General features: G+C 38.7%; 1 protein-coding gene and 1 long non-coding RNA gene across 2 annotated transcripts; both read right to left on the bottom strand.

Moving 5' to 3' along the window:
* Positions 1-32,302: 32,302 nt before the first annotated feature.
* LOC141651981 (uncharacterized) lies at positions 32,303-33,065 on the bottom strand. Its single transcript, XR_012546923.1, has 3 exons — positions 32,982-33,065; positions 32,587-32,751; positions 32,303-32,388 (listed from the first exon to the last, which is right to left on the bottom strand). It is a non-coding gene; the product is annotated as an uncharacterized LOC141651981 (long non-coding RNA).
* A 582-nt stretch (positions 33,066-33,647) lies between these two features.
* LOC141653909 (uncharacterized) lies at positions 33,648-40,462 on the bottom strand. The gene is made up of 7 exons (XM_074461776.1): positions 39,678-40,462; positions 39,258-39,407; positions 38,942-39,110; positions 38,352-38,713; positions 34,038-34,151; positions 33,910-33,994; positions 33,648-33,731 (listed from the first exon to the last, which is right to left on the bottom strand). The coding sequence occupies exons 1-7, from the start codon at positions 40,460-40,462 to the stop codon at positions 33,648-33,650; spliced, it is 1,749 nt and encodes a 582-aa protein (XP_074317877.1).
* Between the last annotated feature and the right edge of the window lie 16,124 nt (positions 40,463-56,586).

The raw sequence follows: 56,586 nt of genomic DNA, 5'->3' as shown, positions 1-56,586 counted from the left end.
CCACGCTCCTAGAGTAGAAAGGAGGCATGCATGCATTAATAACGCAAGTTATTATGTCGAATCTATATAGAGCGCCTTTATTTAGTATTTACGCAATTTCAGTTTCTAAATTGTACGCCTTTTTTAAGTTTGCATGCATATACTCCTATCGATTTTGTGGTCCAACTTAATACTCCTATAGTCCAAAGGAAACGGTTTATCAGAATATAACGTTCATATCGATATAATAGAATAATGGTAAATATTTGTGTATAAAACAGTTTTACACAAGTAATACTATAAAATTGATTGATATTTTACATAACTAACCATGTTAGCTTATTCGTGATACTCCGTATTTTAGCTTCTGTGTTTAAAATGTAGGCACTACATGAGTATAAATGTATAAGACACAAAATTCCGTCTCTCCCTTTATTGTACTGGTCATACATCTCATTATTGAACATGATAATACTGGTCATACATTTCAATATCACTTGAATATACTCCATCTATTTCAGTGAATAGTTTAACTTTGCTTTATTTTTTAAGGGAGAAATAAAGCAAGTGTAAACTATTGGCTAGGACGAAAGAAGTAACCATTGAACTAACTAGATATTTTGTAATAATATGATACTTTCTTCATTCCAATTATTTGTTTGTCTTTTTTTTTTTTTTTTTTTTTTGAGAAGTATTTTTATCAAAGGCAAATAGATGATTGGGGAAGTAACAATTAGGCACATTTTATCTTGTAAGCTATTCACAATTTCTGATGACATTTTTTAGAGGAATGCCAAACATAGGCGCAACATATTTGTTGAGATTTTCTGATAATATAGCAGTGTTAAAACTCATGTGGAAGAGCATTATCGCCCTTGGAATCCTACCCGACTTGAACACGGACTAAATTGTATTTGTTGAGATTTGAGTGCCAAGCTAACTTTAATATTATTTCAACTAAGCAATTAAAATTTACTCGTACAAGATATTAAGTCTAATCAAACAAGCTGAATGTGTCATAGTGGTAATAGTGAGGGTACACATACCAAGAGGTCATGGGTTCGATCCTCACTAGATGACAATTCAACACATATTATATATTTTGTTCACCAAAAAAAAAAATCAAACAATACAAAACCTTTAAATCAAATTTTTAAAAAAATGTGTATAACAAACATCCTGTACCTCAAAATAATATCAAAAATTAATGATGGAGAGAGTTGCACAACTATAGCACATGGTGGGGGAGATAGTAGTCGAACTCGAACCAAGGGCCACAATTTAATTGTACATTTTTCCAACTAACCTAACTTAAATGTGTAATTTATGATTAAACGCTCCAATATTTATGCTTGTTCATCTCTAATTGTTAATTACTACACGTACGTACTAAAATGGGTCCATTCATATATCATTAATCTTATAATCATTGTTGTGTCTCTATTTGTTTTTGCTTTATTATCCCTTTTGTTGACCATGCAAAATATTTCAAATTTTTGTCAAAAATCTTTAATCAAAAATGAATGCATAGATAATTGATTGTTTAAATTTACAAAGGTCTCGAGTTCCCAAGCGGAGAGCTTTACCGTTCTAGTGACCTACCAGACTTGAATTCGAATAAAGAATGGGTGGTATACAATATACACCAAAAAAAAAAAAAAAAAAATTAAAGAGAACAAATGCATATTGAAAATGTCATATTCTCATAAAGGTCTTATTAAAATGTTACGTAATTAACATGATGGAGACTGACTCATATGAAAATAGAAATTGGAAAGTGATTCTTTCACATATATACGATAATACAAGTAATAGCTAGTTAATTAATGTTTGTCCAATTGAAATTGTCTAATTATAATGAGTTGGTATTACATTATATTAATATGGTAACTAATAGGAATAATTATAATTGTTGGGCCTCAACCATTACCTTAAGGTTTTGGTTGAGATGGTTCATGTAACACTAACGTCTTATTAAAGTTACGGTTCCAATATAAAACACTCGTCAAAGTGAAATTATATCAGTATAACTTCCCTGATTTGCTTAAGATAAATGCAATAAAGCTGTTAGGTTATACTTCGTTTCAGTACCACCTTATCACATACACTATACATATCTAAGAATGATCAACCCTAAGGGTCCGTTTGGATTGAAAGAATTGGAGGGAAGGGGAGGGGAGGGAAAGGGAGGGACTAATTTTCCTTCGTTTGGATACAATATATGGGAGGAGGGAAATGGAAGGGGAGGGAAATGGGAGGACTTATTTTCTCCCCTATAGAATAATCCATAATCTTTCCAAGGGAGGCAAGATTTGGAAAGAAAATGTTATTTGGACTCTCATTTAATTATGAAAAGACAACTTTACCCTTACTAAAAATCTACACACTCAACAAATATCAATCAACGACATTCTCCACACTTCTTCACTCCCTATTCTAACAAAATTTCTAGGGTTTCAAATTGGGGATCTAGGTTTATGAATTGGGGATTTATGATTGCAAATCGAATTCCAAATTAATTCAATCACAAATTGATTATCGGTTCGTTTTCTCTCTTCTATCTCTTCTTCTCAAATTTTTTAATACTTGAACTTGAGTTCTATTGATTTTTCGATGGTAATTCGATCGAATTACATATTTAGTTCGATTGAATTACATCTATAGTTCGATTGAATGCTGGTATTGTTGCTGGTAGTGTAAAACTTCGTGTTGATTACTATGTTTGCAATTTTAAGACGGTTATATGCTGTATTGAATTTGAATATTATGTTGGATTTGATAATTATGTTGGAATTTTAAGACGATTTTTTGCTGGTATTGAATTTGGTTATTATGTTGGATTAAATCCAACATAATATTCAAATCCAACATAATATTCAAATTCAATACAGCATATAACCGTCTTAAAATTGCAAACATAGTAATCAACACGAAGTTTTACACTACCAAAGAATAATACCAAAGATTCAATCGAACTATAGATGTAATTCAATCGAACTAAATATGTAATTCGATCGAATTACCATCGAAAAATCAATAGAACTCGAGTTCAAGTATTAAAAAAATTTACGAAGAAGAGATAGAAGAGAGAAAACGAACTCCGATAATCAATTTGTGATTGAATTAATTTGGAATTCGATTTGCAATCATAAATCCCCAATTCATAAACCTAGATCCCCAATTTGAAACCCTAGAAATTTTGTTAGAATAGGGAGTGAAGAAGTGTGGAGAATGTCGTTGATTGATATTTGTTGAGTGTGTAGATTTTTAGTAAGGGTAAAGTTGTCTTTTCATAATTAAATGAGAGTCCAAATAACATTTTCTTTCCAAATCTTGCCTCCCTTGGAAAGATTATGGATTATTCTATAGGGGAGAAAATAAGTCCTCCCATTTCCCTCCCCTTCCATTTCCCTCCTCCCATATATTGTATCCAAACGAAGGAAAATTAGTCCCTCCCTTTCCCTCCCCTCCCCTTCCCTCCAATTCTTTCAATCCAAACGGACCCTAAAGGAAAAAGTACATAAGAAAATATTACCTTAACTCAACATGCACATGCACTAGTCAGTATCACCCGTCCTATAATTATCCATGACTATATATGAGTATACGACTAACAAATTGATATATACGTAGTCGTAGTTTTTAATTGCTACAAGCATTTGTCATGTCAGATAGCACGTCAAGTTATATTCATACGGAGTATACTCGTAGCAATTGTCTATACGACTATAACGGCTACTTATTAGTTATTAGTAATGAAAATAATGGTGGTGGAGCATCTCCAAATTTAAAGAGACCCTAATTTCTCATGTCATCCAAGTTTTATATTATTTCCAAACATGCTACATGTCAAATTGTCAAGTGGCTGCAGTTTATATAATTTTATTTATGATCATATAAAAAGATACGGATAATCTCGAATTCTCCTGGTATAACATTATACCGCTCTACCATTTAAGCCTAAATTTACTAAATTTATTACGTAGCTAATAATCTAATATGTTCTTTACCAAACAGGCTGGTCAAAGTCAATTACCTTTTTTTTTTATATAGTGTGATCAATTTTAACTTAACAGAATATAATCTCAAACCAAACTACTTCATAAAGATATTAACCTGAAATAATTTTTAAGAGTCAATCGCACTCACTGGACGATAGAAATTTTAAAGAATTTAGTCAAAATCTTAGAACATTTTTCAAATTTATCTTAATACTCTTTAATATTATTACTCGTTCGTCCCTGTTGAATTTTTTCGACCACCGGCTCGGCGGCTCCGCCGCTATCAAGAGTTCCATATATACAAGATTTTTAACCACTTCAGTCAAGTCATATCATGCAAAATGTAACAGAAGAAAAGAACAAATAAATGTTAAGTATCGTGAAGGTCAAAAAATGTCGAAAATGTCGAAGTACCATGCAAATTTGTCCTTGAACGAAGCTAGTGTCGCAATCCAAGGATAATCATAACAAATTTGTAAGGTACTCGTATAAAGTTTATATTATGAAGCAAGCTTCACATGCACGTAACAAACAAAGAGCAGCAATGTACTACTAACATGATCATGTTTGGAGTACCTACTAAGAATTTGTGACGGGTATATCGGTCGCAAGCTTGTGACGGGTCAAGTACTGCCCATGTGGACGGATAGGACAAAAGCAGATTGTCTAAGGAGTATCAATCTGTTTTGTCTTATCTGGCCGACTGTCATTTCCATGTGATACTTCTTGCATGGCCTTGTCGGAATTCCGTGATAAGGTTGTCAGGATCGGGATATTACCTCGTCGATCAATACAAACAATATCAAATATTTACCAAACTTGGCATTTGTAAGATTGACTGTATTATTTAACGAGGATGAGTCTCTCTTAAAATAATTATAAACCCTAAACAGATTCATAGTTGTAAATGTGAAACAGATTCATAATTGGGGTATTACATCGATCAATACAAGCCACATTTATTAAAATTGGCCATTTACCAGACTGAATTTAACGAGACTAAGTATTTCTTGAAATAGTTGTAAATATGAAACGGATCCATAACAAATCAGTATGTATAAATTATCACGATAAACGAGGAAATTTCGAAGGATGGTACGTAGTAGGAGTACTTGCTAGAGAAGTAGAGAATGAAGCACACGAGGAAAGGAAGACAATCGTAATCATAAGAAGATAATGTATGTGACCGGCTCCTTCTCTAGTTATTAAGGATGGTGTACGGTCGTATCAATAACCTAACTAATTGCTTATTCACAATTGTCGGCTCTTGCAATTTTTTCCGGGTACGAGTTTCATAAATATCACTCGTATATTTTTGAATTTATGTCATTAATTTCATCCTTTATTTACTAGTTTTTTTACTAATTAAATCGATTAGTAGTACGTCGCTCTTTGTTAGGAATTACTCGTACCATACTAAAAAAAAACGAGATAAATAATAATGTCATTTATGTGGGAGATTGGTGTGAGCCTCTAAGGCATGGTTATTAGAATCCTCATTCGATTTTACGTAAACAAACTTGACTGAACGTCTAAACCCGATCATATGACATATCGATAATACCGAAACTATATGAGTTCATCACTTTGTTTTAAGGTTTTTCTATCATGTGCTCACTAGGCACATGTTAAGAAACCCAAAAAGAAAATATTAAGTCCTAATTTTATGGAAAACTAAAATATAGGATTATAAGGAAATACCATCTACCTTTACCTTTTTTTCTAAAAGAAAAACACTTATCAATATTATATAATATATAATCCAGAAATCAAGGGACTTCAATAATTTAATTAAATAAATCTATATAAATTAAATAATTAATTATACTATATAGTTTTAATCGATAGCGCTGCGTGATAGACCTGACTAAGGGACTTCAATATCAATATAAATACTCCGTATTATATAGTTTTGGATAAATTTAGATAACACTAGGATATGGTATTTTCCTTAAAATAAACATGTCCCACTTAATGGTATTAATTAGTATAAAGATGTTAATTATTTAACATACATAAATATAATTTCCAAAAAATATAAATATTATATAGGTATGTTATATTTTGGAAACTTTTAAAAGGTAAATAAATCAAGCTATATTTCTAAAAAATATAATTAATATTCCATAATTATTTCGATTTGATGTAATACATATATATGTAATACTCCTATATTTATATAAATATATTAGCCTCTTAAAATTGCATGCCTAAATAGAAAAAGTAATTCTGTCAGTAGTGAAAATAATTGTAATAACATTGGATATAGTAATATGATAATAATCCCTCATTTGAATAGTCAAAGTAACAATACTAGCAGCGAGCTAGAGTAATGAAAGTAATAGAAGTAACAACGAGAGTGGTGAAATTACCAATATTAATGCGGCAGTAATTAAAGTAACAATAATTAGCAGCGAGCTGAAGTAATGAAAGTAATAAAAGTAACAAGGAGATTAGTGAAATTACCAATATTTAATGCGGTAGTAGTGAAAGTAACAATAATTACGTAACAATAATTACGGCGAGAGTAATGAAAGTAACAATAGTAATTGATGGGGCATATTCTGCACCCGCTGACCGAGTCAACATATTGAGCAAGGTCAAAGATATCCACAACAAGTCAACGATCGATGACCTAACCGATGCAAATTCGGCTGTCACTTGGGTCTCGGCTAGGCAACTTCGCCACCGAGACATATCCGCGCACTCACATCCAAATCCCCTCGGCATGGAGTCAACCAGGCAGTAGGCCCGCCATGGGTCCCCGGCCGAGGGTAGAACAGTCTTTCCACCTGCTCTGCCACTTGGCCACTACGTGATAAAAGGTGAAAGTCTATAAATACTCCTCAATCCTCATTGAGAAAACGATCCAATAATCCACAATTCACCCTAAAACTCACTATTAATCTGGTATAAACTCCCTTATCTCTCTACTATATACTTTGCCAAGTAACACACAACTTAATCCCTTTAAGTTTATCGACTTGAGCGTCGGAGTGAGTACGCTCGCACTGCCGAGCCCTCAGTTTGTTCATCTTTACAGGAGAGAGCGAAAGGAAGAGACAAGTCAAAGACACCATTCAACAAGCTTACGTGGTCACAACTCTGCTTCGGAATTACACCCGGAACAGTAATAACGAATGTAATAAATTAAAAGTAACAATACTAACAACAAATGAAAGTATATATGACCAATTAGCTAACCAATCGATTTAAGTAAAATATTAATAGCGGAAGTAGTGAATTTGTCTCCTAATTTATTTCTTCGTAATTTTAAGATATGTCAACAACAACAGAACCTTAATCCCAAAATGATTTTGAGTCGGCTGACATGAATCACCCTTTAGAACCGTCCATGGGCGAACGGACACCTCAAAATGCGAAAATATAGAAAAGAAAAAGTGAAAAACAAAAGGCGAGTGAAACATAATACAAAACAAGGTAAATTTAAGGTTTTAAAATCGAAGTTCGGATTTCTTTTATAAAAATTTAGAATTTAAATCGAGAATAAAGATTAAAACGATTTTGAAAATCGAAGTAAAACTTAAGATATGTCATACAAAAATATATTAATGATAAAAGTATGAGTTATGCAACTTCAAAAATCTTTTCTTATATGATTTCTTAACGTGTGTCCTTAGGAAACACGTTAAAAAAAACCAATTTAATATTAGGAAACAGCCAAGAAATAGAGATATAGAGAGGCATAATCTGACAAGAATCAAAGTACAGGGAGATTAAGAACAACTTATTAGGCGAATTTTGGCAAAGTATGATTCAATACGATTCACTGGGATTTCAACGCACTTTCTTCATGTTGCTAATATAATTCAACCTTAATAATTATAATTAAGGTCAGATGACAGCCAGCCATAAGCTATCACAAATTCTTATTTCAGACCGTCATATCCGTATGAAATAATCAGATGAATACCATTTTCTCTCACAAAAAATCCATTTAGGGTGTGAGTGGGAAAGCACATGGGGTGTCCCACCACCCAGATGTTCTCACTTGTGAGAGGTCTTATAGCGGTCTGAAATAAGACGGTTTTAAGCAAGACGGACTGATAAGCTATTGATTACTCCTCACTCCTCAGTCCTCACTTTCCTTTCCCCTTCACTTGTTTTTTTGTGGGCCTTTCTTTTTTTTTTTTTTTTTTTTTTGTGGGCCTTTCTATTCTCCTTCCGCTTTCTAATAAACGGGTCATTCAATTCGATTTTGAGTCATGTCAATTTGTATCAGAAACACTTATCAATTGCCATAGGTCGATAAATTAGCTATTGAGTCCATGTCGGATGAATTTGGCTTAGAGAGAACTCGGGTTGCCAATTATCTTTCATACCAAATATTTTTTTACTCGTGAATTATTTATATTCTCGTATGTTATTTTTGGTGTAAAGGAAAACATAAAGACGATTTTGATGCTGACAAGATCCAAACCTAGGTCCTGACTCATGAACATCACGTCTCATGACTTAAAAATCAACTAAAATCGAGTGATTAACGTTACACTTAGTCACTTACTATCGTTCCCTTGCGATCATTTGTTATCTAAACCAATTTAATGAAATCGGGTATTGCGATACTTCAGTTGATGGATCATTGGATTGTACCATTACTTGAATTAAATAACCCATTTGCAGAGTCTTGGGCCAATGTTTTCAAGATATTGTTTGGGTTTCTATGACAATAGCCCAAAGCATATACAGCCCAAAGCAAACCACGTTTGCACAATCTTGGCCCAATAAGGGTTATGAGTCCAGTAGAAAATTAAAAACCCCCATGTCATTGGTCGTTCAAAGACTTCAAACCACGTTCTCCAATGGGAAGTGCTAGGCGACACCGGATATTACCGAAACTCGGTAACACCCGGATAAAAAAAATAGAAAAAAATAAAAAATTAATTTTTGTTTTTGCGCCAATATCATAAGTGTTAAGGTGCAAGCACATGTCCCACATCGGTAGAATAAAGATGGAAGATCATCTTTATAAGTGTCCAGAAAATATAATAGTATGAGGCCTTTTGGAAAGGAGCCCAAGAGTAAATCCGTGAGGGCTTGACCCAAAGCGGACAATATCGTACTATTATGGACGGTGGACACAGATACAGCAGAGGCCCAACACGGGGATATTCACGCTTCCGCATAACAATAAGGATAAAACCGTAGCTTCTCTCCGCTGCCTTTGCAGCCAATGTCCTCGCCAACAGCTTATCACCACCCCTACTACCGTAGCAAGCCGCGTGCGTCCTCACCATTTTCGAGATTGTCGTTCCAATCACCGTCTTTTGCTCCTTTATCTCCCTCCACCAATCAATTAAAACTCAAAGGTAGAGATCCCGATAATCATTGTCGACGGCTCCAACCACCAACAACTGGGTTTCGTATTGGACATTCAAAGTTCTATATTTTAAAGTTGAATACTCATGTTTTTAAATGGAGAACATTGAGTTTTATGTTGAATACTCCCTCCATTCAACTCCACTTTACATGTTTGCTTTATCACGTTTGACAACGCGACTTTTACGCGGTAAATATCTTTAGCTACGTATTTGTAAAAATTATAAAAGTTAGATATTTTTAATGTACTCTTAAAGACGAATCAAATAAGATCTCACATGAATATATTTTAACTTATGTATCGAGAGAAAATTGAAGTTGAATGTCCGCTTGTGAATAGTGTGCAAATTAGAAACATGTAAAGTGGAGTTGAATGGAGGGAGTACAAATCAGTACTCAGTATTTGAGTTTTGGGCCTTTTTATAAAAATGGGCTGGTTCTTATACTAAGAGACCTATAGAACAATGTGTTGGGGAAAGAAAACTTGATACCATCAGACGGTACCAAACCTTGATACCAACCTCTCACATGTTCGTATGTAAGGTCCACTATTTTAATAACTTGACATATTACATGTAAGAAAATAACACTGGTGTTGCCATCTCATTTTCCGTTTAATGGATTAATATTAACTGTTGGCCTTGGGAGGTTGTTTAAAGCCGTTACACATCGTGGACGGTTTTTAATGAACTCTAGCGCGCACTTTAGTTTTTTGTTCATCTCGCTATTAACTTCTTCAGAAATGTTGCAATCCTTTATCTTGCCGGTCTTCGAGCATCGGCGGATTTCATTCACAAACGAGCGCGAGTAGATGACGGACTTTACTGTTGATAGCGAGCAAGAATTTTTCCCACCGAATTTCTGGTCTTTTAGACATCTCGTCAACACAGGGTAGACATCTTCATCATGCAAACATGCATCGCAAACATTAGAATTTTGTGAGATGTCGAAGAATTCCGATAGCATTACAAAATTCTCATTTCAAACGTGTATTTTTTGTCTGAAATTAAGACGCAGATAAAATGTAAATATTTTTGTGATAAAATGCACCATCTGTTTTTTTATTAAAAAGTGACAATTTATCATTACATTGTCGCTTTTTATTAGAAAATGTTGACATTTTCTCATGACTAAATTAACAATTACACCCACACTTAATCCACTTTTTTACACGCCAATTTTTTTTTAAAATTACACCCAAATTAATAGCTCAGGTTATATTTTTTGCACCCAAAATCGGTTTCAGGCCATATTTCCATCAAAATTCAATTTTTTTGGGTTAAAACAGTAATTTTATGAAGATTTTGCCATTTTTCCTCATTCATTCCCTTTTTTATCTCCCCAATTTGATTTCATTCATTATGTTAGGGTGCAAACTCATGTCCCACATCGATAGAATAAAGATGGAAGATCATCTTTATAAGTGTCTAAATAATATAATAGTACGACTGTACGAGGCCTTTTGGGAAGGAGCCCAAAAACAAATCCGTGAGGGCATGACCCAAAGCGGACAATATCGTACTATTATGAGCAGTAGACAAAGATGCAGCAGAGGCCCAACAGAAGGATATTCACGCTTCCGCACAACAAGTGGTATCAGAGCCCAAGGTTCGACTTGGGCTAGACACGGGGATGCATCAGCAGACCCAAGACTTGAAGTTGTACACTGTAAGGCATGAAACTCCTAGCTTGGGGTGAGTCCTTGAGCAAGCCCGATCCAGGGTTAAATGGATGAAAGACGTCATAGGTCTTGTGGGGACAAAGACCATTTGTGTGCTAGAACTGTTGATCAGGTGGACCCTTATCAGATTGGGTGCCACAGGTCCGGTGGGTCCTTTCCAGGTTGGATGCCAGAGACCGTTTGTGTTCTAGGACTTCTGAAGTGACGGACCCGGTCCAGGGTATATTGGATGCAGAGGATGTTCATATGCATGTGTAACAAATCCCCAAAAAGGGCACATGGACATGCGGGCTCAGGAGCATGTGAGGGCACTAACTTGACCAGGCGGTGACATGTGGTGCAAGACATGGCTCGTGGTAGCATGGTGTGTCGGCTAAGGGGAGGTTATCAAGACTTGTGATGTTTCAGGTGTCTAGAGTTGGGGCTGTAGAGTGTGGGGAGTTCTCCATAGAGGTCAAGGTCCGAGTCAAGATGATGGTCCTTGGTTTGAGGGGAGGATTGTTAGGGTGCAAACCCATGTCCCACATTGGTAGAATAAAGATGAAAGCTCATCTTTATAAGTGTCTACAAAATATAATAGTACGAGGCTTTTTGGGAAGGAACCCAAGGACCAAATCCAGGTTATATTGGATGCAGAGGAGTTTAATACGTAAGTGTAGCACAGAGTCCCATAGAGGGACAGTAGACCCCTGGGGAGACACATGGTGTGTCGGTTAAGGGGAGGTTAAGTCTTGGTGATGCTAAGGGGTGTCTAGAAGAAAGTTGGAGCTGTAGGGTGTGGGAAGTTGAAGTTCTCCATGGAGGTCAAGGTACGAGTCAAGATGATGGTCCTTGGTTTGAGGGTAGGATTTGTTAGGGTGCAAACTCATGTCCCACATCTATAGAACAAAGATGGAAGATCATCTTTATAAGTGTCTAGATAATATAATAGTACGAGGCCTTTTGGGAAGGAGCGAAAGAGTAAATCCGTGAGGGCATGGCCCAAAGCGGACAATATCGTACTATTATGGATTGTGGACACATATACAACAGAGGCCCAACACGGGATATTCACGCTTTCGCACAACACATTATGTTCCTCATCCTAATCTATGCCCACTTTTGAATCCTCTCCTCTCTTATTCTTTATTGAAGTTAGCATTCATCTGCAACTATACGCTTTTAACATTTAGGCTCATAAGTTTACGTCTCGTCGAAGAAGTAGCTCGTAGGGTCTTATTTGACAGCATGTAAGGATGAGTTTGGGCGGCTCCTTTACCAAACCCAAGCTTTCAACCCGAGAAGGAAAGCTAAGACTAAAGAAGATTTCGGATTCTTAAAAAGGGGGGTATCCTTCTCTTTAATGAGAGGAACGCCCGTGTTCAATTTAAGATTTTCGTTTAATTTTGTTAAGGTTCTTGCTAATTAGGTTGGCTTTTGATTTTTATCTTTTGAATATAAGCTACAAACAAATACGAAAAAAGAGAAAGAAGGAGAACTACATAAATTTGCAGATGGTTGAACAATCTTTCAAATATAGGAGCTCAATAATTCAAGTTACGATTATGACGGAGATTTGGGGGAATTTTTAGGGGGAAATGTTTGAGGAAAATATTTGGGGAAAATTAGGTTGAAGAGATGAAATAGGGAAATTACCGCGGGGGCAAAATGGTCATTTCATAATTTTTTTCGCCTGAAAATGATGCTGGGTGCAAAATATAATCTGAGCTATTAATTTGGGTGTAATTTAAAAAAAAAAAAAAATTGACATGGGAGTAAATATAAAAAAGTGGATTAAGCGTGGATGTAATTGATAATTTACTCTTTTCTCATCTTAAGTTAAGACCGTTTCAAGGACACTTACGTAAAAGAGTTAAATACCTGGTTCTTGTCCGGTAGTCGTGAGAAGTTGGGAGAGCAAAGACGGCAATGAAGACAATTGCTAGGATTCTTCCATTAAAGAGTTTTTCCATTGTGAAAAAAATAAATGTATGTAAAATATCAATAAATATATATGTATATAATTTTTTTTTTTTTTTTTTTTTTTTTTGACGAGGAGGTTGGATCCTCCCGGATACGAGACCCCACCGCTGCTAGCCCTGCACTGTGAGTTTTTTCCGATTATTCCTCTCCGGACGTCAGGTCCCCAGGAAAGTGTTCATCTAGGGAGTCGAACCCAGGACCTCGCAATTCCTCCTTAGGAGGCTTTGAGGTTACCCTGGAATTCCACTAGACTCACACATCTTGGGTATGTATATAAATTTACATGTATCGATAATGTATGTAAATATTTGTTTGATGTTGCGAATATGTAGGTCGTCCTTTATTTATAGTTTCACCAATAGGCAATAGCCCTTATCAAACATGGTTGCCACACCTTACTTGTGTGCAGGCTGCAGCTAATTAAGCACAATTTAGTTTAAATATTTTGTACTGAATATTGAATAATACAGCTATTTGTTCCTCTCAATATTAGACGGAATGAATATTCGTTTTAAAATTAAAATGGGCCAAATAACATTGAATTTTTATGAATGAATATTTTGTGTTACTTTTGTCTTGTTTATTTTATTAATCCGTCTCTTCCACAAGAATTTGTGACATGAGATGAGGAAGACCTTATTAGACATGTATTGGCTACCACTACATTAAGGAGCTCCACATCTCATCATTGGTATTTTTTTATTTCTAATTTTGATTTGATTCGAAATTAAAACAGTTGTCATGATCATAGTTTTGGTAATAGTATCAATGAATTAAGTGCCAGAGCCAGGATTTGAGCTTAGGGGAGAGAGGCGGGGGGCGAATGAGTAATAACATAAGGTACATCCGAATTTTTTTTCCTGCATACGTGATCGAAAATAAAAGTCGGTCAAAGTTTCTTGAACAATTAAATTTTGACAAGTCGTAACTCGGTTCTAGGATGTCAGAAAAATACGATTTTGTTTTCAAATTGAAGATCTCGTAAAGATGATCCACTTACTAAGAGATATTATCAGTCAAACGTTTTGTTTTTTTTTTTTTACAAAAGTAGGGGTATTTGGGTAAAAAGTGCAAACCCCTGAGATACCATGGGAATTATCTCCTCTAAGTATTATCATAATTCAGAGTGTTTCCTCTTGGGCTGGTCAAACAAAAGAGTTGACCCGGTCTAACCTGCCCCTCGAGCCACTTTTAGCCCGACCAGTCCCCTATCCCAAGCCGGTTCCGGCACCATGATATTAAACTCGGTCTGCCCCAAACCCTGACCCGCCCTGAGCCCACTCCTCCGGACAATGGCCCGCCCAACCTGTATGACGTCGGTCCGACCCGTCCCCTATCTCGGGCCGATTCCGGGTCCCACAATCCACGCCCGCCCGGCCCGCCCCGCCCATTTGACCACCTCTATTTCCCATTACTAGGTAGATCCCTTGCACGTTGTATGCGGAGTTTTTTAGATTATATGGTATAGAGAACTTAACAACTAAATTAATACGGAGTAGTATTTAATTGCAATTTGAATTTAACTTTTGGATCAACGAATTTTTTTTTTTTTTTTTGAGGGAAGGATCCACGATTGTTAATATGTAATATTCTCACCATCCCCGTTAATCCAATTACATTTTGTCCCTTGTCATCCACTAAGAATAATTACTCAATACTTGTATTTTAAAATCATACATTTTATTTAATTTGAATTTTGGCTTGTTCATACAATCGAGCTCAACCCCTTTCATCGTATAAAAGTACGTACATGGGACTTATATTTAATTTTTTTTACGTGATCAACCAATCGTCGCTTGTATTTCAATTTTCAACACATATTATGATTAATTGACGGACTTAATTTTTTTATCAATAAACCAAGAAGTTGTAAATAAAACCGATGGAATATGTATACAACGATAATAACAAATACTCGGCTAAAGAGACTCTTTATATGGTATAAGTGAAGTATGTCCCAAAGACACATACATTTTTTTTTTGAAAGCTACCCATCTAGAGTAGATGGGTTAAAAGAAAATTCATAACCACACACAATTACAAGTGCAAAATTGCAACAAGCTATTGATTTGGAGGTCCGAAACAATAATTGGAAACCAATCATTTTATGTCGAGGTGGACCTCAAATCACTAATCTCTTCTTCGCAGACGATATGGTCATTTTTGGGGAAGCTTCAGTGGAACAGGCGCTGGTTATAAAATATGTCATTGATAATTTTTGCAAAGCTTCAGGCGAGAAGGTAAGTGCTGCTAAATCCCGTGTTTTCTTTTCCTCAAATACCGAGCCTAATACTAGAGATGCGGTATGTGAAGCTATGGGTTTTGAAGAGACAGACGATCTAGGTACATATTTGGGTATGCCTACTATTAATGGGAGGGTTACTAGACAAACATTTGCTCATTTGGAGGATAAAATTAACAAGCGTCTAGCTGGTTGGTCGACCAAACGATTATCGCTAGCTGGCAGGTCGACTCTTGTTCAATCAGCCCTCACGACAATTGCCAATTATAGCATGCAGTCGGCAAAAATTCCACGATCAATTTGTGACTCTATTGACAAAACATCTCGCCGGTTTTTATGGGGTGGAAACGAGGATAAGAAATCGATTCATCTTATATCATGGGAGAAAGTTCAGCAACCTAAATCGCTTGGGGGGCTAGGCATTTTATGTAACGCCCCGTAATTTCGGACCGTTAATATATTTCGGAAATAATTTATTAATCAAATAAAAGTTGATATTTAAGTATTTAAAGTAAAAATAATTCAAAGAAATATAATTTTATTATATTTTGAAGAAAAGTATTTATTTTGATAGTTTCGAGATGTTTAAAAATAGTTTAAACCGTGTAAAACTTTTTATTTCGAAATAAGGGCGTATCGGGGGGAAAATAACAATTCTTTTGAACATTGGGTAAACGAATTTGGAAATGGGTAGTATAAATATTCAATTTTCTTGTAATCTCGTGTTTAAAAACTTTGGTCTTGTCGGAATTTGCATTTGACTTACGGTTTTAATTATTATCGAAACGAGTCAAAACCGACTCGAAAAATCCCGACTCAAACCCGACTCCCTTCTTTCCTTTCTCCCTTTCCCGCGGACCACACCCCCCTTCCTTTCTTTTTTTTCTGATTTTTCCTCTATCTTCTTCTTCTACCTTCCAAAAACATTCAAAACACCATTTCATATACATTTCAAGCCAAAATCGACATAATTTCTTCGTTTCTACTCGGATTCTCGCATAATTTATATTTTCGGAATCCTCTCGTCGCGATCTACAACCTTGTATGTTTTAATTTCAGTTTTCTTGAAGTTGTTTTAAGACGAATTTTCGGTATTTTCGGTATTTATGTACTTATTATGGTGTTTTTATTGTTTAATTAGGTGAAGATTTGGAAGACGAGTTTGGGGACTCGTATATTGTCGAGGATAGCGGCTAGTTGTTGTTAGGGTTTGGGTTTAAGGTGCTAATTGCTCATTTTCTAGCTTAAGGTAACATATTTCGAGTTACTCGACGAAAGATCGTCACATGCTTTGTTGTTTTTGTATGTTTTGTGATTTTTGTTTGAGTAATAATTTTCACATGATTAAATTTGATGCATGCATGTTTAATCCATGTATTTTTGTTAGTTTTAGTTAACAAGTTAGTATTGGGAACGATTAATTATGTTTCAGACGGTCTTATAATGAATAAAAATGGAAAAAAAGAGGAGTAATGGTGGCGGCAGCGGGCCCGGCAGCAGCCCGGCAGGCCCACGGCTGGCCCATGGCTGGCCCGGGTCGGCCCGTTGCTTGTTTCGCGGTTTTCCATGCATTGTTCGTTTTATTCTCGCCTTCTATTAGCTAGTTTAGTCGATAAAGACATGAGTATTGTCCCGTTCTAATTATGATTTCTGTTCATAATTAGTTAGTTCAGTTGATTAAAATATTCCGAGTAGTGTTTAGGGGTTTAACTTTGTTGTATTGGATTATGGTGTTTATCACAAAATGAAGAATGACACAAAAGTTAAAAATGGTGGAATCTTTTGTAAATGAGAGTGTCAACTAATATATTAAAGGATAATAAGTGGAATATGCACCTATTTTAGCTTTTGTCACAGTGATAAATAATGTTAGGATAGTTTATAAATTGAAATTGTAATTAATAGGCTCAGAATGAATTTTATAGCAATAATTGTAATGATTTGATGATTGTGCCGAAAACTGAGCCTTAATCCCTTTGACTGATTCGATGTCAGTCAATTGAGTGATTGGTCAGCCGCAATTTGACCCGTACCTGTCGCAGGGCTGGGGTTGCGGGTAAAAATTCGGTTGGATGAAATTTTAAATGAATTGGATAATCGGCCTTTTTCTTGTTTTAGGCCATTTATTATATCTTTATTCCACATGTGTAGTTAGTTGAATTTAAGTAGCTTCTTATATTGTAGAAACGGCCCTAGATTCCCTGAAGCCTTTAACATGGTTAATATTGTTAGAATTGGAAATTAGTATTGAATACTTATTGAGGATATTGTTGGATTGTTTGCTGATTAGACATTTATATAGCCTTTCACATGATAGAATGTTAGAATTTATGTTGGTAAGTTGGACTTTTTGCCCTCTTATGGTTAAGTGGGTGTCTTACTTGACTTGTGTGGTGAGTCTTGTGTGGTGTGGGCTAAAGTATTCAAGCTGGGACTAGCTGGGACTAGGTCCTAGGTGAGTATTTCGGCCTTCATCATAGATAGGTCTTTATAGTCTTTGACGAGTATATGTTCACTGCTTGATAGCCTTTGTGTTCCTGACTAGTGGATTTATATCCAAGTTGGGGCATGACCTCAGTTACTTATTTTGATAGTAAGTGGTCAGCTTAAGTACTAGCCAACCCTTTGGTGGACTCCTTAGGGTACTCACTTTGTTTTAGAAAAATTGTGGGTCTTGGGTGCGGTGGTGTGTATCCGCATGTCTAGGTCTCAAGATTTTAGGCTAGGGTTGTGTTGTCTCTTGACCATGTTTTATTAATATTAACCGCTGAGCCAAGATACCGGTTCGATTACCTTCCCTACCTCGTGGTATAGACTCGAGTTACAAAGTGACTATTGACGGGACTAAGAACTTATGCCTGTCTTTGATATATTGCCCTTTCTTGTTTGATGATTCTATGAATCATAGAAGGTGAGATGCAAGCCGGCTATGGTTGATAGAGTTTGGATTACTATTTGTTATATGATTCACATGATAGTTTAGTTTGGTCAGTTTAGGGGTCATAGGTTAGATTACATGATAATTACATTGTTTATCATATTGTTTACATGTTACATTACATGTTACATTAATTTTGACGATTCGTGGCTGGGAGGACTCGAAGTTACTCCCCACTGAATTGTGGCTTTCGTGTTTGTATAAAATGCGATTGACAGGTTGTTGATGCTTTGTTGGGGTCACAGACGAGCTAGTGAGCATAAGGAACCTTGGACCTAGTTTTGGCTATTCTTATAGTAAACCTTTTAACTTTTGGTTTTGTATATAATTTGAAGGGACATATGTCTCCCTTTTCTATTTTTGGTTTGTATCATTCTATTTTCTTATTTAGCTATGGCATGTAAAGTAGTTCATTAGCATTGCAGGTTTTGGCACCCGCTTCTGGAAATGTTGGAAATGTTGTGATTGGTTTAGAAAATTTTTTGAAATTACAGGTTTTTGGCTAGTTGAACCAATTACAAACATATCCTACCAGTTTTTCTGTAGAATTTACGTAATTAATTAAGGCTAGATTTAAGGGTGTCACGATTGGTATCGAGCCTATTGCTCCCGACGCACGTTTGTGCACCCCACTTAAAAATCACTTGACCTTTAAATAATAAACTTGAGAGAAGGGTAGGATGGGTAGAATTAGGATTTTATGTGGTAGTCTGTTTGTGATTGCTAATTGTTAGGTACTAATTAATTTTCTTCTTTTTAAGATGGCTCCGCCAAGAAGAGACATTGATGATGCTATCTTACTAGTTCTTACTCAAATTCTCCAAAACCAACAAAATCAACAGAATCAGCAAGCTCCTCTTCCTCCTCCGCCTGCCGAGGGTACTCCAGGCACCTATACCTGGGTGGCTAATCAGTTGACCCGAATCAACACTCCCACTTATGGTGGAGAGATTGATCCAGCTGCTCTTACAGGGTGGTTTCGGGAGTTGGAGAAAAGCTTCACGTTGTATGATGTTAAGGAGGAACATAAGGTGAAGCTAGCATCTCATTTCCTAGTACGAGAAGCAGACCGATGGTGGTCCATGACTGGGCCTACCGTTTCAGCTGAACCAGGATTTGACTGGGTACGTTTCAAGGAGTTAGTGGAGGCCCGTTTCTATCCTCAAGAGTTGAAACAACAAAAGTTGAAGGGATTCATGGAGTTGAAGCAAGGAAGCCTTCCAGTTCAGGCCTTCACCGATAAATTCAACGAGTTGGCTCATTATGCAACTAGATTGGTGAAGGATGACAATGAAAAAGCTTTCTTTTATCTTGAAAAGCTCTCCCCTAAGATCAAAAGCATGGTCCGTCGGGATTCCACTAGCTTTGTTTCAATTTATAATGATGCTTTATGGGCCGAGAATTCATTGAAAGACATTGAAAATGAAGCTCGTGCAACCAGTTCTAATCTTGGCAAGAGGCCTTTATATCCATCTTCTAGGCCCTTTACTCCTTCACCTAGGTTCATCTCATCTCCCTCTGACCCAAACAAGAGAAGATTTGTTTCTAATGTTCAAGCTAACCGGGGTGGTCAATCTTCAGCTTTTAATGATAATAAAGGTACTAGAGACCGACCGTGCTATAATCTCAAGAAACCAAAGACACCCCGGTAAATGCTTCGTTGATCCTATTATATGCTTTTCTTGTAATAAACCGGGCCACAAGGCCAATGTTTGCCCGGAGAGGAAGGTGACGGCTCCTACTGCTCCTATCGCCCCAGTGAGGCCAGTGAGGCCAGTGAGGCCGAAGGGTCGGATCTTTGTCATGAGCCGAGCGTGGTTTAGGCACACCCCGATATCATTCTTGGTACATTTTCTATTTTTGATGTTCCTTGTTTGGTACTATTTGATACGGGTGCCTCTTTATCTTTTATTTCAATAAAACTCTCCAATAAATTATCACTTGAATCATCACAAGAAGAAAGTACATCTATATCTTTACCCTCTGGGGATGTCTTTTCCTGTTCTAAAATCTATCCGGAAGTTCCTATTTCTATTATGGGATCTATATTTCCAGCAAATCTTTTCCAATTTCCACTTGAAGAATTTGATGTCATTTTGGGCATGGATTGGTTTCATACTTATCATGCTCGATTTGAATGTCGAGATCAGAAAATAATTCTTACAAGCCCTTCAGGTCACCGTGTGTCTTATCAAATGGTTGAAAGACAAACCGGTACTAAACTAATTTCTGCTATGAAGTTTGTCAATGCAATGAAAAAGGGTCATCAAGCCTTTTTGTGTATGGTGACTACTTCTGATTCTTCCTCTCTACCTCTTAAAGAAAACATTCCTGTAGTATGTGAATTTCCCGATGTTTTTCCTGATGAGCTACCGGGAATTCCTCCTGAAAGGGAAGTTGAATTTGCTATTGATCTTATTCCTGGTACCGGCCCTATTGCTAAAGCTCCTTATAGGTGGCACCGTATGAAATGAAAGAGTCAAGACTCACCGGATGATTTGATTGCCAAAGGTTTTATTCAACCTAGCTTTTCACCTTGGGGTGCTCCTGTTCTCTTTGTAAGAAAGAAGGATGGATCTATGCGATTATGCATAGATTATCGTGAACTTAACCGAGTTACTATCAAGAATAAATATCCTCTTCCTAGAATTGATGATCTTTTCGACCATCTCCGAGGTGTTTCTACTTTTTCTAAAATTGATCTTCGTTCGGGCTATCATCAAATTCCAGTCCGAGAAGCTGATGTTCTTAAAACCGCCTTCAGTACGAGATATGGTCATTTCGAGTTTACATGATGCCATTCGGTTTGACCAATGCTCCAAAGCCAGTATTCATGGATCAGATGAACCGTACTTTCAGAGAACACCTTGACAAATGCGTTGTGGTGTTCATTGATGACATCTTGATCTATTCTAAATCTGAAGAAGAACATGTCCAACACCTTCGTGTTATTTTAGAGATTTTGCGCCGTGAAAAATGGTATGCTAAATTCTCTAAATGTGAATTCTGGTTACCTAAAGTGACCTTCCTTGGGCATGTCATTTCAAAAGAGGGCGTTATGGTAGATCCTGCCAAGATTGAAGCCGTTGTTGATTGGAAAAGTCCAACCAATGTTTAAAACCCCCGTAGTTTCCTTGGCTTGGCGGGTTACTATCGACGATTTGTGAAGGATTTTTCAAAGATTGCTAGGCCGATGACTGACTCATTTGTTGAAGAAAGAGTCTAAATTTGTGTGGTCTGAAGAATGTGAAAATGCCTTCCAGGAATTGAAAAAGAGGTTGACTACCGCTCCGGTGTTGACCTTACCTGAAGAAGGAGTGGACTTTGATGTATCTTTGTGATGCTTCTAAGCATGGTATAGGTTGTGTCTTGATGCAAAAAGGGAAAGTCATTGCTTATGCCTCTCGACAACTTAGAGTTCATGAAGTTAACTACCCGACTCATGATCTTGAATTAGCTGCGGTAGTACATGCTTTGAAGATTTGGAGACACTACCTCATTGGAGTCCATTGCAACATCTACACCGACCACAAGAGCCTGAAATATCTCTTTACCCAAAAAGAGCTGAACATGAGACAAAGAAGATGGTTCGAATTGGTGAATGACTATGATGCCAATCTAATTTATCATGAAGGAAAAGCTAATGTGGTGGCTGATGCTCTTAGCGAGAAAATCTGTCATTCTTTGAATTCTTTTCGGGACTTACCTCCTGAACTTGCTTTAGAACTTCAAAAACTAGGAGTAAGCCTTGTAAAAAGGGGCTCTCATCATCTTGATGCCATGTCACCAACCCGACTTCCACCGTGAGATCCGTACTTGCCTTCCTAATGATCCTACTTTCATATCCATTCGAGCTAAAATTCAACTTGGGCAAGCTAAGGATTGTAAGATTGATAATGATGGGTATCTTCGTTATCATGGTAGAATCTATGTTCCGAGTGCAAAATGATTTGAGAAAAGAATTCTTGATGAAGCACACCTCTCTCCTTACTCCATTCATCCTGGAGGTACCAAAATGTACAAAGATTTGAGATTGCAATTCTGGTGGCCTAGGATGAAAATTGAAGTTGTGGAGTATGTCAGTAAATGCCTCACCTGTCAGAAAGTAAAAATAGAGCATCAAAAGCCCGGGGGTTTGCTTCAACCCTTGGATGTTCCCCTTTGGAAATGGGAGTCTATATCCATGGATTTTGTAATGGCTTTACCCAGGACTTCCACTGGGAAGAATGCTGTTTGGGTGGTTGTGGACCGATTGACTAAGTGTGCTCGGTTTATTCCCATTAGAGAGACCTGGGGTTTAGAAGTTCTAGCTGGTGCCTATGTGAATGAAGTAGTACGCTATCATGGGGTTCCTAAAGATATAGTTTCAGATCGAGATCCTCGATTTTGTTCTCGTTCCTGGACTGCATTACAGGAGGCCTTGGGTAGTAAACTGTTGATGAGCACTGCTTTTCACGCTGCCACTGATGGTCAAACTGAGAGAACAATTCAAACTTTAGAGGATCTTCTTCGTGCCTGTGCCTTAGATTTCCAAACTTCTTGGGAGAAATGTTTACCTTCGGTTGAATTCTCTTACAACAACAGCTATCAAGCCTCCATTAAAATGGCACCATATGAAGCTCTGTATGGTAGAAAATGCCGTACTCCTGTATGTTGGGATCAAACCCAAAATGTTCCAATGTTAGGACCTGATTTGGTGACCGAGTCCATTGAACAAGTTAAGATCATTCGGGAGCGGATGAAAGCCGCTCAGGACCGTCAAAAATCATATGCTAATGTCCGTCGTCGACCACTTTCCTTTGAGGTTGATGATCAAGTATTCCTTAAAGTGTCACCTATGAAAGGGGTGAAACGGTTTGGCGTTAAAGGGAAGCTGAGCCCTAAATATATTGGACCTTTTCAGGTGATTGAAAAGATTGGTCCAGCTGCTTACCGTTTAGAATTGCCCCCAAATCTGAGCAAGGTTCACAATGTCTTCCATGTTTCTCTATTGAGGAAGTACATTAGTGACCCTAGCCATATAATCCAAGAAGAAATTCTTGAATTGGAGCCTAACTTGGTGGTTGAAAAAAGGCCAATTCGGATTCTTGAAAAAGCCAACAAGCAACTTAGGAGCAAAGTTGTACCTCTAGTCCGAATTCTTTGGCGTTGCGGAAATGTCGAAGAAGAGACTTGGGAGACTGAAGCTTCTATGTTAGCTAAATATCCTGAATTATTCTCGTAAGGTATTCCTTTTCTTACTCTTTTCCCGAGTTACTAAGCCTTATTTAATCATAATTAGTAAAGATATTATTCTTATTATAGAGTTTTAAACTAAAAGTTTGAAAATGCTTTTATGATTTTCAATGGTTTTAACATTAGTGAATGTTAAATCTCGTTGTTGGAGACGTCCCAATAATGGGTTTTCTCATTTATTGGTGTAGAAATATTTTTATATCTTGATATGAATATGGATGTTCTTGTCTGATCAACAAGAGTATCACCGTTTCATTGAAAAGATACCTATATTTTCTAATAACTATAATTTCTCCTTCTAAGTTTCGAGGACGAAACTTTTTAAAAGGAGGGGTGATTGTAACGCCCCGTAATTTCGGACCGTTAATATATTTCGGAAATAATTTATTAATCAAATAAAAGTTGATATTTAAGTATTTAAAGTAAAAATAATTCAAAGAAATATAATTTTATTATATTTTGAAGAAAAGTATTTATTTTGATAGTTTCGAGATGTTTAAAAATAGTTTAAACCGTGTAAAACTTTTTATTTCGAAATAAGGGCGTATCGGGGGGAAAATAACAATTCTTTTGAACATTGGGTAAACGAATTTGGAAATGGGTAGTATAAATATTCAATTTTCTTGTAATCTCGTGTTTAAAAACTTTGGTCTTGTCGGAATTTGCATTTGACTTACGGTTTTAATTATTATCGAAACGAGTCAAAGCCGACTCGAAAAATCCCGACTCAAACCCAACTCCCTCCTTTCCTTTCTCCCTTTCCCGCGGACCACACCCCCCTTCCTTTCTTTTTTTTCTGATTTTTCCTCTATCTTCTTCTTCTACCTTCCAAAAACATTCAAAACACCATTTCATATACATTTCAAGCCAAAATCGACATAATTTCTTCGTTTCTACTCGGATTCTCGCATAATTTATATTTTCGGAATCCTCTCGTCGCGATCTACAACCTTGTATGTTTTAATTTCAGTTTTCTTGAAGTTGTTTTAAGACGAATTTTCGGTATTTTCGGTATTTATGTACTTATTATGGTGTTTTTATTGTTTAATTAGGTGAAGATTTGGAAGACGAGTTTGGGGACTCGTATATTGTCGAGGATAGCGGCTAGTTGTTGTTAGGGTTTGGGTTTAAGGTGCTAATTGCTCATTTTCTAGCTTAAGGTAACATATTTCGAGTTACTCGACGAAAGATCGTCACATGCTTTGTTGTTTTTGTATGTTTTGTGATTTTTGTTTGAGTAATAATTTTCACATGATTAAATTTGATGCATGCATGTTTAATCCATGTATTTTTGTTAGTTTTAGTTAACAAGTTAGTATTGGGAACGATTAATTATGTTTCAGACGGTCTTATAATGAATAAAAATGGAAAAAAAGAGGAGTAATGGTGGCGGCGGCGGCCCGGCAGCAGCCCGGCAGGCCCACGGCTGGCCCATGGCTGGCCCGGGTCGGCCCGTTGCTTGTTTCGCGGTTTTCCATGCATTGTTCGTTTTATTCTCGCCTTCTATTAGCTAGTTTAGTCGATAAAGACATGAGTATTGTCCCGTTCTAATTATGATTTACTTCATAATTAGTTAGTTGATTGATTAAAATATTCCGAGTAGTGTTTAGGGGTTTAACTTTGTTGTATTGGATTATGGTGTTTATCACAAAATGAAGAATGACACAAAAGTTAAAAATGGTGGAATCTTTTGTAAATGAGAGTGTCAACTAATATATTAAAGGATAATAAGTGGAATATGCACCTATTTTAGCTTTTGTCACGATGATAAATAATGTTAGGATAGTTTATAAATTGAAATTGTAATTAATAGGCTCAGAATGAATTTTATAGCAATAATTGTAATGATTTGATGATTGTCCGAAAACGAGCCTTAATCCCTTTGATGATTCGATGTCGATCAATTGAGTGATTGGTCACCGCAATTTGACCCGCACTGTCCGCAGGTCAGGGGTTGCGGGTAAAAATTCGGTTGGATGAAATTTTAAATGAATTGGATAATCGGCCTTTTTCTTGTTTTAGGCCATTTATTATATCTTTATTCCACATGTGTAGTTAGTTGAATTTAAGTAGCTTCTTATATTGTAGAAACGGCCCTAGATTCCCCTAAAGCCTTTAACATGGTTAATATTGTTAGAATTGGAAATTAGTATTGAATACTTATTGAGGATATTGTTGGATTGTTTGTTGATTAGACATTTATATAGCCTTTCACATGATAGAATGTTAGAATTTATGTTGGTAAGTTGGACTTTTTGCCCTCTTATGGTTAAGTGGGTGTCTTACTTGACTTGTGTGGTGAGTCTTGTGTGGTGTGGGCTAAAGTATTCAAGCTGGGACTAGCTGGGACTAGGTCCTAGGTGAGTATTTCGGCCTTCATCATAGATAGGTCTTTATAGTCTTTGACGAGTATATGTTCACTGCTTGATAGCCTTTGTGTTCCTGACTAGTGGATTTATATCCAAGTTGGGGCATGACCTCAGTTACTTATTTTGATAGTAAGTGGTCAACTTAAGTACTAGCCAACCCTTTGGTGGACTCCTTAGGGTACTCACTTTGTTTTAGAAAAATTGTGGGTCTTGGGTGCGGTGGTGTGTATCCGCATGTCTAGGTCTCTTGTGATTTTAGGCTAGGGTTGTGTTGTCTCTTGACCATGTTTTATTAATATTAACCGCTGAGCCAAGATACCGGTTCGATTACCTTCCCTACCTCGTGGTATAGACTCGAGTTACAAAGTGACTATTGACGGGACTAAGAACTTATGCCTGTCTTTGATATATTGCCCTTTCTTGTTTGATGATTCTATGAATCATAGAAGGTGAGATGCAAGCCGGCTATGGTTGATAGAGTTTGGATTACTATTTGTTATATGATTCACATGATAGTTTAGTTTGGTCAGTTTAGGGGTCATAGGTTAGATTACATGATAATTACATTGTTTATCATATTGTTTACATGTTACATTACATGTTACATTAATTTTGACGATTCGTGGCTGGGAGGACTCGAAGTTACTCCCCACTGAATTGTGGCTTTCGTGTTTGTATAAAATGCGATTGACAGGTTGTTGATGCTTTGTTGGGGTCACAGACGAGCTAGTGAGCATAAGGAACCTTGGACCTAGTTTTGGCTATTCTTATAGTAAACCTTTTAACTTTTGGTTTTGTATATAATTTGAAGGGACATATGTCTCCCTTTTCTATTTTTGGTTTGTATCATTCTATTTTCTTATTTAGCTATGGCATGTAAAGTAGTTCATTAGCATTGCAGGTTTTGGCACCCGCTTCTGGAAATGTTGGAAATGTTGTGATTGGTTTAGAAAATTTTTTGAAATTACAGGTTTTTGGCTAGTTGAACCAATTACAAACATATCCTACCAGTTTTTCTGTAGAATTTACGTAATTAATTAAGGCCAGATTTAAGGGTGTCACATTTTATCCGCACGACAAGCCAACGCAGCATTCCTGACAAAACTAGGCTGGTGGGTCCTATCCGAGCTGGCTAGCTTATGGTCTCGGGTTTTGCGAGCCAAGCACTGTAACAATCGTTGTGACATCGACATTTTCCAAGCCAAGCAGAACATGTCTAATGTATGGGCAGGTATATCGTCACAGGCCAAGACTATTGTTCGAGGTACTGCAACCACGGTTGGAAACGGACGGAAAACACTCTTTTGGGATCATGCGTGGGTCGATGGTATTTGTTTAGCTGATCATAATATCGCCCCCATACCAGAGGCCTTACTAAGCGCGTCAGTCAGTGATATGTGGTGTCCTAATACAGGGTGGAAGTGGGAGCTCTTTTCGGATTTGGTACCGCAGGAAATCCTCTTGAAAATCGCTTCCATCTCGCTTTTTAACGATCCTCATATGGAGGACTCATTTTATTGGATTGGCAATTCAACAGGAAAATTCACCATAAAATCAGCTTTGGGTTTCCTAAAAGGAGATGATACTTCGACCATACCTGAGCCCATTATTTGGCGTACAATCTGGCGATTACCCATTCAACAACGAGTCCGTATGTTCTTGTGGCTTGCGGCTCATGAAAGACTTATGGTGAATGTGAATCGAGTAAAGCGAAATATGGGAGATAATCCCTTATGCCCTAGGTGCGAGGAGGTAGAAGAAACTACTGACCATTTGCTGCGTGCGTGCTCTGTCTCACGACAAATATGGGAGCTTATGGGTATTGACAATTCCAATCTTTCCTTTTATAATTCATCATTCTCAGAATGGATTTCGAGATGCGCTAGCAACGATGTTCTAACCACGGTACCGAATTGGCCGATTTGTTTTGCCCTCACTTGTTGGTGGATATGGAAATGGAGGAATAATATCGTTTTTGGTCGCGAAGCTGATAATCCTACTCAGCCTCGGGCATTTATCCATCAACAAATTGACGCTACAAAGAAAGCTTTCGATCAATTCGACATCCTGACCCCCAAGCCTCATCCAGTCAATACGGAGGTATTTATCCGCCGGCTCCCACCCCCACACAATTGGACTCTTTTAAACACAGATGGCGCCTCTAAGGGCAACCCAGGACCGGCCGGGAGTGGAGGAATTTTTCGAGACGAAACAGGTAACTTCATCACGGCCTATTTCTTTTCCTGTGGTAAATGTACCTCAATGAAGGCCGAACTTCTCGCCCTTCTTGCTGGATTACAGAAGGCGAGGTTGATGCAAATTACGAGACTTATTATCAACATGGATAACTCACCTTGCGTGGAGCTCATCAACGAGAACCAGCTCGTTAGCAATAGTCTCAAGTTTATAGCTCGAAAATGTCAGGATTTGATACGCGAAGACGGTTGGATAGTCAAGCTTGAGCATAATTATAGAGAGGCGAATAGGGCCGCCGACTACTTAGCTAATCAAGGCGTTTATTCGAGCACGACTAATACTTTTATAGACAATCCGTCTGATGAGCCTAGATCCATCCTTAGGGAGGATATTTTTGGGGTTGCTATACCCCGTGTAATAGCTAGTAGTTAAAACTCGGGGCTTTGCCCCTCATTCGTACCAAAAAAAAAAAACAAGTGCAAAATATACGTGTATGTATGTATGTATATGTATGTATCTAGTTATGTTCGTAAATATACGTGTATGTATGTATGTATATGTATGTATGATGCTCCGAACTCAAGTATGTCGTCCTCTATTTATAGCTTTACTAAGCGGCCTTATCGCGACATGGTCGCCACAATGCCAGTCCTTTGCACGCCTACAGCTAATCTCAATTTGATTTTAAAACTGTGATGATGAATAATGCACCTATATGATTAGGAAGACGACGTTAAACATGTTTACGACATTGCATCCCGTTATGGTAATTTAAATAACGAGCAACAAAAGAAAATCATTTCAGATCAATCGAATTGTTACGACCATTCTTGATCTATTCTAATAACGTTTTTTATTTCATGTTTGGACTCCCTGATTACCGTAGCGCATCACCAAGTAAAATAACTCGCAACTCCCTTGTTGCATTGGTTTATAGACGATCTTATAGTAAGACGATGCTAATAAAGAACGGCTCAATATAAGATCATATACTCGCATTATACAATTATACACCTTTTTCGACTATTTGATAACCAACGTATTAAAAATTAAAAAATACGTATATTAGTTCAAATCATAAAATAACAAATTATCAAATAATACAAAACTTAATTACTCCATATTACGGAGTATTGTTGTTCGAAATCGGGCCTACGGTGATGGCTGGTAAGTGGTAAGTAAGACTGTGCTATACAACATTTTTTGTGATCGGTAAAATATCATGTGAATAATAATAGGACACAAAATAGTAAATACTCTTCACCGTTGTGAATTTATTCAACGAAAATAAAAATAAAAAATGTATATCAGCGTTCAGCCGAAAACAATATTATCGATCCAGTTAGTCTTGCTGAAGACGGGTCGGAGCAAGTGACGAGTAATGCCACTCACAAAACGAATAGGGGGACAAAGGTGGGGCACCCCACTGTATCTTCCTCTCTCTCTATTTGGGTCATTAGTGAGAGGAAATGGTATCCGTCACTCCAAAGTGACGGATACGTACCGTCTTCAATGAGATTTTGTGTTATCGATAAGATCTTATGAGCTCAACCCCTTTCCTAGTATACAGAAGCAAGTACTCGGAATTATAGATAAGATAAAAGAGTTCAACCCCTATTCGATACACAAATTGATAAGGTCATACGATTGATGAGCTCAACCCCTTTCATCGCATAAGTACGTACACGAGACTTATATTTAGGGGTATTTGGTAAATAGCGGATTGGTAAATATTCAGCATATTTAGGGCTTTTAGCAGCATATTTGACTCATCAATCTACTAATTTGAGTGTTTGGCCCTATTTGATACTTAGCAGATTATAATTAGTAGAAGCAGATTACAAATGACAGATTTGATTGACATGTTTGACTAATATATTACAATTAGCGGGTTTTAGGTTAATAGATTGTTGTATACATGTGTAAATTATAGATAGATTCATTTTTTACAATCTACTGAAGTGAATATGCTGGGGAGAGCAGCATATTGGCGCTGTTTGGTAAACGGCATATTGGCCAATATTTAGCATATTCAAGGGTTTTAGCATGTTTGACCAATCAATATGCTAATTTTAGTGTTTGGTAAACAACATATTGAAACAACATATTTAGGGTCAATATCTTTGTTTTACAATATCTTTGCTTACCAAAGATATTGGTTAGCATATTGTAAAATAGGAAATTTTTCTCCATTTTACAAAGAAAACTAACAATCTACTAATCGTAATCTACCAATTACCAAACACTCAAATTAATTCTGCTAATTATAATATGCTAGTCAAACCTTCGATAAAATCAAATCATTTATAATGCTTTTTTGCAATCAACTTATCTTTGAAATTAATCATTGTTTACCAAACAGGCCTATTGTAAAATAGTAGATTCGACCCTAATCTACTATTTTAATATGTTGTTTACCAAACACACCAAATAGCATATTGATTGGTTTTTTTTTTTTTTTGGGAGCATATTGATTGGTTAAATATGCTAAAAGCCTCAAATATGCTGATTTTTTTTGCAATCTACTGTTTACCAAACACCCCCTACGTGTTTGGTAAACAACATATTAAAATAGTAGATTAGGGTCGAATCTACTATTTTACAATATGCTGCTCCCCCCAGCATATTCTAATGGTAGATTAGGAAAAAAGCATGTTCACCTTTTTACCCCTTAAAAAATATTGACCCTTCCTTTGTTATAGAATAATTAATTTAGTCAATAATTTATTTATGTCCTTATTTGTCATTTTACAAAGCATTAAGATAATCTGCTGATTCAAGTATGCTAAATACCAAACACCTCTATCAAAATCTGCTAATTGAATATGCTAGTCAAACCTGTTAACAAATTCTGCTAATTATAATCTGCTTTCACAATCTGCTTCTGCCAATATTAATCCGCTGTTTACCAAACAGAGCCGTAATTTAGTAGATTGTAGAGTCAAACATGCTAAAACCTTAAATATGCTGAAATTTTATCATTCTCCTCTTTACCCAACACATATTTAAATAAGTAGTAGATTGAAAATTTCTTATGTTGCTCCCCCAGCATATGCCGCTCTTTTCAATATGCTGCTATTTACACATATATACAATCTACTCTTTTTTAATATGTTGCCCAATATATGCTTCACCAATCTACTCTTTTTCAATATGCTGCTCCCCCATTATATTCAAATATTCGGCTAATTGAAATATTCTAGTAAAACATATCAATATAATTGTCATTTATAATCTACTTCTGCTAATATTAATTTGTTGAATACAAAACAGGGTCTAAATATTTTTACATGACCAATCGATCACCACTTGTATTTCAACACATTATGATTGATTGACTTCCTTAATTTTTTTACCAATGAACCATAAATTTATAAATTAAGCCGATAGAGTATGTATACAACGACAATAACAAATACTCGGTCAAAGAAAATGCTCAAATAAATCCAAAGAAACATATATTTTGATACATAAGAAAATTCATAACCACAAACAATCAAATTACAGGTGCAAAATGATAAAAATAAAATAAAAATAAGAATATTGTTGTAATACCGGGAAAGGAAAATCCAGATTATGAATGATTAACAATACCCTTTATCCCAAAGATATGATAACCTTTAATTAACTAGTTGTTGCACCGCGCCCTATCGGGCGCGGTGCCCCAATTTGGTGAAATGCTATGTGGAAGTAACTCGGAAGTATAGCAACAGAACGGGGCATGGTTTTCATGGATGATTTTGAGTAAAACGTTGTAGTGTTTCACATACCTTGAACTTGTATTGTATTTCACATAATTAAAAGGCATTGAATGAAATAGATATAAGATAGTTACATTTGGCTCTTCTAAACAACTAATACTATTTGTTCTAGAATGTAGGGTAAATACATAGCAACATAGACCACAACCTATAATATATAGAAATGCTCCGTAAGAGTTTGCGAAACTATTCCCGTGAACGCTACTCGTAAGATGTAAATGATATGAGTACGTTAACAAATTAGAGATACTGGATATTCATCTTCTAATTCTCATTCTCGTTCTCATTATCTTTCTCTTTCTTTTCTTCATGTCCTTTGCTATTTCCATTTTTCTTTACCTGGCAGGTTGTGGGTTGTCAACAAATAACGATAATCATTAACTGGAACAAAATACTAACAAAGATCATAAAATCGTAGAAATGCCCTAATAATTGCATATTTTACCTCACCGGACGAGTCCATACTACTCAATAACTCGCTCATTATCATTTTGACAATGATTAAAAAGCCAAAATATAAACCTATGTAATATGTATAGTAGCCTAATTACTAACAACTGACATGTTTAGAATAACAAGCAGGTAAGTTAGGAGTTAAGCCTAAGTGCCTAGCGCTCTCTACTTTCCTGCCTTCCTCCCACCTTTCGACGCATCTTCCTCTCACATCCTCCCTCTCAATTCCCACTATACAACACAACACAACAAAACAATTGAATTTTGGTCAAATCAGTTGCGTTTTGGGAAGAAGCTGAAAAACGATTAATCTGTAATCAATAAGCATATAACATAAACTGCCAAGACAACTAACTCTTTCCGTAAAAGGCATTTGATAGTACGCACATTAATGCAAATCCCAAATGGGCAACAGGAAATACTACTTACCTAAGAGAGTCGTTCCTCTTGAAACAACCCACGTGAACTCTAGCTTAGATAAGGATCAACTTCAACAGCCCATTTGCAGTTGACGTGCGGCCATCGCTAAGGCAACCAATAATGTAGGTCAATAACATGGCATATCTGGTTCCAGGCTTCGGCGACCAGCAAACCCTGCAAGCCACATACAAATGTCGTTTACATTTATGAATCCAGTTAGCGAATAGTTTCTAACATAATAAAAGAGTCATCTTATAATGATCTTTGAAAGTGAAGTCATTTTCTTTAATTTCCTTAAGGGGGCGTCCTTCCCTTCACTAATTTTCAACTTTGGAAGATGACTAAAATCACTAAATTATAAGTGTCTTCCTATGGTCGATTGAATTACAAATGGAAATGCAGACCTCTCCCATGCAGTATATCAGCCGAATTAGGCTCTAACGCAAATGCCTCAGTCACGTTATTAATTATCTGGATCACAAATTTAGTTTTGCTAGAATGGTCACTGCCTGTGTCCATGTTTTTGAAAGACTACTCAATAAGGTCATTTATGGGTTCGCTACTCAATAAGCTCATTGAAGTGAACCGATGAGGCAAAGTTAGATCTTAATTTAAATTACTAAGATCTCTGTTATATTTTAATCTATTAAGTTGTCGTTGCTAATGTATTGTTGTTTGGCAGGAAATTGTAATGTATTTGTGAAACGTACCGAGTGTTTCATTTTGAAAATGTTTGAGGCCTGCATGCGTAAAATCCTCTCTGCATTAGTAGTGAATGCTGTGATTGGCAACTTTCATGTGCCATCAATAACTTCACAGTTGAATGTCACCCTGTATTTCAAGAATTTTTAATAGGTAAGTTGTCTCAAGAGTGTAATAACTTGACAGTAATTCTTAATTATGCAGACAATTCATTTAAATGTGTTGAGGAAGGTATATGATGTGAATTTTAAGTTCATATATTTTGATACCTTTTTGCAGTTCAAGGTGTTGTTTTACCTGGGAGATGAAATAACATTGTCTGTATCACAGGCATCCAACGTGGACATTGAATCGGTTGGACTTGTTCTTCACTTCTCTTCACAGGTTTTGATAGGAGCGTTAGAAATTTCATAGACACCATTGTATACCAAAGCATCCTTGTATACCTCTATCTGACCAACCAAAAAGTGACCCATGTTTCTGGGATGAAGGGAGTATAATCAACCATTGTAAGTAAACAAGAAGACAACTTTAAACGTACAGTGAGGTTGAAGCTCTTTTTCATTTAACTTTGCTCTAGAAGGCCAAGTTGACCTTTCCTCAACGAGACCCATCGAGGGCTGCGAGTACCTGATATGCATGTTTGGAGGGTCCATAATATGGAGATTGAATATCTAAACCTTTGCTGCATACAACAGGCATAGTAACAGGTTTCCTGAAACATAAGGTAGCCAGCCAGCTATGAGTCTATGACATACCCACAAACTACAAATTTAATGCTCTCATCTTCATAAGAAAGAGACCAAGCAAATAATTGACCTAGAAAAATAGCAACCTCTTTTGGCAGTCTTCTTCCAAAGAACTGTTTCTTCCTGTTGTGACAACAACCCCCAACAAAGGCTCTAAGCGAAACTATTGACAAGGTTCCATCTCTTCTGGTTTCCTTTGTTATGAACATTAGTAATAGGAGAAGTCCAGACAAAATATCCACCTGGTCTTAAGACTCTATCAACTTCAATCAAGTACAAGCCATCTGTAAGATATGAATATTTCAATATGAATCTAATTTTTGAATTTCCGTAACAATGATAGTACATCAGAACATTTATCTGAACACCTTTAACATAATCAAAGACTAATTTGGTGCTCAAATTAGGAACTGTAGCATAGTACTTGTAACAAACGATAATTTTAATAATCTCCAAATGTCAAATCCTCAATAACCAATATTTTCTTTTCATATGACCCAGAAACCTAATATCCACCAAGTGTTTTGGTGCCATATACTTGCTTACTGAAAATTAATGATATTGCACTGCTTCACTTTCAGCATATAACGTCTGACTGCAGAAAATCTAACTTATCAAGTGTTGATACGTGGTATTGATGAACTCATGTATCCCCGTTTTCTGAAACAGTTCAGACTTCTTTAACTACGTCATCTGGTTTATTCTATAATTCGTTTCACTCTGACACAAAAACGCTCTTTCACGTCTAATGGAAGAACTAAGCATTTTTTATTGGAAAAGTATTTTGATTGTGAATCTCAGGAAGAAAGTTATAAACAGCTTCATAAGCTCTCTTGTAACACCCCCATTTATTTAAAGGCCTGGACTAGGACTCCTCAGATAAAGAAGGGTGTTACTATCTCGGAAACCCGAGGCAGTAGATAACAAAGGAAAAATAAACAGTACTTTAAATTGAAAGTTATAAATGTTTACAACTCAAATGGAACATGTCTCAAAATCGAAAATAAAGTCGATAGCTAAACCGAAATAAAAGTGGGCTAGCTCTAAGTCGGGTGATCCATGCTCTCTCCCCTGCCCGGCTCCATAAGTCTCAACAACTTTGTCAATCTGCTCCCCCAAGAAATGGATCATCACAGGTGTACACGAATACACAGGGTCAACCGCGAGGTTGAGTAGGTAATACGATATAATAAAGAATGCAATGATATGATACTCCAATCCCAACTCCATCACACACATCCCCGGAACGCCCAGCCATACCGATCCCCGTCAGACTATACAAATCGACCGTCGTCGATATTCCAGCTCGTAGCTGAAGGCACCAGGGCAAGTCCTGCAGAACCCGCCTGGGCCTTAATCACGATAATCTCATCTCCTCCAACTCCAACTCCAATGCATAAGAAATGTATAAAACGTATGAAACAATAATGCTCAACGAGATAAATAAGATAAACAGATATGTCATATAAACACCGAACATGCCAACTCTTTTTAATCGTAAGAACTCAATCAGTGTATTCCCCTACCTCAGTACTGCAGTCAAATGGACAGATGCTCAATAATATTCCACAACAAATTCGCCCTCTGAAAGATAAATAAATGATAAATGATTACTTAACTATTCCCGTTCCCAAAATAGAAGGTTACTAAATGGAAACTTCCCCGATATAGCAGTTTTCCATTTTAACCAACCCGACTTAAAACCCGTCTCTAATTATTTAAATAACTCGGGAATTAAATTAAATAACTAATACGATAAATAAAAGATTAAACGGATTATACGATTAAGAAAACCGAAACAAACATTGAACAAACCAAACAACCCGACTCCCACAACCCGTGACTTCACACTCGCCCAAACCCCTCACGCGCCGCCTGAACCACCACGACAACCACCAGGCCCGTTCCCCAGTTCGACCCAACCGCCGACAACCGACCCCAACCTGGTCGACTGCCGCCGGCGAGTCGAACCAGGGCTGCCAACAGCCCTGACACACCGCCTAGCAGGGGTTGCCGCCACTATCAGCCTCCCCTTGCAACCCTATAGCCACCACCATCATCAACATCATCCTATGCTACCACCACCACTCTGCTCGCCGTCACTCAACGCACACAGACGCCGTGGCGCCGCCATTTCGACCTCCCCCGAGTCCACGGTGGCACCACCCCAATTCTAATCGTCTAAACCCGCCTGAAAATCCCTGTTTAAACCCGTTTGATTGTCCCTGTCGATAACGCCTCTCACCGCCAATCCCACCGCCTAAAACCTCCCTAACCGCCACCAATAGGGGCGACTCAAACCACCCAATACAAATTCCCCGACACCAACCACCATTATCACCTCCCTGTGACACACGATGACAACAACCACAACCCGACAAACGACAAAAAAGAAAAGAAAAGGGTGACTGCTTACCTAAACTGCCACGTAAACGACCACTAAGGCCGCCTCAAAGCGTCGACAACCACCCTATGCTCTTCCCTGCTGCGCCGTCACTACCCACGTTCAAACTCTCCCTCTTGATTTGTGTGATTGTGAAAATGTGTGCCGTCGAAGTGAGGGAGGCGGGTGAGAGAGGAGTGTTTTGTAGAGCTAGGGTAAAATTAGGTTAAGGTAGGTTAGACGGTGTCGATGGGTCATGGGTAACGTGATTGGGTAAATGGGTAAGTGTCATGGGTCAGCGTGATTGGTAACTGGGCTATCTAACGTGACTTCGTTCACTTAAACCCGTCTCAACAAATCTATGAATACTCGATCTTACGATATCAACACGATTAAATAGCTTAGCGTAATAAATCGATATAACCCGTCTTAATTAGTCATATAAAATACAGTGTATTACAGTCTTCCCCCCTTAAAATGAACTTCGTCCCGAAGTTCGCTCATCTATCAACCTCCAAGCATCGATGTGGGTACCACAACAGATTTTCTAATGTAGATAACTCCTGGATTTAGGTCAATAAAACAAAATGTTACATTCTACCCTCCTAAAAAGAAAGTTACGTCCCGGAACTTACCTCATGTAAACAGGTGTGGATAGCTTTCCTTTATGGAAAGCTCAGTCTCCCATGTAGCTTCCTCAACATTGTGGTTAGTCCACAAGACTTTCACCAAAGTCATCTCTCCATTCCCGGTCTTCCTCACTTTCCTGTCCAAAATCTCCTTAGGTGTCTCCAGATAGGACAACTGCTCATCCACCTCGATCACCTCGGGACTCAACACATGTGATGGATCGCTCAAGTACCTCCGAATCGAGAAACATGAAAGACATTGTGAACTATGGCTAACGCTGGTGGCAAAGCTAAACGGTATGCCACCTCTCCAACTCTGTCCAATATCTCATAAGGTCCAATGAATTTCTGACTCAGCTTTCCTCGCTTCCCGAATCTCATAACTCCCTTCATCGGCGACACTTTGAGTAGTACCTTCTCTCCCACCTCGAAAGAAATGTCACTCCTCCTAGTGTCGGCATAGCTCTTACGTCGTCACCGGGAAGCTCTCATCTTTTGCCTAATAATGCATGCACTGTTCAACCATCTCTGAATCATCTCGGCCCCAAAACGACAGGCGTCGATCGATCATCCCAACACACAGGACTCCTGCATTTCCTACCATAAAGTGCCTCAAATGGAGCCATCCCAATGCTTGCGTGATAACTGTTGTTGTAAGAAAACTCGATCAACCCCAGTCTGTCTTCCCAAGATCCGCCAAACTCTAGAACACAAGCTCTCAACATATCCTCGAGGGTCTGAATAGTCCTCTCTGTCTGGCCGTCAGTAGCAGGATGAAAAGCGGTGCTCATCTTCAGTTGAGTACCCATCAATGACTGCAATTCTGCGAAACTTGGATAGAAACCGGAATCTCTGTCGAAATGATATCTTTAGGCACACCATGCAACTTTACCACGTCTTGAACATAAGCCTTAGCCAACTCGGCCTTACTCCAAGTATCTTTCATGGGAATAAAGTGAGTGACTTGGTCAACTGTCGACGATCACCCAAATCATGTTGTTACCTCTCTGAGTCCGAGGCAACCCGACGATGAAGTCCATGGATATACTCTCCCACTTCCACTCTGGCACATCTAGCGGTTGAACCTTCCCCTGCGGTCTCTTGTGTTCACCCTTCACTCTCTGGCATGTCAAACATCGAGACACGAACTCAGCAACTTCCTTCTTCATATTAGGCCACCAAAACGTCTTCTTGAGGTCCTTGTATAACTTATCCCCTCCCGGATGTATAGAATAAGGAGTAGCATGTGCCTCGGTAAAATTTTCCTCTTCGATTCCTCATTAGGTCGGCACACACCACCTCTGTCCAAACCTCAAGCTCCCATCTGAATGAATACTTGAATTTAGAGTAAGGTTACTCGCACCTGCTGTTCCACTGCACTGCGCCATTTCGAACTCTAGCATCCTCTTTCTCAGTAACTCTCGAATCTCCTCGTACAACTCTGGCTCAACTGTCATATCTCCAATAGTCTCGCCTCGTCGGATCATGTAAATCCCCATCTTCCTTAGCTCACCTAACATCCTCACCCTGGATCTGGCACTGATCAGGGCATGGATAGACTTCCGACTCAAAGCATCAGCTACGACATTCGCCTTCCCTTCATGATAGAGTAGGTCCATGTCATAGTCACCAATCAACTCGATCCATCTCCTCTGTCTCATGTTCAGCTCCTTCTGAGTATAGATATACTTCAGACTCTTATGGTCAGAAAATACCTTGAAGGTCGCTCCATAGAGATAATGTCGCCACAACTTGAGAGCAAACACTACGACTCCCAACTCCAGGTCATGGGTAGGGTAGTTCTCCTCATAGGTCTTCAATTGTCGAGAAGCGTAAGCGATTACCTTCCCGTTCTGCATCAACACACACCCCAACCCTTTCTTGGAAGCATCAGTATATACTTCGAAGTTATCATTCCCATCTGGCAAAGCAAGGATAGGAGCTGTGGTTAGGCGCTCTTTGAGGGTCAAGAAAGCTTTCTCACAACTCTCATCCCAGACAAACCTGTTCTCTTTCCTCATTAGTGATGTCAAAGGTTTTGCTATCTTCGAAAAATCTTTGACAAACCTCCTGTAGTATCCGGCTAGTCCCAAGAAGCTTCGAATTTCGCCCACATTCTTTGGGCTCTGCCATCTAGTCACAGCCTCGATCTTGCTAGGATCCACTGACACCCCTTCCTTGGAAATCACATGCCCCAGAAAGGCAACTTTCTTCAACCAGAACTCGCACTTACTCAATTTGGCATACAACTGATTCTCTGCCAAGGTTCTCAGTACTATCCTTAGATGCTCCTCGTGCTCTTCCTCATTTTTGGAGTAAACCAGTATGTCATCGATAAACACAACCACGAACTTGTCCAGATAAGGACTGAACACCCGATTCATTAGGTCCATAAACACAGCTGGCGCATTGGTCAATCCGAAGGGCATGACCACGAACTCATAGTGTCCATATCTGGTTCTGAATGCAGTCTTAGGAATATCCTCGTTCTTTATCCTCAGTTGGTGATAACCCGACCTCAGATCAATCTTTGAGAACACTCCAGCTCCACTCAATTGGTCAAACAAATCATCGATCCTTGGCAATGGATAACGGTTCTTGATAGTCACATTATTCAACTCTCGGTAATCCACACACAGCCTCAAACTTCCATCCTTTTTCTTGACAAATAGCACAGGTGCTCCCCAAGGTGAAACACTGGGTCGAATATATCCCTTCTCAGCCAATTCATCCAATTGCTTCTTCAATTCTTCCATCTCTTTCGGTCCCATACGATATGGTGGCTTAGAAATAGGTCCAGCTCCCGGCTTTAGATCAATGGAAAAGTCAACGTCGCGCCTAGGTGGTAGCCCAGGAATCTCTTCCGGGAATACCCCCTCATAGTCTCTCACCACAGGTATCTCAGAAATCCTAGGGGTCTCAGACTCTCTATCCCACATCTGACACAAGATCAACTGGTCTCTCTTCCTCAGACTCGATTTTAGGGTGTTTACAGAAATAAATTTGACTTTGGGTTTGACCATGTATCCCTTGTAGGTTACTCTGACTCCCTTAGGTCCTCTCAGTGATATTTTCTTTTGGTAACAGTCAATGAAAGCTTTGTACTTTCCCAACCAATCCATCCCTAGAATCACCTCGAAACCACCCAATGGGAACTCCATAAGGTCACAGTGAAAGACAACCTCCCCAATCTGAATAGGTACACTAGTATAGATCCTATCACAAGACACAGACTCTCCCGAGGGTACTATAACAGAATCAACGACTCTATCATATGCAGTAAGGTTCAAGGCTCTAACATGCTCCCTAGATATGAATGAATGCGTGGCACCAGAATCGAATAACACGAATGTGGGTTTAGAATTGACAAGAAATGTACCAGTCACGACATGGGCATCCTCCTTTGCTGCTTCCTTTCCCATGGCAAAGAGCTTGCCACTGGACTTAGCTCCAGACTGACTCGATGAAGCGGTAGCGGGTTGCTTGCTCCCCTCGTTCTAGTTCCTCTGGAAGTTACCACCCCCGGGGTTTTTCTTGCTCTGATTCGATTGTTGTTGTAGCTTCCTTGATAATCATTACTTGCCCCAGATCGGGCACCTCCTCCATAGCCAGTGTTAGGAGCACGGTAGTTGTTGTACCACGATCCCGCATTTGTACGAGATCCGTCGTATCCGGATGTAGGTGTCCGGAAACCCCCGACTTGGTTTCTTCCCGAACTTCGCATTCCCACTTCTTGTGTCCCAACTTTCCAGCCATAACAGGTGACCACAGGCGCATTACCTCCACTACTAGCACCTCTCAGAATCGCTTGCTCCGCTTTGATTCCTCATCCCCCCAGGAGCACTATTGGTGGAGTATCCACCGAACTTGCCTGAATTCTGCTTCTTGGCCCCAGTATTATCACTGACATTTTCCGGCTTCCTCTTCTCTGCTTTTCCTTTCTTATCCTCCTTGATTTGCTCGGAGAGCCTCTCAGCAGCACCAGCCCTCAGGTAGATGTCCTGAACGATGGTAGGTGGAGCTGCCGTGAGCCTCTTCTTGATATCCACCGTCAGTCCCCTCTCAAACCTCATAGCCAGCATGGTCTCTTCCCTAGCAAATTCGTCGATGTATGACGCCAACAGTCGGAATTTCCTGTGATAAGTGTCCACTGTCATGTCCTCTGTCATCCGAAATGTATCAAAATCCTCCCTGAGCTTAGCTTTCCTGAACTCTGGCATGAACTGGTCCGTCAGTATCGCTTGGAACTCTAACCAAGACACATAACTCTCCTCGATGTCCCTAGCAACATGTCGGATCTCCGCCTTGTTCCTGATCCACCATTCTCCACCGTGGCCCTAAGATAGTGGGCGCTGGTCCACTGCGCTCCTCCGGGTAAGAAATCAGCTCAAAAAGGTTGGTGAATTCCCGACACCACTCACCCAGCAAGTGAGGTTCCCCTTCCCCAGTGAAGATGGTAGGATTATGCCTCGCCACTGTGGTACTCATCTTAGCAGGATCAATTCTTTTGGCCTTTAGGGCCTCATTCTCGACCGTAGGGCGATCTAACTCTGCCTGGGTGATGTTTACAGCTGTGTCCCTTCTTGGAGGCATGACTATAAGAAATTTTTTTGGAATTAGCTGCAACACAAAATCACATTGGCAACTCTAGCCAATTCTATCACTTCTTACCCTGCTTGTCTACCTAGCATGGCTTAGGGATCATATAACCGCATATCACTAGACATAGCCTTCTAACACAAACTTTATAGAGATATAAGTATGAATCAACTTTAAAACATGCAAAGTATTATGCCACAACCTCCCATCAACTCTTCTATGCAACAAGTAAAATATCAATCAGTTAACACTCAGGCAACGATATATGAATTCATGCTCAACATCATGCAACTTTTTCTACCCTTTTTCTCATATACACTCAGGGTTCCCGGGTCAAACTGAGAGGGCCAATGGTTCGGTGTGAGGGGGCCCCTAACTCATCCCTTACCTTTAGTGTGCTCCTAACAGTTCTATCCCGAGGTTTCATTTAATTTAGACTCTTCCTATGTTCATTGGATTCATTGGTTTAAGCCTGAGGATCGTTCGCTCTGATACCACTTTGTAACACCCCCATTTATTTAAGGGCCTGGACTAGGACTCCTCAGATAAAGAAGGGTGTTACCATCTCGGAAACCCGAGGCGAGATAACAAAGGAAAAATAAACGATTTTAAATTGAAAGTTATAAATGTTTACAACTCAAATGGAACTCAAAACTGAAAATAAAGTCTGATAGCTAAACTGAAATAAAAGTGGGCTAGCTCTAAGTCAGGTGATCCATGCTCTCTCCACTGCCAGCTCCATAAGTCTCAACAACCTGTCAATCTGCTCCCCAGTAAATGGATCATCACAGGTGTACACGAATACACAGGGTCAACCGCGAGGTTGAGTAGGTAATACGATATAATAAAGAATGCAATGATATGATACTCCAATCCCAACTCCATCACACACATCCCCGGAACGCCCAGCCATACCGATCCCCTGCGACTATACAAATCGACCGTCGTCGATATTCCACTAAATGTTTGAAGGCACCGGGCAAGTCTGCGAGAACCCGCTTTGGGCCTTAATCACGATAATCTCATCTCCTCCAACTCCAACTCCAATGCATAAGAAATGTATAAAACGTATGAAACAATAATGCTCAACGAGATAAATAAGATAAACAGATATGTCATATAAACACCGAACATGCCAACTCTTTTTAATCGTAAGAACTCAATCAGTGTATTCCCCTACCTCAGTACTGCAGTCAAATGGACAGATGCTCAATAATATTCCACAACAAATTCGCCCTCTGAAAGATAAATAAATGATAAATGATTACTTAACTATTCCCGTTCCCAAAATAGAAGGTTACTAAAAATAGAAACTTCCTAAAATGGAAAGTTTCCTTAAATGGAAACTTCCTCGATATAGCAGTTTTCCATTTTAACCAACCCGACTCAAAACCCGTATCTAATTATTTAAATAACTCGGGAATTAAATTAAATAAATAATACGATAAATAAAAGATTAAACGGATTATATGATTAAGAAAACCGAAACAAACATTGAACAAACCAAACAACCCGACTCCCACAACCCGTGACTTCACACTCGCCCAAACCCCTCACGCGCCGCCTGAACCACCACGACAACCACCAGGCCCGTTCCCCAGTTCGACCCAACCACCGACAACCGACCCCAACCTGGTCGACTGCCGCCGGCGAGTCGAACCAGGGCTGCCAACAGCCCTTGCACACCACCTAGCAGGGGTTGCCGCCACTATCAGCCTCCCCTTGCAACCCTATAGCCACCACCGTCATCAACATCATCCTATGCTACCACCACCACTCTGCTCGCTGTCACTCAACGCACACAGACGCCGTGGCGCCGCCATTTCGACCTCCCCCGAGTCCACGGTGGCACCACCCCAATTCTAATCGTCTAAACCCGCCTGAAAATCCCTGTTTAAACCCGTTTGATTGTCCCTGTCGATAACGCCTCTCACCGCCAATCCCACCGCCTAAAACCTCCCTAACCGCCACCAATAGGGGCGACTCAAACCACCCAATACAAATTCCCCGACACCAACCACCATTATCACCTCCCTGTGACACACGATGACAACAACCACAACCCGACAAACGACAAAAAAGAAAAGAAAAGGGTGACTGCTTACCTAAACTGCCACGTAAACGACCACTAAGACCGCCTCAAAGCGTCGACAACCACCCTATGCTCTTCCCTGCTGCGCCGTCACTACCCACGTTCAAACTCTCCCTCTTGATTTGTGTGATTGTGAAAATGTGTGCCGTCGAAGTGAGGGAGGCGGGTGAGAGAGGAGTGTTTTGTAGAGCTAGGGTAAAATTAGGTTAAGGTAGGTTAGACGGTGTCGATGGGTCATGGGTAACGTGATTGGGTAAATGGGTAAGTGTCATGGGTCAGCGTGATTGGTAACTGGGCTATCTAACGTGACTTCGTTCACTTAAACCCGTCTCAACAAATCTACGAATACTCGATCTTACGATATCAACACGATTAAATAGCTTAGCCTAATAAATCGATATAACCCGTCTTAATTAGTCATATAAAATACGAAGTATTACATCTCTAGCTCATTCTAACGAACTTTCTCAGTTTGACTTTCCTATTACTGTTCCAAAATAAAACTGCTTTCAGTTAAGCGTTGAACATTTACCATATATAATAACATGTTCATAGCTCATATAGCCTATGCCTCCTAAATATTACTTGAGACAGTATCTACAACGAAGACGACAACAACACTCTAGTGCATATATACCATTAAAACAGCATTAAGCAGAGTCAACTGCACACCACCTGACAGCCCTAGCTCGATGAATCACCATTTCTAAGGCAAGACGCGGGATAAAATAGCATCATCGGAGGTCCAATTACACACAACCTTGTCTCAATGGCGGGCCAGAAACGCTAGCAGTACGAATGCCGTCCATTAAATAACAATAATACCAAACTTTTTTTATCTAAAAGATTCGATTATTTCAAAGTTACTCTACCGCATTACTAATTCGCCCTTCTAAATTTGCAATTTATAATTGATTCTATTCCCAGCGCTAAACAATAACTGGTTCATCATAATTACAGGCATCTGAATTCAATTGAAATTCGGCCGTTTACGCATAATTGAACAAAACATCCACAGAGAATAACCTGATGTCAAAATTCTCAATACACAAACAAACATAGAACAACGAGTCTTACGGTACTCCTCAAGATAAATATAAAAGATAAACAAATAACCGAGTCACGATTGCATATTGTGCCTTTACATATATCTAGAGAAGTTAATTGATCAAAGTTAGCCATCAAAGTCAAAGGGGGATAATATAAATGGGACGAAGAGCCAAAGGTTGTATAGTAGATGCTCGTACCGTTGATATCCCAGTTAATGACACATCTTGCACAATGAACCATGTCATAAGATAGAGATGGAAATTGCAACTACTTTATCGCAAAAGGAACTAATCATGGCTTGAAGACCTTTTTCAAGTGTGAGCTGCATTTGACTACCCGAAAGCTCGTAAGGTGCAACGCACATTGTAAGTAACTGGTTTGAAGAAAGGCTATGTCTAGGATATTTCTTACCTGCGCCAAAAAAAATGCTTTGTGATCATGGATTTATTAGGAATCGGCATAGTGACTACATTATTAAAGGATGATAGAACAGAAAAGTTATGTCGACTGGAATATGGAAACCTGCTGGGATACATGTTGACAATGGCCATATTGCAACTCAAGAAAGATAATCAGCAAGAAAAAGTATTTGATTTTATAAGACATTGTCTTTGGCTTATACCCACACAAACATGATGCTCAAGTATTTTACATTATCCAAACAATAGACACACCAGGGAATCTGATGTAGCAGCCTTACCCTTATGTCAGTAAACAAAGAGAGATTGTTTCTTAATGACCCATAATGTTAAATGCGGCGAGAATTACATCAGTTGGCTTTTGCATCACATATTTATTGCTACTCAACAAGTCTGTCTGTACTTTGGATACTATTTAAATTTTTGTGACATAAAATTATCAAAAGAGGTTATGTCACATGGTATTATGTGTGATTTACTTTAAGCAAAAACATTGTTAATTATATGTCTAATGTCTTGGTATAAATATGACAGTGTTAAAAGAAATAAATCCCTTTCTAGCACCCTCGACTCAGCATATAATTACGAATATATACACTGAAGCTTAAGTTGTATAAAGTAATCACTAACCCATATGTGATTGAATGGAATGGTACAATGTAAACAAAATAAGGAAAAAAGAGCAAAAATATAGGAGACTCAGACTATACAGCCCGGGAATAGGAAATACAATGAGAATGGAAAACAAAGTCCAATAAAGTTATCTACTGATGGTTTAGCAATTCTCAACACATCAAGTCAGCAATATCTAAACTAAAAGCTAATGAAAAAACCCCTAAAAAGCTTCGGGCAAGTAACAGTTTGTCTAAATAAACATGTCTATTAACTAAGGAGATAATCCCTTCATCCCAGTCATATGTACTTTTGACTAAAAAATACTTCCTCTGTCCCGATCATTTGTTGTCCTTTTCCATATTAGGGTGTCTCGGTCAATTGTTTTCCTTTCTATTTTAAGAATGAACTTAATGAGCAATTTGATCATTCACACGCAATTTGTTCTACTTGTCATTTAATAATTGGTTCATCCCTCTTTCTTTGGTCTTTGTGTCAAAACCAAAGGACAACAATTGACCGGGACGGAGGGTGTACCTCACAAAAAGAATAAAAGCCGTAGACAAATGATTGAGATGGAGGGAGGATCAAAATTAATTTCAACCGCACGGTTCATGACACCAATTGCTCTCTATCATATTTCTAAAAAAAAATAGCAAGGGACCTAGAACTTTAGCACATTCAGATTTAATGTAATAGATGAAGTATGGTTGCAATGATAAATATATTTTTCATACATGAAAACAATACATATACATATTAAGGATATTATAGCTTGACCTTTAGTCAACTATAATCCTACGTAACAAACTTCCTAGCTAATAGTGCACATGCTCCTATTCTCTTGTATTTACTCAGTCAATCAGTTAGTCTCCTACTCCTACTTTATAGCTTTAGTTAGCTTAGGTTTCTCCTAATACTGTTAGCTTAAGATTTGTATAAATATAACCTCTTGTAACCTATTTTGATTATCGAATACAATATACATACTATTTCATTCTCTATATGGTATCAAAAGTCTGACGATCCTCACGATCAAAGATAAACCTCCGTCTTCGTCTCTGTACCCGCACCCGACCTCTCCCATTCGATCACCATGGCTAACAACCAATTGCAAATCGTCAACTCTGCCGACCCGACTCACCCCCTCACCCTTGTCAATTTCTCAAATTGCATTCAACTTAAGGACACCATAACCTTCCGTCAATGGAGATTTCAGGTCCGTGCTATCATGAACGGTCTTGAACTCTTCTCTTATCTTGACGGCACCACCGCTGCCCCACCCAAAACCATCACCGTAGAACCCACCCCACCCGACACTAAGACCACCACTGCTCCCAACCCCGCCTATTCCACTTGGTATAGGCAAGACCAACTTATTTTAGGAGCCCTTACCGGTACCCTTGCACCCCCGATAGCTGCGCTAATTGTCAATGACACGACTTCCCATGCCGCTTGGACCACCTTGTGTCGTACCTTTGCCAATTCCTCTAGAGGACACCGTCTCCAAATTAAGGACCGCCTTGAAAACATTACCCACACCGATAACATGACCATCACCGAATATATGACCGCCATAAAGGCTTGCACCGATGACTTGGCTCAGCTCGAACATCCGATGGATGTTGATGATATCACTGCTCGCATCCTTCATGGTCTTAATTACGACAAATATGGCTCTGTAATTGAGGCTGTGCGCGCACGTGATACGTCAATATCCTTTGAATCGCTCCATGAGAAATTGATCCAGCAGGAACTACGCCTCAAACACGCACCCGCACCCACTGTCAACCCGTCCACCAATTTTTCCCCCTCTGCCAATGCTGCCCATACCCGCCAATATCACACCAACGCCAATTCTCAAACCCGTCCTACCTATACTCCACGCACCAACCAACAAAACCGCAACTACACCCCAAAATCGAACTCGCAATCCGGATACTCCAAACCTTATAAAGGTCGCTGCCACTTTTGCGATGAAGTTGGTCACGTCGCATCCGACTGTCGTGACTTTCAGGCTAAATACCCCGATGTTGTTTTCCCAACCCGACAGCGCCGTGGCCCTACCCCTCAAGCCCACTCTGCCTCTCACCCATCGACCCAACCCTCCAATGCTTGGACTATCGACAGTGGTGCCTCGCACCATATTTCCGATGACCTCAATACTCTCTCCCTTCATCAGCCTTATGATGGTGATGATCTTGTAATTGGCGATGGTTCCGCTCTCTCCGTCACCCACACTGGTTCTTTCCGTTTTACCTCCCTTAATTCATCTCTTTATTTTAATAATGTCTTAATTGTTCCATCTATATCCCGTAAATTATTATCCGTCACACAATTTTGCAATGATAACAATGCCCTTGCTATTTTCTCATCGAGCTCTTTTTGTTTTAAGGCAAAAACGACGGGAGCAGTTCTTCTTCAAGGGTCCCTTATTGATGGGTCATACATATGGACGCCATCTCCGCCTCACGCACACACTGCTGTCGCTCCTGGTCAAGACTCCTGGCATCATCGTCTTGGCCATCCCTCCAATAAAGTTATTCAAGTTTTAAATTCCAAGTTTAATTTTCGCATTTCGCTTTCCGATCCCTGTATTGCGTGCCAAGTTAATAAAAGTCACAAATTATCTTTTGGTGATTCAACTCTTATATCCACAGCTCCCCTTGGTTTAATATTCTCCGACTTATGGACGTCACCCATTACCTCCACCGAATCATACAAGTATTATGTCGTCTTCGTTGATCACTTTACCCATTATATTTGGTTTTATCCACTTAAACGAAAGTCTGAAACCGAAACCGTTTTTCAAAAATTCCGAGCCATCGTTGAGAAATTCTTTGAGAAACCGATTAAACGATTTTATTCCGATAATGGCGGTGAATTTGTTAAATTAACTTCTCACTTAAATATTAATGGCATTACACATTTAACATCTCCGCCACACACACCTGAGCACAATGGATTTGCCGAACGTCGCCACCGACACATTGTGGAAACCGGCTTATCCCTTCTCACTCATGCTCAGCTTCCATCCTCACTTTGGCCTTATGCGTTCTCTACGGCTGTATATTTAATTAATCGTCTCCCTACTCCCACTCTCCAAAATGAGTCCCCTTACTTTAAATTATTCCGTCAAAACCCGAATTATTCTAAGCTTCACAATTTTGGTTGTCTCTGCTTCTCTTGGCTCCGCCCATACACGACTCATAAACTTCAAGCCCGCTCCATTCAGTGTGTATTTATAGGTTACTCTCTGACCCAAAGTGCCTATTTGTGTCTCGATCCTATTACGTCCCGTATATACACCTCGCGTCATGTTCGTTTCTTTGATGAGAACTATCCTTACAATTCCCTGATGCAACACTCCTCTCCTGTCACCTCTATAAACCCTACTGCTTGGTGTCAATTTTCCATCCCCATTGTTTCCCTCCCCTCATCCGTACCCTCCCCTGATCCAAACGCCTCCACCCACGCCTCCTCTGAAACCACTACTCCCTCCTCCCCACACGACCCACAGCCTACAGCGAACCCCACCCCTGATTCCCCTGCTTCCCCTGCCACTCCCGCGTCAACCCCGACTGATGCTTCTCCTTCCTCTGCCTCGTCCACCTCTGCATCACCCCCACCACCACCCCCACCACCGCCACCTCCCCCATCCTCCTCTCGCCCCACAACTCGCTTGTCTAACAACATAATTAAACCGAACCCGAAATACATCAAACCCTCCACCTCCTCCAAACGTACCACGGCCCTTCTCTCAACCTTACCTTCACCGCATATCACCCCCTCCACCGTCAAACAGGCGCTAGTTGACCCGTCATGGCGTGCTGCGATGCAAGCCGAATATGACGCATTAACCCGTAATCACACTTGGACTCTTGTTTCTCCTGACTCGGCTCCCAATGTCATCGGTTGCAAATGGGTTTTCCGTATCAAATATAACCCGGATGGTAGTTTAAAACAACATAAAGCCCGTCTCGTAGCCAAAGGATTTCACCAAAGACCCGGACTTGATTACACTGATACATTCAGCCCCGTTATCAAACCCACCACCATTAGACTTATCCTATCTCTAGCTGTTACCCATGGTTGGTCATTGCGGCAGGTCGATATCAATAACGCATTCTTGCAGGGTACTTTGAATGAAGACGTATATATGGTTCAACCTCCCGGATTCATAGACTCCAAATTTCCGTCACATATCTGCAAATTAACGAAAGCTATTTACGGGCTCAAGCAAGCCCCTCGGGCTTGGTACAATGAGCTCAAACGATACTTTATCTCCTCTGGTTTTTCGGCACTCTGTTTCTGATCCGTCACTGTTTATTCTCGCTACTGCTAATATCCGCTTATATGCTTTAGTGTACGTTGACGATATAATTGTTACAGGAACCAATGCTCTTGCCGTCGACAAGTTTATTGCTGCCATTTCCACACGATTTTCGCTCAAGGATCTGGGTTATCTATCTTATTTCCTGGGGATGGAGGTCACTCCGACATCGAAAGGTTTGCATTTAAATCAATCTAAGTATGTTACTGACATTCTCACTCGATATAATATGATGGATAGTAACCCGTCTACAACGCCTATGCTCCCTCATCCGCCTCTTACACGACAAGATGATCTTCCAATTGAAAATATTTCCGACTATCGTGCTATCATTGGAAGCTTACAGTACTTGTCACTCACTCGACCTGATATTGCGTTTCCCGTCAATAAGCTCGCTCAATTTCTTACTCACCCCACTGTGCATCATTGGACATCTCTCAAACGGCTACTTCGGTATTTAAAGGGCACTGTTAATCACGGCATTCACCTGTTTAAAAATACTCCCTTTAAATTTTATGCATTTTGTGACGCGGATTGGGGTGGTGATCGGTCTGATTACGTCTCTACTACTGGTTATGTGGTGTTTATTGGTCAAAATCCAATCTCGTGGTCATCTAAAAAGCAGCGAGCCATTTCACAATCTTCTACTGAAGCCGAGTTTAGAGCAATTGCGGCCACTACATCTGAAATTTTATGGTTGAAATCTCTTATGTCTGAACTTGGTATTACACTACCGTCTGCCCCTACTATTTTTTGTGACAATCTTAGTGCCACAAGCTGTTCTGCCAATCCCGTTTTCCATTCACGAATGAAGCACCTGGCTATTGCTTTTCATTTTGTTCGGGAACAAGTCCAGTTGGGTGCCATACGGGTGCAACATATCAATGGTGACGATCAAATTGCTGATACTCTCACCAAACCTTTGTCCAAGACTCGGTTTCTACTTCTCGCTTCCAAGATTGGACTTACTCTACGACCGTCCATCTTGCGGGACGGTATTAAGGATATTATAGCTTGACCTTTAGTCAACTATAATCCTACGTAACAAACTTCCTAGCTAATAGTGCACATGCTCCTATTCTCTTGTATTTACTCAGTCAATCAGTTAGTCTCCTACTCCTACTTTATAGCTTTAGTTAGCTTAGGTTTCTCCTAATACTGTTAGCTTAAGATTTGTATAAATATAACCTCTTGTAACCTATTCTGATTATCGAATACAATATACATACTATTTCATTCTCTATAATACATATCTAAATGATTTCACCTTAATGGCTTCGAAATCCGAAGCTTAGAAGAAAGCATTCAACTCTACATGCCAAATAGGTCGCATATACAAATCAAGAACCAATACAGAAATATAAGCTTGGTCGGATCACTGAATACCTAAAAAACCTAAGGTAACAAACAGAGAAAACTAAATCAATTAACAAGTATGAATGTCACATCATTAATCTAATTATAGTTGGCTCTAATCACTTCACTCCCAAGGATGAACCAAATCATGTTATCTACGACGACAATGTTGCTAATAATCAAACACTTCCCTTAAAATTAAAAGAAAAATAAAATAAAATAAAATGTATGGACATACATTGGTGTTTATCTGGCGATAAGAATTATAGGCAAAGATTTGTACCCTAATTTTAGAAGAGAGTATCCCAACATTCTCCTCTCGCAAGCAAATAAACAAAAACGAGTATCGAATACACGAGCCAGTCTAATTACAGTTGAAGATGCAGGAACAAGTTTGCGGAATACGGCTGTAAAATTAAAAGGCCACAATTAAATCGAACCAGTCTCACTTAACTATGCCGAAAAACACGTGAAGAATAGTTTAACCCTTGGCCATGACGATCATACAGCTACAAAATCCAAACTCAATAATATGTAATCACTATTCCTCGGCCACAATGCAACACCTGAACCCACAACAGGTCTACAACAAATATAAATCGCCATTGCGGATGCTCTTAAGGACAAGAAGAGTTACACCGTCACTAAACTCGTTAAAGTATTAGAAAAATAATATTCACCAAATCCGCACCCAAAATAACATGTTTGCCTTGTCCGATCACTTACCGTATTAGTGAAGAAATAATCTTCCATCCCAGAAATAGAGAGACCCGCAAATCTAGCCAAAAATCGGAACAACAAAATACACTAATTAGTCTGCATCAAAATTGAAAAGAGACACAGTTATATATACAACCACACAAAATAGCCATGACTCCAAAGGCAATAGATCATACCATTTGTAACCAACACTTGCATGAACAATGTCCCAAATTAAGCAAATCGCGAAACACAACAGAAAAAGACCGAATATGCAGCTGGACAGAGCTTTTTCCCATGCATGCAGCAGGACAACGCTTTTTCCCATGCCAGAAGATACACACAAAAGACCCAAATTAGGAAAAAAATGAGAAAAAATAAGCATGAGCGAGCAGCAGAATTTTAAAAAGACCAGCTAAATTCAGAACATAGGGCCAAAACAATTAACCCAATGGCAGAAACACATAAAAACAGATGGAAAAGGGAAAAAAGACAGACCTCTAGGGTGACCCATCGATAAAAAGAGAGAAAAACTGCAGGAAGACAAAAACACAACTGCTGCAGGACGACCCAACAAAGATAAAGGCGAGAAAATAGATAAAAGCTCATAATCAAGAGTGATGTAACAATATACTATTCTGCATGCAGAAGACAACATAGTAAAGTAGAAGGAATAGATGAGAGAAGAAATTAAAAGAGAGAGGATCGGAGCAGAGAAGAGAGTAGAAAAGAAAAAGAGGGAAAAAGAGAGCAGCGAAGAGAGAAGAAAAGTCAGAGGTAAAGGGGTGAAGCCAGAGTAAGGATAAAAGAGAAAAAAGAGAAGCAAAGGGCAAAACTGACAATTGGAATGCAAAGTTACTGTTCCAGGAACAGTAACTGGAGATTGGGTTTTTTAAAGAGTGTAGAAATACTTTAAAAAGGGAAAACAAACGATTGAGACGGAGAAAGTATTAATTAGGCATATGCCGTAAACCAATTGTTTTTTGCAATCCATATTATGGATCAGACTAGATATTAATTCCCAGCTATTCAGGACCACCGCTGCTGGTACACTCAGCGATCAGAGATGGAGATAATACGCAATCTATTTGGGAGGCGATCTGGTCAGTATTTTCCGTCCGGTAGACGACGGGACATTTCTTAGAGTTAACATTATTCTTCAAGCATTCAGAGATTTCTTCCAATTCTTGGATGGAGTTATAGTTCAGGATATTCCTTGTTGTCTCTGCTGAGCAACCTTTACCTAAGTTCTTTCTCACGCAAGTCAACAAGGCATCTGCATACATGCATTTCAACAATATACAAACGTTAGCATCTTCTCACCCGTTAGTCTCCCTTAAAACGCATAAAGACCCGGAGAACAATGTCACCAATTTATTTTATGTAATAAAACTGATTATTTAATGGTAAAAAGGTATAGATAAAATGTTAAAATGATTATATTTAACCTGTCTTAATTTCAAACGGAGTCCACCGCCTATTCTCATACTCTATAATACGGGTTTGAAAAAAAAAAATCTAATATACATAAATGATTTATAAAAATATTTAAAACGTTTCCCATTTTTTTTTTGCGAAATCCATACATATATTAATAATAATAATAATTAAGCTAAGTGAATAATGATGAAAGATTTGGATACCTTCTTCGGCGGTCGCCGTGATAACATAAAGTGCAAAGAAGGTAACAATGACGATTGCAACGATTCCACTGAATAGCTTTGCCATTGCGTATTGCGTTAAATGTATGTATGTGTGTATGTGTGTATGTATGTATCTAGTTATGTTCGTAAATATATGTGTATGTATGTATTTGTGATGCTTTGAACTCAAGTATATCGTCCTCTATTTATAGCTTCACTAAGCGGCCTTATTAGCGACATGGTTGCCACAATGCCACTACTTGCACGTCTACATACTAACTACAGTTGTGATGAAGAATAATACTCCTCTAAAAACAAAGCTTCACATTTCATCATTCGATCTCTTTTTATCTCATTTCGAATTTGGTTTGAAATCTTGATATCCGATTGTGGTCCAGCTTTAGAAATCGTATATAGGAAAGGCCTTGTAATTAACGTGGACTAACCTCACTGAGTCACGACGACATTGCTAAAGGTTTTGTACTCATATAATTTAATTTGAAAGACGATCCTAATAAAGAACGGCTCAATATAAGATGATACATTACAATTTTACACCTTATTCGACGACTACTTCATAGTTCATACTACCCACCTATTTGTGTTAAATATGTTAGTTCAAACTTCAAAATTATAAAATAACTAATCAATCTATCTATCTATCTATATTATTAAAGGAAGCTTTTTTCGAGCGTTTACAAAGTCTCCAACTTTGTCAAAACACCTAAGATTAATAATTAATGCTAAATAATTAAACCGAAAAAAAAGCCTTTAATGAATAAAAAAATACAATTAATCGTACAACACTTCTATCAAATGCCCAATTCTATATGAATTAGAGTCCATCAACTGAATATGCTAAATAGCTGTAAAAGCTGTCACTATCAATTAAATAATTAAAAAAAATATCTAAACTTATATCACACGTTTAAAGTGTCCAAGAAATCTATCTTTTGGCTCATGACTCTTGTACATACTCTAACACAGCTACAGAATATTTTTTTTTTTCGACAAAAGTAAACCATTATATTAAAGGAGAATAAACAGAAGAGTCTGAAATCAAAACAATTACAACAGTAAACTAACCAGTAGCTAAACTAACCGACCGATTCGTCGGAACGAAGAAAAGTCACGAATTCAGGCATGAATTACGCACATCGATTGGAACTGGCCTTTGAGATGCCAGAACTGAAGATAATTTTGGTGATGAAACAATAAAAGCAATGTCAGTAAACGAAACTTCCTGAGTCTTCATAACCTGGTGCAAAGCATGAGAGTGCGCCGCGAAAAGAGAGGAAGCACGCAAGAAAAAGATCGTAGGTAAGCAAGAGTCAGATACAACAGTAGCCACATATCCATTCTGAAAGGAACCCCTGCAAATAGAGATCTTGTAAGAGATCGTAGCACGCGAAATTGTTGGATACATACCTGCCATATTGGAAAATCTTCGTGATTGAAACTCTTCAAGACGGAGAGAAGACAAACTTAAATGGGACTGGTGCAAGGTTTCTGCCAGACGAAGTATACGTACAAGCTCAATAGTAGCATTATCAAAAACAATGGAATTCCGAGTGAGCCAAATGGAGCGAAAGACACAAAAGAAGTATAGTAAATCATCAAACCCTGTTGAAGAAGAACGATGAAGATACAGGAGATGATCAGCCAGCCACTTAATGAATGAAATATTTGAATTAGCCATAGAGCGAATTCCAAGCAACGAAGCCCTCCAGACATGCTGGGTTACATTACATGAACGAAACAGATGGTCAGGAGTCTCCGTACCCGTCTGACATAACGGACATGAAGTACCAATGCTTAAACCTCGATGGGCGAGAACAGTCTTTGTTGGGATAATGTGATGTACAAGGCGCCAGATAAAAAGAGGAAATTTCTTTGAAAACGGAACTAGCCAAAGCAATTTCCAAGGGAAGGCATCTAAATGTCGTGGGCGTGGCAAAAGCTTAGGTAGAAGATAATTGTAACCCGATTGAATATTATACGCACCATCCTCAGTGTATTTCCAATACAGATAATCATCAATTTCAATATGAGGTGGCTCCATAGCTAAAATGACCTTAGCAGTGGAAGCATCGAAAACCCGAAAGATAAGAGGTGTCCTCCATGAGCCATTTTCAAAAATCAAATCAGAAAGTGTAAGAGAAAGATGACTCGGGTCCTGCCGAACACCTGGGCACTGACCCTGTACCCATGGACTCGTGCGAATATTAATAGAATGGCCATTACCAACCTTCCATGCCATGGCATCAGAGCAGCGTGCTGCAACTTTACAAAGTCCTTGCCATACAAACGATGGCTGTGAAACCCTGGATTTAGGATCAGGAATAGGGAAATCTTTTTGATATTTGGGTGTGAGATATTTGGCAAGAATACCATTAGGGTGATGATGAATGCGCCAAAAATTCTTCAAGAGATAAGCCTGACTGAGAATAGTCACTGACTGAGAATATTTACATCATAAGAAATCTATCGATCTTTTAATAAATAGAATCCCATCCAACCTTCACCCTCCAGCTAATTCCCAAGTCCAAATATCGTATGCAGTTTCCTGTAGAACATAGAATTTGATTCAAATTAGGAGGATTATACATACTATATATACAAGTTTTTTTGTATTTCAATTTCCACACACCATCTATTCCATATTTGATACATCTTCTAGAGAATTACCTCCAACAATGGCAATCTTCGCTACTACTAAGTTAATAGTGACGTAAATCAACTA

Source organism: Silene latifolia, chromosome 4 (genome assembly GCF_048544455.1).
Source record: "Silene latifolia isolate original U9 population chromosome 4, ASM4854445v1, whole genome shotgun sequence".
NCBI classification, from domain to species: domain Eukaryota; kingdom Viridiplantae; phylum Streptophyta; class Magnoliopsida; order Caryophyllales; family Caryophyllaceae; genus Silene; species Silene latifolia.
This window is presented reverse-complemented; position numbering and strand designations above follow the sequence as displayed.

Excerpts from the sequence above, each read along its gene's own strand:
- LOC141653909 (XM_074461776.1), bottom strand. The coding sequence starts at position 40,462 with ATGGGAAAGGAAGCAGCAAAGGAGGATGCCCATGTCGTGACTGGTACA. Across the intron at positions 39,408-39,677 it reads AAGGATGGAAGTTTGAGGCT|TCCTTATCTGGACAAGTTCG; the intron begins GTGTGTGGATTA and ends TCGGGTGTTCAG. Across the intron at positions 33,732-33,909 it reads CCTCCAAACATGCATATCAG|ATAGAGGTATACAAGGATGC; the intron begins GTACTCGCAGCC and ends TTGGTTGGTCAG.